This window comes from Grus americana, chromosome 13, assembly GCF_028858705.1.
Source record: "Grus americana isolate bGruAme1 chromosome 13, bGruAme1.mat, whole genome shotgun sequence".
NCBI lineage: Eukaryota > Metazoa > Chordata > Aves > Gruiformes > Gruidae > Grus > Grus americana.
The window spans coordinates 8094648-8166736 of NC_072864.1; the positions used below are offsets into that span (position 1 = coordinate 8094648).

Genomic DNA, 72089 nt, shown 5'->3' on the forward strand with positions numbered 1-72089 from the left:
GAAAAATTATTGTTGTAAATTGTACATGACATAAAAATGTCTCACTTCTGATGGTAACTCATTGATCCACCATTGATTAATTTAAGTGAAACTATTGTAATAATGCTAATAAAAATTCAGAATAAACCAGATTTTCAACATGTTTTATGCCTACGGCTGAAGTCCTGGCTAGTAGAAAAGGGCTTAGTGCTGTGGGTAAGATACTGTGGCTTATGTGACTACTCATGTAGTCAAGCAACGTCACACACTCCACCACTAATTTCACCAGTTGAAAGCAGCAATGTCTAAGATTTGAGTTTTTATCTCACTGTTCAGATCAAAAAGGATTACGGTGAAATCCTCTAATCACCTGTGAAGGTAAATAGCTGCTCTGAGAAAAGCACTATGATCAGTGTGTTGTGCAAAAAATACATGGTCAGATAACCAAGACAATAGAAAATACTTTTATTTCAGGAAACAGGGAAGAAAACATTCAGATATGTACTTTGAAGTGTTCAGCAGTCCGGAGGACATCTTTTATTTATTGAGAGAGAGAGAGATATATATAGCTGCATCACAATGAAGCTCACAATGTAAAATAAAAACCTTTGATATCTTTGTTAGTGTAGAGGTGGTTGCGGGTAGTTTAGTGAGCTTACCATTCTGTTCATTACCAACTCATCAGAAAATATTTTCCTGGGAGTTAGCACTGTATGCTTCATTTTTTGCAAAGTACATCATAGTGCTGTTTCCCGTCTCTGCAGGCAAGAGTGCACAGGTCGTGGCTGCTCGCGCAACTCCTCCCCTACCTCATCCTGCTAAAGAGGTATGTGTCTCATTTCTGGAAGCTCATAGAGATGTCTCTTAGGCCTTGCTTACTGTAATCCCTCCATCTCTCCTTGGCTAGCATTGGTAGAGAATGTTTCCAACACATGTGTTACAGGCCTGTCTTCCACTGTTTCAGCACACTTTTGGAAGAGTCAGTTACATCTTTGTAGTCCACATCTGTATTCATCATCTGCGTCTTCAGTGAGAACACAGATACTGTAAGGCTGACATATCATATGTGAGCATATTTAAAATGCTGTGAAACACCCGACCACCACCATCTTGAAAATTCTTGACAGAAACCACATTTTTCATGCAAATGTTCAAGCCCTAGAACATGTTCAGTAAAGATGGTATAGTCAGTCTCCTAAAAGCATAAGTTATCAATGAAGTCATGAAGTCATCAAGAAGATTCCTATTCCTTTTTTCTTAGATTCCCCCCCCGCCTTGGTAGTCGTAGTCTGTTGAGTAGATTAGTGTAATTTCAAATTCTAAATAGACTGTTACAATCACATAATGTCTGGGGCATCGTTTGAAGATACGACATATATGTTGTCACACATTTGGGCCCTACTCTGATTCTGCATGTAACAAAGATGAAGGTTAAATATCATAAAGTTTATTAAACTAGTTTATTAAACAAGTTCAGCAGACATAATCCTCTTTTTTTGCAAGTTTTAACGAGCATGTTTTACCTGCACAAATTCAGGAACAAGCATTTAACTCCCACTGATTTCAAAGCCATGGGAATTAAGCAGGTGCTTAAAGTTAATGAGGTACTTAATTGCTTTGTAGAACCAAGATGGACTGTTGCATTGCAGGTACAATAAGAAATTGTCACTGATTTCCTTTCTGAGTGAGGAGATTTTTAAGGATCAAGATATCAGTTGCAGCCCATCTTTTTACCATTTATGCATAATTTGATGGTTGAAAATTGTAATGTTGCAATCTGGGTAGATTCATTTACCAAATCATTAAACCCATTCAAAGTTTATCAAAAGATTTTATAAATTTTCTAAATAGTATGACTGAAACCATGGAGGGCTGAGTAATGCCTAAGCATTTTATACCACCGTTTTGGCAAAATACAGTCCACACCAAATCATACAGACCAAAAAGGTTTACGGATTGTAAGATCAGACTTTCATCTTGACAGATGGGGCATGTTGTCTTGATGGAGTGGACCAGGGAGAAGGAAAAACACTGATGCCTAGAAACATGAATATATTTTTATTGGAAGGAGGCATTTTTATCACAGAAGATAACTTTACATCTGGAAACGTTACACCAGATTTTAGCTCTCAGTTGTGTTGGTAACAATCCAGTGTATTTCTGGCCATTGTCATTCTGGGTGAGAGCGGATTCAAGCAACCTTACCAGCTCTTTTGTTAGAGCCAATATGGTCAGATACAAAGCAGGGGGAGTGTTTATTTCTGTCAGAAAACACCATGGCTGTAGTTGTGGTTGGTCACTGTGTAAACAGCATAGCGCTGAGAAGCAGTACAAAAATTCACCTTGAATCTTTAATATTGCATTTATGCACTAAATCTTACCCTAATGGAAATCATTTACTATACACATATGCTCTTTAATTAGCATGGCCAACATCTGTTACATTTTCCTCATCTTTAAAGCACAGAGTAATATTTTACTCTTGCATGCTAATGTTTGTTATGGCAGCAAAGAATCCACTTCAAGAGGAAAGGCAATTTTTACATTTGTGTCTCAGAGTAACTTTAAACCGTTTATGGTATTTCTATTTAGAATAATTCCAGAGGTGTGTCTATTTATCTTCTACATTAAAATTCAAGAAAAAGGTTTAGCTTTTGGCTTGCCTTCGGGGCTAAGCTGTGCAACAGACATGCTTCTCTGAGATAATTTGTTTTCTAATTGCCATTCGTTTGCTGAAATACAATTAAAGTTATTGCTCTAATATTAACATCAACATCTTGATTGCCTTATCAGAATATGAATATGTATTTTTCTTACTCTGCTTAGAGACATCTTTCACTAACTTTCTCTGAACGCGTAGCTCTTAATTAAAGAGAATTTTTCATTCATCTGAAACTGCACTTTTCCAGCAACTGTTGCCAGTTTGTTGGAGGGTCACACCTTACATTCTTGTCCAGGCTGACATCACATACTGCCATTACATCAGGGCATGTGTTAAGCTTGAATACCTGCATCTTGGAATCAGCTCATACAAATCATTTGATCTTTGTGTAATTGCCAAAATTAAGTTTGAAAGCAGGCAAATCTAAGTCAAACACAGATTTCATTAAGAGCTGGAACATGGCAAGCAGCTGTGTGAAAGCACTGACCAGCCAGTTTATCTAAAGTGCACCAAATGAAAAGGGGCACTTGGGCCATGAGATGAGAAAGATATTATTCAGTTTACTTAAAAATAATGAGGGAGTGTTACTTAGCAGTACAGCTGTGTGTTCCCCTTTGTTTGTGGTTTAGAGAACCATTTATTTGGTTCAGAATAACAGAATTACCAAAAGAAAATGAGCATGGTTTTATTTTTAAAATGGTATTTATAAACTTCTTTAGTTTGGCTTTCTTTTTAACGCTGCTTTACAAAGATGTTTAATGAACAGGATTCTTTCAATCAGTAAAAGCAGGAGAATATTCCAAAATAGTTACATAAATGAACAGGCCACTTGGGACGGCAAAAAACAGAGATATAGTGAAGAAGCAGTCCCATTTGGTGATGAAATTGTTCTTTTTACTCTAAGAGATTCTTTTAAAATCTTTTTTTCTCATTTAGTAATTTTCCTTTTATGATAGTGTATCTATTTCCCATACCTCATTAGTTTCTGAGCACATGTGAATATCCCACTGAGTTACATAGAAAATTATTTTTTTAATATGATAGAAATGCAAAATTGAATCCTGATTTTAAAAAAAATAATAATGAAATTGACATTTATGCTCTAGTGAGTTGTTCTCTAAAATGAATTCAGTGTATAATAATCAGCAAAAATTAATTTGTAATTTATATCATGTAGGGGGTAATTGTTCCATGTTACAGAACTTTGTATTTTAAAACTGAAATAGCAGCCTTTATTGACCTTTCAACAGACCTCAGGTAGCAGGGATCAAGTGTGTGTTTGTTTTCTCCGGAGGAAAACATTTTTACATATTATCACAGGTTTTTGAAAAATAACAAGATCTTTGCTTTCCAGTCCTTTTGTTAGTCTAAGTACAGTCCATGGGTGTTCTGCATTGCCTATTTCATGTCATGATGGAGAGGCATCTGGCTTTTTAGCCCCAATCATTCATTTCTTCTGTCTTTGAGCATATTGCTATGAACTATCCAGTAGCTATTATCTGGACAGTCACTCATGTCAGAACTGAAGATAATTATAAGGTTGTGGTTCCACAACACATAATAAACGCTAATGTGAGAAGCCTGCCATGGATTGGGGGGGGGGGGGGGGTGGGTGCAATCTGTAAATGTCTGAGGAAGTGAAAAAATGAAGAAAAAGAGAAATTGCTAGAGTTCATTATACTAAATGTGTGTCTGTAAAGGAGGACAAACAACTGACTGGGACCAGCTATTTGTTTTTCCCCAGATAGGAATTTACATGTTGATTTCAAACCTACAGGTAGATTTGAATTTAGTTTCACACTAAAGTCTTTCATACGTTCATGAGACATTCATTCAGACCAGATCAAACTCACTCTTCAGATTAGTGTCCAGAAATTCTTAATCTGTCTGTTAAATATATTAACACACTTCTATATGGTGTTTTATTTATGAATAGATAATCATAAGAATTAATACAAGTTCAATAACTGTATCAGTGATGTTGCTTTTTGGTGAAGAGTGGCTTCAAGTGACAGAAGAATCAGCCTGCACATTAATAGTGTGGCCTGGATTTGGATTTCTAAGCTCTAAATTGTGAGACTTAATAATAATGTGAGCCTATCATAGTAGGCTTCAGCTGTGCTTTTATAAAAACAAGTTCATTTAGCAGTAGCTGCTGGCTTCAAAAAAACCTATGCTGATAGTCCTTGGAGAGATTTTTCAATTAAAAAAATACCAAAAATGCTAGAAATACTCTGCTGTGATGAAACTCCTAGGATCACTACATCTCCTTATTAGTGCAGCAGTTGTGGAGGTTTTTTGTATGAGTCCCGCTGTGATAAAATGTATAATACTTATTTCGAAGTTTACACAGAAGTAACAAGCCTTGTGGAGCAGTCAAGCTCTTTCATGTTTCAAGAAACTAGTGTTTTCTATTGCTATGCTAGCTCATGTTCAGAATTGCCTAAAGTGCCTTTTTAGTGCATAGATACTGCATAAAAATCAACTTGCCTCATTGATGTCAATGAGCAGTTCCAAGGTCAAATGTTATTCAGCTGTAAAATTATCTATTAAATTTTTTTACTAAGGGAAACCATCTGAGTGTTGAAGGACAAGATAATAGTCCATTTACAGAATAGAAAAGAATGCATTTTGTTTGTTCAGCACATCATAACAATAGGGATGTGCTTTGCTTCTCAGCTTTTATTTATAGCATTACAAACCTTAGGATGATCACCAGTTGTGAACAACATATAGTTAGAAACAGAGGACTGAAGAAATGTAGTACTAGATATATCACAAGCGTATACAGAATAATTAGACCTGTGAAAAAGGAGGAAAGCTTAAGATTTTTTGAAAATTGCCTAAAACAAGAAATAAAATTGACCAACAACAAAAAAAGCCAATAAAAATAATGTGTGACCAAAAGATAATTTTGGGAGTTGTTTTTTAGAGCATTGGGTATGTATGTTGGGGAGAGAGAATAAACTAAACTCCGTTGATTCTACCTAGAGATAACCAACATTTTCCAACAGATCCTCTTTTTCAGAGGCATGTCTGAGCTGCTGCATTTTTATTTTTGAAAGTATTTTTTAAAATAGCTTTTGTATTTTGCTTGGGAGGAGAAAGAACATTAAATTATGTTTTTCAAAATGTTGTAGCAAAAAGCCATTTTTGTTTGAATTTTTTAGTTTTAGTTTTATATTAGAATTTTATTACTAGCAAAATTCAATCACTCCTACAAATAAGGCTGTGATCCTCCATGTATATGAATTCAGGCAGTAAAACCTTAGGCAGAGAACGCTACCTCTTGAAGCCATGCGCTGATAGTCTGTAAGCATGTTAACATGTAAGAAAAGAGTAAGCTAAGTCCTTCTCCTACTTCATAGCTGGGAGCCATAAGAAGACTGTTCAGTTAAGAGAGTGAGACCGAGAGAGCAAAACCCTCCCAGGCAGATCAGCAGGAGGTAGAGAAAGATCCTCAAAGTCTAAAAAGTATTTTCCTGTATTGTACTATCCACTTTTTCCAAAGTCATGAATGATATCTTGCTTTCATCAGGAAAAATGCCTCTCCAGGTTCCTGTACTCCTGCCTTCCCTCATTGAGGGACACTTGGCTTCCCTCAGTCTCTCATTAAATCCCAGTCTTCATCAGAAGATTGTGGTAGTTTAGATTACAACCTTGAGAAATCTTGTTAAAGTTGAGGAGTCCTGATTCTGCAGTTAGTGTAGTCAGGCTCTAGCAGAGTCCAGATGATACAAGGTTAAGCATAAATCGCTTCTGCCCCCGCTGCATACAAAGCCGTGGTCAACATCGGGTAATTGTACTCAATATCTCAGAATCAGCTGCTCACAATGTCATTTCATAGTGAAAACTTACCAGCTTCCCTCAAATATGAACACTCCCATTTCCATTACTTATTTCATTTAGCCAGTTATTTAGCTAGATTTGCCAAAGAAATTCAATAGCAGTTACTGATATTCTGTGCACACAGAGTAATCTCCATCTTTGAGATAATGCGCTGAGATAACCATTTTCATGTGAGCAATTACTTGCTCACCTGGTGATTGTAAAAATGTTTCCAAACAAATTGTAACATATTCCCTTATATTGCATGAGTATTTCCCGTGGGACTACACAGATAACACAGATGTGTCAGGATAACTGGCATTCTTTTATAATGTAGTAAAATAAATTGTGTTTTTATAGGATGGCCTTAATGTACAGTAACACAGAATTCTTTAGAGAGGCATCAACAGTAAACTGAAGTTAAAAGGAAAATTTTACAGACGAGTTGCAAAGAGGTTGTTGAGTTTTCAGGGAATGATGAGGTGTGTGACTGAACTACCAATATGAGTTAGGACAAATGAAAGAGTAACTGATAATTATGAAGCATCTTAGCTAAACTGAATGATTTTCATGGCCTTATTTCTGTGATTAAGATTTTATCCATTAGCATATGATTTGTCAGCCTAGACAGACCTAATAGAATAATAGTTGCAGCTCTGTATGTTCAGTAAGATGTGGAGAATGGATCATATCATTTATCTAGTTCTTTCTTGACAACAGCTTAACGTTTATTACAGTGGTATGCACTGCAGTCTTTCTGTCTGTCACTAAAATTATGACTTCCATAATTTTATCATAATGGTTCTTATCTCTTTCTCTGAGAAGTAATCAGCAGTACTCAATCAGAGCAGAAGTGAGGTAGGGAGAGAGAACTTTATTAGCTTATCTGATTATTAGCAATAATAAACCGTTACTTTTTTCCTATGACTTTATCGTGCTTATATCCTTTGAGTAGCATGGCTACAACAACGAATTGCAATTAGTAGTACAGCAGTCTCTAGGACAGATAGACAGATAAATAGGCAGTCTGTGCACTCCTGTCCTCAGTATTTCCCTATTAGGTAGTTTTAATCAGTTGTGTACTTTTGTCAGTGTGCTGGCTGAATGTCATTATAACACTGTCTGAAAACTGGAATTGTAAAACAACATGATCTACTCTCTGTGTTCCCTGTTGCTGTTGCAAAGCACTGTCGCTCTGTCTCTATATAATTTGAGGCTTTTATGCATAGAAAATCTTCAGTAATTAAAAAGCAAAGTTATTTACAGAATTCTGGTGTAGTAAGAGCTTAAGTAGGCTTTTAATAAAGCTGCGTTATCTACTATATTATGTGCAATGTGTCACCTTAACCAGAGGAAGACATTCTCAAACAGTCTCTGTACTGAAAAGCTGATCAGTAATTTTGCTTAGACTGCTAACCCAAAAGAATATCAAATTACAATTTCACAAAGGGAGTATTTCACGGAAATTCTGTTTATGTTTAGTTACATATTTTTCTTACCTGCTTCTAGTAGTGCCTCCTTGGTAACATTAGAGCTCTGGAGTTCCCCATTTGTCTACAAGATAATAATACTCATTATCAGTGCCATTATCAAGGGCTGTTCTTGCCATTCATACTTATTTTCCCAACTCAGGGAGGAGTTGCATACCACAATAAGGAACAGGTAAGAAATTCCCAAGTAGGTAATACCCAGTTTGAAACAGACTTCTGGGAGAGAGAATGTGATTTACACAGTTGCTTACAAGTGCCAAAATAGGAAAACCAGTCTCAAAACTCAATGGAGTCTTTTAGAGGCTAAGGTAAGCATAGAGAGGAACACATTATCCACATGAGCTTGTGGGCAGGGGCCTAAGTACAGTGGTGAAAAGGTCAACTTCAGGGCCTCAGATGGAGACAAATGCTGTGGCTTCTTCTGATTGTGTATCTCTTGCTCCAGTCTCCGAAGATGGCTGTCAATGAAAGCTTTTCATTTGGTGAATTTCTGCAGGGGCCAGTCCAGAACATGGAGCCGTAGATGGTGATTTCCTCCTGTCTGTCTTGGTTTTTGCTACTGGCAAGTTTTGCATGGCCAGGTATCTGTCTGTATTCCAGCCAGGGAACAGAATTTTCCTGTAATTCCTTTGCAGCCTACCAGTTTCATAGTCTTACTGGGCAACAGTAACTGTGTTTCAGCAACAAGTGTAGAATTCATTAGATTACTCTTGTTACTTCAGAGACCCTCTGGGGTTTGGTGGGCTATTTTTTTCCTTTTTTGAAACTGTTGCAAGTAGTTTAGGCCTTCAGATGAAGAGTTGTCCTTCGTAACTTTCAGTTAATATCTTTACTATTATTATTTGAAGAAAGGAATGTTTTTACAGTTAAATCAATATGCCAGTAAGATCAGAACATAGTGAGGACTGTAATGGCTGCAAAGATTTGGAAGTGGTTTTAATGAACACTCAGCAGGCAAGAAAATACGCTTTTATGTTCACTCCAAACAAAAATATACAAGCTGAGGAGAAAAAAGGCAGGCTGTAGCCAACCTTATTAAATGAGAAGTGGCTGTGAAATTATTTATTTCATCTAAACTAAATAAGGCCAATTATTGGCTCTCCATATGAAACACAAGAGAAGTTTTCAGTGTGCTTATGAAACAAGGATCTAGTTTGATAAAGAATTACATATAGCCAGCTTACAATTAAGTCATGCTTTAAAAAAAAAAAGCTATTATTTTCCTCATAGGTAGAGTAATTGCAAGGCATCCCCTTAACCTTATGGGCTGAGATCCTCTTCTATTTATATTTTAGTATATTTATTTCTATAATGCTATATAATATATATTAATTAAAATATAATTTAATACTGTATTAATTATATTGTATTATAGTTATTGATATTTACCCAAGCGTAGAACATTTGTAAGTGTCTTTACACTGAAAAAAATTTCTCCAGCTTGCATACTGAACCAGGTCTCCTAGTTCCAGGAGACACTGCTGAAAATGTCCACCATATTCCCAGGAATACATTGTTTAGCTTTGTGAAAAGTGCAAAAAACAGTGGAAAAACATCTCTGTGACACTTCTGAAATCCATTTCTGGAATTTCAGGTTTTTTTCTTTCTCATCCACTTTCCCGGGACCCTCTAAGAGGCTGAGCGTCTCGCAGGCTGGTATGGCAGGAATAGATGTATGCATAATGTGCCGCCTTACATTTAACTTTCTGTGAAGTCTCAGGTGATTTAAATGATTTAGTTGGCCTTATGCCCAGAAGGAAATGAGATGGAATACATGATGGAGTGGAGTCTGTGGTGGCAGGCAGGTGGCTGTGGAAAGGGGGCACAGGGATGACGAAGTAAGAGAAAGGACTGGGCAGTACCTCACGCAGAAGTTCAAGCCCTGTAATTTGAAAGGTGATTTCAAGTCCCTGTTCTGCTATACCCTGTGTGTGAACTTCGACAAATCACTTAGTCCCTATGTGCTTCAGCTCTCTGTCTGTAAAATGGATATAATAGCATTTACCTACCCATGGGGTTACTGTGAGGACAGCTTCATTAAAAGGTGCGAGCAACTCGCAAACTGCTACAAGAGATGCATATAAGAACAGAAGCACAAAGCTGGGGTCACCTCTGGACTCGGCAAAACAAGCACACAAACATTTTAGGTGTGGTTTGGGTTTTTTTTCCCCTAGTAAAAAATGTGAAACTTCTGAACACAAACAAACACATGAACATGGAAAATAAGTTCTTAAACTATAGTCAGAAAAATAATTTCCAGACCAATTTGGAAAGCCTAAACAAACACCATAACATCTGTTTCCTGAGTTATTGATGGGGTCTGTCATTGGGCTCATGTCTGCCTTTCAACATCTCCCAAACTATGTCTCTTTCTGGGTGGTTTCAGAAGTCAGAAAAAAAAATGGCTAGTTGTCATTCTGGGAAAAAAGTGTACCTTTTAACATAAAGCTTGTATGTGGCATAACTATAAAGCAAATAATAAGGAATTTGTATTATACTGTTCAAATGCTGCTAAGCAAGTGGTAAAATTACTTTTCTTATTTATTAGCACTATCAATAACCTTTCCATACCTCCATTTACTAGAGCAGAAGAAAGATTTCAAACTACTGTTATTTAAGTGGCAGAGACTGAAACTAAGCATTTAACAATGGCAAAATGTTCATTGCTTTCAGTGTTATTGCCTAGAAGTAAGCAGGCACCAAGACTTACTGCTTGTAGTCTGGTATAAACACATTAACTAATCTGTGCTTCTCACTAAGAGTTATTTTATTTACACTGGTCTTTATAATATCAGCCTATCACTTCTTCAACATGACTATCTCTGAGGTTGTCTGCAGCAGCCTGACTGCTAATATCTTACCCATAATATTAAGTATCTGGAAATATTACCGCACCATTGCTGAAGCCAGACAGAGAGTTCCTTGAAGAGCAAAAAGGAAAAATGTAACCCTCATCGTTCTTTCTCTCCATAATCTGAGGAACGTGGGGTAGAGGAAGGGGATCAAGTGCTACCTTCTCTAACAGACAGTCTGGTATTTTTAGAGTTGCTTTAACTGGCCAGTTATGATAAAAAAATAATTTGAACTGGGTGGTAAAATCAAATTTATGGCTGGAAAAAGAAGCTGGAGCTTGGAGAGATGCGGGCTCAAAGTCTGGTCTGTTCTAGCTTTTCTGTAGGAATCTGGACAAATCAGTCAGCGCTAAATTCACCAAAGTTCAAACTTTAGATACTCGAAATTCTTAGCTAAAGTCAAAGTCTGGAAGCACCTAACATCCAATGTATCAAAGTTTCTAGCAGTGATGTTCTCTATGGATCTTTAGATTTTTTAAATGTTTAGTAGGCAGCAGATGGTTGATACATTCTCTGGTATTCATAAGCCAGTCTTTGTCAAATGAAAGCCAAAGCTCAGATCTTTCCTACCAGCTTAGGTCTCAGGCAAAATATATCAGGAGGAGGAATAGAAGGTTGGTTGGGTTTTTTTAATAGGTCATATATCTAGCACTATAGAGCTTAAAACATTCAGCTGACATAGGAAAAAAATCTCTGGTTCAGTAGATTTGACTCTCTCATCTTCCATCCTTTATGCCACTTTAGGAGAAGTTCTTCTGGTTTGTCTTTTTTGAAGCTACTCTACTCCATACTCCTACTCAAATACTAACACATGGGTAAGGAGGAGGGTGCATTCCCAGATTCACTTCATACAAAGGCAAGAATAGAACCTGTTGAAACTTGCTTTTTTCTTTTTTTTTTTTTTTCCCACAAGCACAGTTAACAACCTGGAAACACTTCTAAAAGACTAATTTTGATATGGACCAAAGTCCTGAAAAAGTTGTGAAACACTGCTTTTTCACTCCACAATGAAAGATGTAATTTCAAAATAGGTTCTAGTGTTTCCTTGTGGCTCCTTGTGTCAGATACACAGCCCGATCTGAGTATATTGAATACTGCTAAAGTTAGCTGTCAGCTGCTTTATACCTTCTGAGTGCACTGAGCTTGGTGACAGGATAAAAAGATTTTTCTGTAATGGCAAAAGAGAGAATTGCAATCATTTGGAAGCTGCAGACTGTTCCTTCAGCAAAAGACTGGATGCTCAGTTTAATTGGTTGTGCTTCACTAGAAAAAATAGTGCACTCATTAAAACATCAAAACTCTAAGTTCCAAGATATCTGCTTCTTTTTTTGAATTAGAGCATGTATAGAATATGAGATTTGATAATATTTCACCCTGATTATACTTTTGTAATCACCATTTATAATTTGCAGACAATCTGTGGGGGACAGGGAAGCTCTGGGTATTATTGATTTACACTGTTGAGATCAATGTTATAAGCATATTCGCATTTGTAAAATAGATGGAATAGCTTTATTCTTCTCCCTAAAGTCCTAAATCAATGTGAAGCTTGTTTTCTTCTTTGCTTCTTTTTTCTCTTTATTACAAAAATTGAAAAATCAAAATAAAATATTAAGATATGCATATAGTCTAGTCTGCCACTGCTCAAGCTGTACTGTGAGTAAGGAACACCATACAGATATTTCATTTCAGCAATATATTTAGATATCCTCCGTAGGACAATATCCCAGAGTGTTATGTGACAAATCATAAAATATTACAAAGACAGTGGGGGAGGGAGGATTATTTAGGGAAGCAAAGACTTCATTTTGTTTTCAAAAGCATTCTGTTGTGCAGTAAATTAAATATCAGATGCAAGAGTTTCATATGGCAGCCGCAATACCCTCCAGTGCCCTCACGCACCACAGAAGGTGAAGACAAGTGCTTATATAGCATGGACACAAGCCAGGGAGCCATCATGGTAATAAGTGATTCACCATTAATTCTCCCTTTTCAGAATACAACCATTTTAATATTACAGATATCTTCAGTTTGCTCTTCCTTCTTAGATTTTTTATTAGCAGCAACAACAGGCATTGTTTGTGTGCAGTACTGTGTTCAACTTTAACAAAGCTTTGGTTTGTCTTCCAGGGGCCCCACTCAGACAACTCTGAGGGTACAGATGTTTACACCCAAGCTGCGTTTGGATAATCATGTTTTCAGTACACTCCACTAATGAACATTGTTCCCATGTCAGATTTGTTGGCTTCCAAGCACCTCGCCTTCTAAGAGGGTTTTGAGCTTTAATTGGAAGGTCTATTGTGTAATTACAGATCTGGTTTCATGGTGTAGCATTCTAGCAGTTGTCTTGACTTACTGTGTCCTCACTGCTTTTTATGCTTCTTAGGATTTAGTTCCTCACATTTGAGGAACTCTGAAGGCTATTTGTAATGTTTAGAGAATGAAGAACAAGAAACCAGGTTATCTGCCCAGATTTTTGTTTTTTCTCCAACACCTTCTCCTCTTCCCTTTTTCCCTGCTTTCTAGCATGCAAGTGGATACAAAATTGATCTGACCGTGTCATATTGGTCTCATTACAAAATAATTTTGTAAAAAAGACTGGCAATAATCACAAATACATGCACGCACCTGACTACATATCTTTACAGCTCTTTGGTCTCTCTTAATGTGCAACAATTTGGAAAGACTGTAGAATGATTCTTCTCTCTTTTATACTAAGGTTGCATTGAAGAGTCCAAAAATTTGTGAGGTTCTTTTTCCCCTTTATTCTAAGTTCATTTAGACCTTAGCAATGAATAACAGATGCCTAAATAATTCTTTCCAATACTGTGTCATTGAACTTGTATGATGTGCCTTCATTCAGCTTTGCGTAGTCACCCTCCCTGAAACTGTCTTCTCGCCTTGTACATCTTAAGAAATTGTGTCATCTCTGCAAATTTTATCTCCTCACTGTTCATCATATTTACCAGTAGCTCTGAGTTTTATAATGACTGTTTGAGAACTCTAAATGTTAAACTTGAAATCTTAAATACTGCAAAGAACTTGCAAAGATCCTCCATACAGGAGTGAATTTCACCAGACTCTCTCTTAGAATATAGATGTTGGGCTCCTTATAATTATTTCCTAAAGCGGTTTCATCTCTGCATCTCTCTGAGAGGCTTACCTGACCGACTGTCATTTTATTTGGAATTCTAGGATAGCTCTCAGCTCACTCTAAAGCTGTGTCAATCTTCAGGTACTGTTATTTCTTGATCCTCTTTTATATGAAACTGATTCTCTTTGATACCTATCTGGCATTTTTTTATATATAGTTTTATTTTCTTTTGCTGTCATTCCCTGGCAAAAAAATATTTTATGTTCTATATCTCTTTTCCCCACTATGGTCCTCCTCTCAGCCCTTACAAACCTTTTTTCTTTTCTTAAGCATATTATAAAAACAATCTCATATACAATCTCACATACAATTTCAGCCTATTCCTTTTTCTTTTACAATTGTTACACTCTTTTAACTTCATTTACTCTTATGTACCACTGTTTGTGAGTGTTTTCGCTCCTTAACCTTTGATTACTTTTTGCAGTTAGACATTTTATTGTGGTATTTGCTGCTGGAGGTCATGCTATGTACTATCCTCTAGGACATAACGTTAATGTCCAGAAAAAATTTTTCTTCTGTATCTTTTTCCTTCATTTCTTTATCCCATTTCCTTTTACCCAATACTTGTATGACTTTTCTAAAGTTCCAGTTCAGTGTTCTCACATAGCAGTCTTCCACTTTTAAGATACAAAATTAAAATAATGGGGCTATTTTTGAACTAGCAACTTCATCAGGTCTGGCTTTCTGCCAAATTTCATTAATTCTTTTAGTTTTTCTTTTTTATTACATTGTGTGCAAATTCTACTTACAGTACTATGCCATACTTTAGTGATTCCTTCCTCTTCAGAATTTTTATCAAATGGACTGAAAACTGATCAGTAACTGTACTTTCACATCTGTGTTGTTTGGTTTTGATTAATGTTTGGTCAAATGTCTCTTTCAAATCATTGGCTCTTCCTGCCAAATTTTTAATTCATTACCTTTAATTCTGTATTATAGTTGTAGCTCCATAATGCACATAATGCTAGACATTACCTGGTGTACATCTCAAATGTAAACCTTTTCCCTTGCATCTTACAGTATTCTCATTTAACGTGTTAAGATTTGTACAACACTGTTATCTTCAGAACATACCATCCCTGTCTTTATTCCAGGCATGAAGGCTGGAATTTTTTGGCTGAAGCACAGTAAGTAATAAGATTTTTTAAGGTCAGTAACAGAAAAAATGCTGAAAAAATTTGGCCCAGTATCTCGAAAACTTATTCATACAAGTCTAAGTGTCATTCAACTAATGCACATGCCTTCAGCGCATGGTTAGAAATCCAGTCGTGTAGGGTTGAAATCATGAATACTAACTCGGTGCTTTTGTTTTGGTAACTTAAAACTTTCAAGTGGTGATGTCCAGATGAAACTGTATTTCTTATGCCTTATACAAGAAATGTTTTATCAGCTCTGACTGCTGAATCTTGCCTTAAGGTCTTTGATCAAGATGGATTAAAAAAACTAGGAAGGATTCTCTTGAAAATAATTTTTAACAAATGGTAAATTTGTACATGTGTTAACAGCGAGTCTCTGATGACAGTTCAGCAATCTGGAAGTTAAGATCTTCTAACAAGCCGTTCTAAGTAAGCACCATATTTTGCATTTGGTAAGGGACTGGCTGACATCTCTTCTTGTATGCTGTTGTTGTTCTTCTGGTATGTTTTTGCCACAACTTTTAAAAAACATAGGCCAAGACGATAAGCAACGTTTGCAGAGTCTTAAGAGATTATACAAGGTATAGGTGTGTATCTGCATGTTCCACACATTGACCCCTAGGGAACGGGAGATTTACTTAACCTCTTGCCTTACATGAAGCTTTCCAAACACAGCTAAGAAAAACAGCACGTTACTGTGTGAGAGACACTTATATTTCGTTATTATAAAGTCTGTTCAGGAGATTACAAATTCTGAAACAAACCCTCTTCATTTAAAAAATTCTCTGTGGGAAACTAATAGGGAATAAAGAACACTTTGTGAGAAAGGAAAATAAAGGCAAATTTAAATTTGTCTGTCGTCCTAATTAAAAGCACGTTGTGAAACAATCTAGAAAAGGATTATCATTAAAAATAAAATATACTTGAAAAGTAAAATGATGTTAATAGGCTGCTGATAAATTAAAAAGAGAATACTATACATCTACCTGCATTTTGTGTTTAGGTGAAATGATGTCCCATTAAGACCATGAGCAAAGCATGCATTCATTTCAAATTCTCAATTTTAATAAATATTTCAGCAGTATAATATTCTTGCTGACTCAGAACAGAAAAAAATACCTTTAATACATTAACTACTCTCAGTGTCATTGACAAATGGATGTAACTTTTCAATGAGTCATAGTTCCAGGAATTATGATTCAAAAAGTCAACATCAGCAAGGAATGACAGTAGTTACTAGTTAAATCCTATAGTTAAACACAGGAAAAAAACCACCTACCTTGTGTCTTAGACCTAGATGCTTTGGTGTAATTGCTGTTGGAACATGAGCATTTTAGGGGATGATAATTGCTACTGCATGCAGAAGACATCTTCCTGTACCCTGCATCTTGTAGAAGACTGCAAGAAAGCATAATCAGCATTTACTGATACTTGCAAATGAAGTAAGATGAGCTTTTGTCTTTGGTAATCATCTTTTTCAGATGATCACTCACGTAAAGAGGAATTACAGCAGGATCCACCATTCTGTGTCCTGGACTGAGCTCATGTTTGTATCTTGGTGAAAGATCTTGCTGAGGTAGTACTGGAATGATTCCTGTAAATTTTAATAGGGTCAACCCAAAGGGCTTTTTGGGTTTTGCTTTTTTGTTTGATTTTTTACTTAGGATCCCTTGGATAGTGGGATGGAGGCCCAAGACAGTCAAGGACTAAAACTGCTACCGAAGAGTGAATAGTCACTCTTGTGACACTTGTCCCCAAAAGGTTTGGGTTTTATAGCCATGCATTTTTTTTTTTGCTCTTAATTCCAAGCTTGTTCACAGCATGCCTGGCATGCAAACTTTACTTTCATGGTAGCATATGGGAATTTTATCCTGTCATAAGCGTACACAATTACCAGGTATCAGTTTCAGATGATAATCTGGGTCTAGCAGTTGAGAGGCAGCTTCTTAAACTGTCAGTGTGTTCATCCTCAGGACAGGCTTTGCTTGGACAAAACCTGAGAGCCTCATGCACAGTCAAAGCCATGGTCTTGTTCTGCTCCCTCCAGTTTGCTGCTTTATGTGAGTTGTGTTTCAAATGAGGTGTGCGTTAGAGTGATTTCCATGCAGACGTCATATTTGTCAGAATGAGAGCAAGCCATCTACGCGTGCTCTCTTCACACTCATTGTACTCAGAAGCAAGAGGTGCTTTGGCTTTTTTATTGAGACTGAGTGCTGATGGCAGAGTGCCAGCAAATGGAAAAGAGGCAAATAGCTATCCACTTCATTGTCTCATGGCAGTGGACTCTACTCTCTCCCTGTCCGTTTTGCTCATTATCAAATATACCAGGACAGGAGAATCTGGTTAATCAAAGGAGAAATAACTGCTGAGGCTACAGTCAATCCAGAGTGATCACTTCTCTTTGTTATTTACAGCTTGAGGAGTCCCTGCTTGTCCTGCCCACATTCTCATTTCATTTGAAACAAGTTTCAAACAGCCACTGTAAGTATCAGGGTATAAAAAGAGGGGGAGAGAGGAAAAAAAGAATGGAGATCTTAACAGTGACAGAGGAGGTTGAGGAACAGAAAGATAGTAGGTTCTAGGGAGGCAAGTGTTCATGATGGCAGTGAGGAAGTTGAAGGAGAAGAGGTCCATTGGCCATGCAGAGAAGGTAGCACAATGCTGGAGCATTCTTTTGCCTTGCCGTTGAAAACAGAAAGAAACAGCAGCCCCAGTGATGTCAAATATCAGTGATTCAAGTGTTGTTGCTATAGTAATGTGCTGGAGGAAACAACCTGATATGCATATTTGAGATTTGCTGTAGGACACAGTCTATCAATGTTGACCCATGAAAACATACTGGTTGAAAATCCAGTCTTGCCTAAATCTGTGAATCCACATGGACTATTGTTTCTTGTATGATTGTGTATAGCTTACCCTTTATCCATATTGTCAGAGGAGAGGTAAGAAAGTAGGCGGGACACAGGCACAGGCCTTGGGGAAACTCACTCCTCTTGGGTTTTAGTACCAGTAACACACATTGTTTTCACTTTGTTCCTCTTTTGTCATCCTCTCCATTGTGCATTCTCACTGCTATCAGCCCATTATTCTCCAGTCTTTGATTCATTGAGTCTTTCTTAACTTTGGATAGCAATGATGTCCCTCTCTGCTACGGAGTCACTTTTATCACACCCTTTATCCTAATCAGCTCCTCCATTTCTCACAGCCTTTCTCACATTTTCTAAATTTCATTTTTCCTACTGATTGACTCCCTTTTTTCCCTCCAACTAATCTTGTTTCATTTTTTTCCTTCACTGTGAAGAAAACATTGCCAAAATGTCACCTCTAATCTTGTTTCCCATTTCTAGCATGTAATTTATTAATCCTCTCTCTCCCTTTTTTCCCTTTTATTGAGCAGCCTACATACTAATACAGCTCAAGTTTTATTTTCAGATTGTCACATAAATAATTTCACAAGTCTTAAGAGTAGGGGGAAAATAAAAAAAGCTTTGAAATAATGATCACCCCTGTATTTCTGCTGAGGCATTTGCTTTTAGATCTATACAAATCACTTTATTCAGGGATGATATAGCTGTCCTGTATCAATGAAATTAATTACTATTTAGGGTATTTAAGGAGCTAAGGTGAAAAGACAGCCTTTGATTGATAAAGCAGCACTACCTAAAAACTTCATATTACTGTAACTCTGGTCTCTTAAAAATAATATTCTCCCCCCACCCCCCAGTCTGTATTGTTGTTGGTTGGATTTGGGTTGGGCTTTTTTTTCTTCCCCCTTCTCACTTTGGCTTTTATAAGTTTTGATTGGCATCTTGCATTGGTACCTGATAGCCTTTTTCTGACTCTTGTGAACACTTTCACTGGATTGCTAGGGAATCTCTTTCCTCGAAAGGAAAGAGAAAACTATCAGTTCTTTTTGAGCATAGATGAATGACCATAAAATACAAGCACAGTTTGGTCTTGGTGCCAGGCCTGCTTTAAAGTGTATTATTATTTTTACTGATAGATTTTTTACCATTGCTGTGTTCAATAGGAAAAGAATCATTACTCCCCAATTTAACTACACTGTCCTCACAGAGCCTAAGACACTGCGTATGCCCTTCTCATTTTTTGGTGTGTTTCTTGTGACTTTTAGTCTTTTTATCAGAGGTGCTAACTTCTCTATAGGAGATCAAGAAGTATGTGGAGTAGATGCACTGTGACCTTTTTCAAATTACATAGCCAGTGTATCCCTCTATGACTGCAGAGTAGTTTCTTACACTGCACCAACCTGGTAACATGAATGCAAGCATTTAGTCAAACATTTAATGTCATTTTCAATAATGAATGTAGGTCCATGCTAAGTTCGTCTAAGCATTACGCATCCCTAAACCTGGTTCCTTGCCTGAGAGCACAATTTTCACCTCCCAAGATAGGTTTCCATGTTCCCAAAAAATGTATGGACTCATACTGCACAGGGAAGGCCTGTTCAGGAGATTGTTTGCAGTTTCTACGCTAGCCTAGTGCATAATGAGGAGACAGGGAGGTAGAACTGCAGCTCTGTGGTCAGAGATGGATGTCATCTTGTGCCCTAGGATTGTCAGTGCTAAACCTTGCCACAGAGTTGGGCTCTCAGTCAGGATTAGCTGCTTTTGTAACCCAGATTGTGTTCGTTTCCGTGGAATAAATGGGTTTAGCAAGCAAATGATGTAAATATGACTCTATCACTGAGACAATTAAGCAGCTACACACGTTTAGTATCTGTTACTATCCAGCTTTTGCAGAAGTGTTAATATCACTGATGGGCAGCTGAGCATCTGCACATGCAATAGCCGTAGATACAGGAAAAATACCATGCCAGGCAGGTAAGTCCAGTATTTAAGTACCTTTGAGACTGTAAAGGTCTGTCTTGGTTGCCAATCAACTCTGTAGGCACTTAAATTCTTGAAATATTTGTCCGTGATCCTCTGCATGCAGATTTGAGCTTACGCTGCCTTCATTCAGGGCAGCCCATGTAGCTTCAGTTAGCACAGCACCAAGGTGAGCTACTAGGCTTGAGAAAGGGTTTACTGTCTCAGGTTCAATGCTGCACTGATGCATTTGAGTAAGGACAGAGCAGGCTCATCTCTGCAAGGAAGTGACTGAACAGGTACAGGGCCTCTCTCCACCCATCACACTCTCCAGATATCCATTTCTGCTTCTGGGCACATCCAAAGACATTTCATTTTTTGACCGTGCTAAATTTGTGGATGTTTTGCTCGTGTTTAATCCTGTTAACAGTTTACATTGCCTGATTTACCTCAGTGGGCCTCACTGGACAGGTGGGTCTCAGAAGGAACCTTCAGCATCAATGTGTTGGCCTGACACAGAAGAGGCAGGCTAGCTGACCAGTAGGAGAAGCAGCTTTTGCCATCCAGCCTGGAACATTTGTAGTTTTGGAGACTGAGTTTCTAGGACTGGGAGTAGAGGAGGAGTAGGTTAGCTTTGTATCACCTATGAGAGTACCTGAAACATCAGGTATAGCCCTTTCGAGGTGGGACTTCCTCAGCCCAAGCTGTTTAAACTGTATTACATTTACCATATTTACCTTATTACATTTACATAAGCTATGAATCATTAAAAAATGAACTGGGGCAGCAAATGTGAGCTAACATTTCCCTTACTCACATTAGTGCTGTGCTCATTACAGTCAGTCACTCGCTTGTGCTCCATCAGGTAAGTACTGCCTACAAACTGAAACAGCTTCAGCAGGAGCCAGAGAGATGCAGTTTGGTGCTCTAGTCAGTGCACAGGGGAAGAGGAAGGGGAGCAGGGGAAGCTTTGTGGTTTATGTACAACCTGATCAGCAGACATGGTCTCAGAATGACGCTTCCCTTGGTCCTGCATGGGAGAGACAAAATACCCAACTTGTACATCCCAGCACGCTGAGATGTGAGCCATGTGCATAATTATTTGAAATATTTAGGCAAACATTCTCAAAAACAGTCAATTTGTCAAGGACTTGGTAAAAACCTAAAGGCTTTAGATTCTTCCTGGTGAATGCAGGTTTTAGTTTACAATTTTGTGGCTAAAATGCCAAGGTCCCTTTTATAGCTCTGCGGCAGATGTTTAACAAGGGTACAGTACAGGCCACATTTCACTCCTTGGGATTTCCAAGTGACAGTGACAGTTCACGCCCAAGTCTGGTGGCTTAGATATGTCATACCTTTTTCATTCCAGTGGGCTGGAAGCCTGAGTGCCTGACTCAGAACTGTGGTTTGCACTAGACAGCAGGTCACTTGGGAATTAAGTACTAATTATTAAAGTCTTTCTGCCCTCCTAAAGTAATTTGTTTTTTCATCCCACATGTGGGTGGAGGTGCAGTGTGAAATTTTTCAGACTGAACGGATTCTAAAGTAATCCCTCCTGGAGTATGACAGATCACATGGAGCTGAGAAATGACTGCAGATCATAGACACATCACGTATTTAGATATGAGCAATCAGAAATTCATGGACACTGCTATAGATGTTCTGCTCTTGGGAACAACAGTAAGGAAGACTGCTACTTAAAGGAAACGCAATGCTCTCCAGTGCCAGAAAAGTAAAAATCAACAAACATCACAACCTGCTGTATCTATCTGGTGCATTATTGACATCTACAATTAACGAAGAGCTCAAATGCTCACTACCAATATCTGTTACCTCCTTGCAAATGTGACAGTTTTCTCTGGCAGTGTTTGTCAAGCTACCATGAATTGCATTCATATTCCATATGGATACACATTTTTTCTTTGTTTTCTTTTGACATTAATGCTCTGGCAGAGCTTTCTAAGTAGTAAAGCAAGGAAATTAACTTACATTTGCTGGCTTGCTAAAGTAAATTAGCTACACTTTTGACTTTCTGTGGTTTTACTCTGAACAGGGAAGCAATAAAAATGAAATAAGGCTAATCACTGTTGTTCTATGGTTTTCTCTGTGGTGTGTTAAGAGGACAAGAACCCATAACGAAAACCCAGGAGTTCATATCTGCTTAAAACAGGTCTCTAATTAGCTTCTATAATCGATCTCCCTGCTCTAGCAGGTGAACCAGGTAATTATCTTGTTTATACTGTAGGTGAGTCACAAAATGCTAGATAGCTTTCTCTGTATCTTTAAAAGATAATGCATTGTAACAAGTGTTCCCAATATGAATGAACCACTGTCATAACCTGTACCATCTGTTTCACACACAGCGATGTGAGATCTCATTTTATTCTTTGTTACAAAGAGCTCCAGACATCAAAGAACTGTCCCTTTGACCACTGTCTCAATCAAAGAATTTTACCTAGACAGTCTTTACTTCCCATTATGATTTCAGTGCTGCAGAATATCAGGTGTTTCCTGGTATGAAGAGGAGGAATCCAGTCACCAGTGCTTTTTTGAAGGGCCAAATCTTGTCACTGTTCACTTCCCATGGGCCTTTTGAGTAGCACAAAAACTCCAAACTCAGCAGTTAATTAGGGGTTAGTTACTTAGGGCCTGAGGCTTTGCAGACAGACTGTGGTGCACTATACAATGTATGTCTTTTATTCAATATGATGCATCTAGCTGTCACCTTCCAGAAGGTGAAGTAGAGATATGTTGGCTAACTGCACAGTTAGGATTAAGTTGATGTATACAGAGCATTATCCCAGTATGTTTAATTGCTCATAGAAAAATCCCCAAATCTGACATATTTTTGAGTCTTCTCTATTCTCATGTTATTCAATCTGGGCTTTATTTACATAATACAGATATTTCTCTTTCTTGCAGGTCATCTCATAGTGAGGTCTACAAAGGAATAATCCCTTTTGACAACCTTTAAAGGGTCACAGCCGTATTTGACGCCTATGACCAGTAGCACTAATAACGGTGTATTTGCAAAGAGAGGACATACAGTGCAGTTCTTCCTAGTATAATGTGGAAGTGTTTCATCTCTTTTGTACTAGAGAAGAGGCTTCTTGCTTGTGGTGAATGGCTGAAATATGACACTACATGTTTTCCGTAATCATTAAAACAATAGTGTACCAGCGTCTCCCCAAGCTAAAAATAATCCTGTCGTGGGCATGCCCCTTTTCCTTTTCTCCTTGATAACTGATTTCAAAATTCCCTTAAATAAGGTCTTTTTTTTTTCCCATTTTTCATAGACTTGTCCCTAGCAAATTTAGTTTCAAGGTCTTTTATTTCTGTTTCTAAAGTAATTATCCTCTGGGCCTCTTCCTTTCTTCCTGGTATGATGCTAGACTAATTATTCTTCTCCTAATGAATGCCTGAAATGGATCCCATATGGTGGCATATGTGCCTTCAGATGGAAGCTTCGTTTGAATAAAATAAGAAAATTCTTCTCTTGGGGCTTTCTTAAATTTTTCATTCTGTAACAATGATGAGTGAAATCTCTGTCTTGGGGATAGATGCAGCCAACATGCTTTCTTTTACACTTCGAGCTTTCTCTGAACTGGAGATTTCCATGTGTGTGTCTCTCTCTCTCTCTCGCTGTGACCAAAGTTCCCAGCAGAATGCTTTATCTACCAGATTACTGAATATTCTTTGGTGCATGTCAGTCTTTGTATCTATATGAGAAAACGTACATTAAATGCATAAACATAAACTGAAGGTTTTCAGGTCTCAGCATTGTAAGCACTGCACTGGCAGTGACAGCACCAGAAGGAGTGGCTACTACCTGGTTTTGGAAATGCAGCATAAATTTACACTGCACTTGGTTCCTGATCGCCTTTAAGAATTATCGGTAAAACATCCAATGAAACCTAGTGCTGCCGCTTTACCTTTCTCTAACAGGATAGAAAAGTTGTAATTACTAACTGTTATTTACATTGTGGTAGACTATAGAAGTCCTGCTCATGGATTTGTTGAGAGCTGTGCAATGGAGAGTATTTGCACCGACTTTAAAATAAGGGGAAAAGAGGGTCATTGATACTATTTTTTTGCAAGCATATATAAGTAAAAGAACTCACAGTGATACACTAAGCTTACATCAAACAAATTAAAATATGTGAGACATTCCAATGCTGTCATCCAAACTGTTAACAAATTCAGGCTTTCTATTGCTTGAGATCTGTAATTGTTCTATAGATTTAACTTTAATTCTGTGGTGTTTTCTGTATGACTGATCTGTGGAAATCTCTGATATGTCATTTTGTTCTTAAACACAAAACATTTTTCTACATACTAATCACTGAAGTAGGCATGGGGAAAATTGTGTTCTGAACTCCATCTACCGCAACACATTGTGCTTGAGTCTACTAAGCAATACTGTAGTGAATGAGTAAGACTGCATCTTCTAATTATGGAGGTGATGCTAATGGCCTGGATCAGTCTGCAGCAGGGTTCTGGTTTGGTACTGCTGCATAAAAGATAGGCCAAAATGGAAATATTTGTAGACAAGTGAAAGTGAAACGCTGTTTTAAAAAACACTGATTCTGCATAAAGTTATTTTAGTAGTGTATCACTTGAATCATGCTAATCACTTGTGAAAACATAATCATTTTATCTGATGTATGTATTTGTTCTTGCTTTCAGAGACACAGTAGGGAAATACTCTATTGATTTTCATTAGAACATTTGATCCCAAGTTGATAAAGAAAAGGACAGTAACTAACTGTGCCACTATTAATATCGAGCTCTACTTGGATTTAAAAAAAGACCTTCAGCAATATGTGAATCTGCAATCAGGGAGAATGTTAGAATAGGAAAAAATGCCTGGTTTTAAGAACTGCTATGAGGTCTTAGTTTCTGTTTAAATGGAAAGAGTGTTTGCCTCTGGGTGGTCTCAGCCTGAGAGTATCAAGCCAACAGCTTTGCAAAATAAATACTGTACTTTTGTGAATAAGCTTATTTTTTACTTGCTGGCAGTTTCTTGTTTTGTTTTCTCTTCGATGAATGAGTAATTGTTAGCATTCCAATAACCCAGCTCAGGCTTTAAAATAACAAACCACTAAACAGATTTTAGCTCCTCTAACAATCTTCAAGCTTGCACATTCTTGTAAGGCATAACCATTGATTTGGATTTGTTCTATTTTGCTACTTTTTGTCCTATTCTGTACAGAATTTTCTTATATACTTGTGAAGATTTTTAGCAGACCAAACCTGGAAGAGTCCCCAGTGATCTGTTCAATAGCTTGTGTCCTCTACCTGACTTTCAATCATTCACTACAAATAACCAAGGGAACATAAACCATTTTAGGGGATAATAATTTATCTTTTGCAGAACAGTTGGTTTCTTTTCTTTCACTGACTCAATGCAGTGACCATAACAGAATGCTTAATTCATAGTTCAGACAGCAGTTTCTTGTTCAGCTTTCTTATTAAAGTCACAGTGTCATTTTCTGACAGGGCAGTATTTGCATATATAAGCTTGATGAAAGGCCAGTAACCAGGAGGGCTAGGGGAAGGGGTCATTTCTTATCCAGGTCTCAATACTGGTTGTTTTTCCTGCTGGAAGTTAGCTCTGAACACTCTCTTTTAACAAGATACGCTGCTGAAGGTAATAAATAACTCTGGGAATCTGGGCAGCAGTAGCTTTTCTTAGAAAACCAAAGCTTTCAATGTCGGCTACTTAAAGTTAGGCCCCTAAATTCATTGTTAAGTACCCAAAACAAATCGCTATGATGATGAAAAATTCCACTTAGCCACAAATCTAATTTTGACAACGTGAGCTGTGAGTACTCAGAGCTTTGTAGAAGCAGACCACTTTGATCTATGTAATCAGATTTGGCGTTTTGTCTCTACTTAGATCTATCTAGGAGCGATGTTTCAGGAATATTTTTCAGGCAATATCAAGTGCAGGACACTGTCATTTTCCTGACGAGGTTAGAAACTTTGTTCTCTTCCCAAGTCAGAGTTTTTTTCACTTAGTGAGCCCTAGAGCCAGGAATTTCAATAGTTTGCTGTATCAAGAGGACAGGTGCAAAGTCAGCAATACTCACATGCTTCATGGCACCGAGTCTGACCCAACATTTTGGGGCCAGAATCAGGGAACTATGACAGGATTCAAAAGTACACGTAGATGTCTGGTGTGATATACAGAATTACTTGAGCAGAATGTGAACTGTGGAGCAGGATTCCACTGCCATTCAGCAGGAGTTAATTGCCTTGTCTGCTCTATCCACTTTGAAAATGCTGTGGGGGCAAGAATCAGAAGAGACATCTGATATTCATTCCTCTGATACATCTGATATTGCAGGAGTAATTTTCAAAAATCAGTCAAGTTCTCTTGAAAACTAGGTACCAGTTTTACCCACTCCTAGGAACCCACAGTACTTAAATTTCTTCCTGTGGAATTGACATAACCTTGCTGCTGGATAGAAACTTTCTACCAGCCTAAATTTATTTCTTAGCACTGGAGAAGGGTCTATCTGCATCATTATGTACCTTTAGGAATCTTGACTTTTGTGCTTTCTGTCATAAAAAAACCAACAACAGACTACCTACTGGAGTTGCTTTGCCTAGTACAGGTGTGGCAGGTCACTGAGGGACAATGTAATCATCTGCATCAAATACAACTCCAACATGACAGCAAAGGAAAAAAAAGAAAAACTGTTCATGTCCTAAGTGTTAGACGCCCAGGGAGAGAGTGGAATCAAGAGGGTCCTACTGTTTACCAGTCCCACTTCATTTAATAGCAATCTAATGTAGTGACATAATTATATCATACTAAGAAATCTGCAAAGTCGGGAGCTCTTTTACAGCTTTGTAGCTACAATATAGTCGTCTAAATTTTAATATTTCTTTCCCATAACTGGTCATCTGCTATGTGTTGTCACCTGGTAAGAAGCAGAACAAGACAATAAATACAAAGAAGCAAAGAAATTTGAAAAGCTCCAAGCAGTACTCTCAAGCACCTTTGCAGATTTTCTTTGTCTGACACTTTATATTTAAAAATTAATCCAGAGCACCCCCAAAAAAAATCTATTTTACTTGTTTAACAAAATGGAGTATTGATTTGCCAAAGCCTAAACAAAGCAGCCTACATGATTCATTGATCAAGAATTTGGGCTCAGTCCATGTGATCATTAACTTCTTTGTCAGATGCACTCATTTATTCATAAGCTTTGTTTATGGCAGGCCCTTTCCACTGGCTCATTTCAAAATAACAAAAAACAACTGCCTTCTCTACCTTCCATTTCACTAAATACAGAAGACAAAACAGAAGGTGCTATCAACTTCAAAGATGTTATGAGCCTTTTGAAGAATCCAGGAACTCAGGAGGCTTTCATACAAGTCCAGGCTTCAGTATTATTTCGGAAGTGTACATCACGAGTACAAAATTCTCCAAAGAAAGCAACCCCTTGTGCTGCCATGTGGGGAACTGAACCAGATTTGAGACAGTCAGTAGTTAAACTACTGGGAGTTCCATATACCTTTATAGCATTGCTCAGGAAATGCTGGTTGCATGACATAAACTCATTCTTTTGATGGACTGTTGTTGTAATAAAATACACTTGTTGGAAACTTCTGATATACAGTTTAAAGGATTATAAAATAGGATCTGGTTAAAACCCATAGCTTAATCACAAATCAAAACCTTTTAGCTTTTTCTCAGTACACGCTCTCTGGTTTAAAGTAAGTAGAGCAACAACAGGCAAGAGAGTCCTGAATTCTCTTTTTCTGAACATTAAAATTCCAGACTTTGCTGTGCTGTATAGCTTAATAGTAGGCAGGAGATACTAACAATGAAAAATGAGCCCTTATAATCAATATCTGAGTATTTGCTGCACTCCATTAATCCTGTATCAAAAAGTAACATCACAGTCATGAAGAAGTTATTATAAGGTAAAGTAGGGTATGATCTTACATTGACTTAAACAGCCTGTGATAACAGACAGGGTTCAGCATCTTCCCTGAAACACCAGCACGTTAGGTAACCCCTCAGCGGAAGGTGGATAAGCTCTATTGCCTTTCCCTTGAGGTGCTGTGGGTTAAAGACGTACTCGGAGACAGTTACCTCAAAAGAGCTGGCATGTTCCCTCACTTACCTTGTTGTAATTCCACTGTAAGCCTATCTCCTTAGCATGCAGCTGTCAACCTTTTAATGTCAAACATTAAAATAGTGGAAAAAGAAGATGAAACAGTTTGTGATTTTTTTTGGTCTTGTTTAAAGAAAGAATAAAGTAGTCTCACTCTCAGTAATTTATACAACTGAAGTCTAATTTACATGCTGGATGGGCTATAATGCAAACTATGGAATACAGCCTGACTTTGGGAGCCTGCGTATCTCTGAGGATGTGGAATTATGTCTTTCTGTGTATCTAATTCTTGCAAAGACAGTAATGGAAATCCCTCAATATGAATCAGGACATTACCAAATAAATAGCATAAACGACTGCAGAGGGAAATGCAGGCCTCATCTAGAACTGTGAGGAAGATGGAAGTTTTTCCACAAATTGTATGCGGTGGGTTTTGGATTAGACAGCAAGTCTGTAGTTGGTACACAGTTGTGGTGATACGGACAGAGGATTTAGTAGCTCGATTCTTATATATTTGGGTGGGAGAAATGAACTTTGTCCTGACCAAACTTAGTGTGGATCACTTGGTCAAAACTCCTGAATAGTAAGCGCTCAGTTGAGTGTACCTCCATGCCAGGTTATCTATTTGAAACCTCAATGATACAGTTTCTCTCTTGGAAAATTCTCCAACAGGCTGATTATACCATATTCTTTATATGAGATTGGCTGATTTTGGACTTAACTCTGGTGTAACCACAGATTTTGTGCCAACAATAGAACAGAGAACAGAATCACACTTTGCCTGAGGCAAAGTTCTTGCACAGTCTGTCCTATTATCAATACAAGTCACAAACCTTTTCTGCAGTGAGATCTCATTACAAATATTTTTATGCTCTGCAACATTCATTTGATTTAACTCTTCTTCTTAAATTTAGACTATTTACATTTGGACAGAGACAGTCATGTATTAAGATCAATACAAAATAAGACATCAATACGTACAGCATATTCTCTGCATATACAAAATGTATACACACGTGTTAACTGCTCAAGCACGCTCAGAGAATAGAAAAAAGAAATTAAAACATTTGCTTAATACTAATGCTATATATGTATATATACATTTTTCTGTTAGCAGCATATTTGCACTATGCTTTCTTTCAGTTAAAGATTGAATATGTGTCTCAAGAAATAGGCTTTAAATGGATACACAATAGCTGGCTACAATGGGTAATTTCATTTAGGCACAGAATCACAAAGTAGCCATTTTTAACTTCAACTAGATTACACATTTACTAAACCTTCCATAAATTCATCATTTGGCTGAGTCACATTGAGAATTGTTTTAAATAAATCTATGTGAAAATTAAATTTAAGTTGAAAAGCAGCAGGAAAAAGATGTATAGTAAGTACTTCGTTTGTTGTAATAGGACTATTTGGAAGGAATACAAATGCACTTCAAATTGTAAAGAGCATAATTATTTTTCTCCAGAAGCTGAATGAAATAGAGCAGCTTCTGCCTATATAATATTTGATATGAATTATCGTCACAAAATTCAAGTTGTATTTTTAAAATTAACTGTTTTCTTGGTGTACAGGAAATTTCCAAATGAGTTCTCCATTTCTTTGTTTTATTAAAATGGTGAAAAAGAACACAGGAATTGTCTTAGCAGGACGGACCTGTAGTTCAGCTTCTGCATTATACTACCTTTGGCAATGGACACTAACAGATGCTTCACAGAAATTTGAAACCCCATTTATTATAGAAAGCAGAGTGGGGACGATGGGGATGGAACATGAAGGGCATGGGCAAAACCCTAAACCTGAAGGGACCTTAAAGAGGTCACCTAATCCAGCACCCTGCCCCAATAATCCACTGACAGGGGAAATTCCATTCTAACCTGACAGTGAATCTCGGTTTCAGGATTTTTCCCTTTCGCTCGTATCGAACAAAACTGCAGATGTGCATATTATCCATACAACATCTAATCCTTTTCAAATCCTATATGGGGTTAGTGTATTATAGATGACTGCAAAAGATCTGGAGTGCCGGGTAATAATTTATTGCTAATAGATGATTGCTGGGATTCTGAGACATTTTCTATCACTTGGGTTTGGTCAGGAATATCAGCAGGAAGGAGGATATCATTCCAGACAGCCATCCATCAAGTTACACTTAGGAGCTGTTAAGAAACAACGTCAGAACCATTGGATTTAATGACTCTACCTCCTTTTCCAGACAGCCTACAAAACGTGTTCTGACTAGAAATTATTAAGGATTCCCCTGCCCCCCCCCCAAAAAAAAAGAAACAAAAAACCCCAAAAAAGTGGCAAGATTTAAACTAGGAGTTTTTTAATGAGAGAGGGCCAGTCTTTGCTGCACAGTGGAGTGCTGAGCAACTATGCAGGAGCTGCTTCCAGAACTTACAGCAGTATGTTTACATCAACATGGTGCTGGGCTGCCTAATGTGTGCCGCTGAGAGGCAGATGGTCTTGGCTCAGAGCTAGCTCTGTGCTACCACAGCTATAAGCCTTTTGGAGTCTGAACTACTATCCTCCGCAGCGCAACACAGTGCTGTATGAAAGTACCCGCTCAGGTTAATGCGGCTTCATCTGCCCTGTTGGGTCTCCTTGTGAAGTCTGCCACAGGAGAACCAGGATAATGAATTTAGGGTGTCTGAGAAGCTACCCCCACTTAGTCTACCTGCTCCCTACCAATGCTTATGCGAGTGTTTAAAAATCTCCCCTCCAATTTTCTGTCATCTTTTTTTTTTCTTTTTGTCTTAAAAGATTGATGCCCTCAGCTATATGACAAATAAAGAATACTTTTCTTCTAAAAATGTTGTTCTGGCACTGACCCTCCTTCATGCATAGCCCACGGCCTGGTCTAAAAATGAAAAAAATTGTGAATTTCCCTCAAAGGAGCCCTGCGAGCCAAGGGTACGGACTGGACAAGGGAGATGCAACTGAAGCTAATTGTTTAACCAAGACACTGTTTCATGAATGACAATGGACAGTTACACTGCATGTTGATAAACCATTAGCTTTTGTGGGTTTAAAGTGCGCTGCCTTTGTCACTATTAGAAAGTTTAAACAAGAATTTTTGGTTTACCATGTCTGCGTCACCCATAGTTTTGTATAATTCCATCATCTTCACCCTCCTTTATCACAATTATGTTATTTACCCTTTTTGAGACAGTCCTGATCTCTATTCTGTCTGTGGATGATGACATTTCTCTGGTTTGATACAGTATTAATTAAATACTATTCAGGTTCTTTTCTTAAGAGAGACAACACTAAACTCTTTAGAGACTTTGGCTTAAAAATAAAATCGTGTCAAAGAAACCGCATGCATTAAATGCCTACTTTATAAAATAAGTTACTGCCTTTGGAAAAGAAACAAATGCAAAGTCTAGTTACTGTGCTTGAAAGAGGTGACAAGAAGTGCCAGCATCTTGGCTCCTGTTGCTGCTTTATTGTCACAAATTGTTAGTTACATTTGAAAATTATGGATCTCTCTCATTGTGAAAGTTGTGTCTGCCAGTTGGTGCCTGTACACTAGAGTGGGTTTACCCAATTAGCAGAATTTCCTATGCAGGACCCAGAATAGCTGTGCGTGCATCTTAAACGTTACCACAGCTGAGGCTCATCCAGGGACTCTGGTGGTCTGAGAACTGCGTTACCAGGTGAGCTCAATGCAGAAGCAGCTGTACAAAGCATGTCTCAGCCTTGGCACATCTAATCTAGCTGTATTTGTCTATAGTCCTCCCTCTCTCTGACAGATACAGTCTGCCCCAATCACAAACACACTGTGCAGCAGACAGAGCAGTATTTTTAACCCCAGTGCACTCATGAAATGAAACAGGTCACGGAAACAATGACATTTAAGTGCTACTTGTAATCTTCATCATGGGCCATCTCAAGCTATTTGCATCTCTCTTCTGGCACTCAGCCAAGTGAAACTCACCCTCTGCAGAGCTGTGTATTATTCAAGCCACATCTAAGGGTTATCCTAAGATGATGGGAGTACCATCAGGTAACTGCTTTATGGGAAAAACATCTGAGGGACTTAAGAGACTGATTTCCTGTAAGAATTCAAAGTAAAAGAGGAGGCATGAGTGGAGAAATAGCAGTCCTGAGAAAACACGAGCTTAACTGCAGTTCTTCGTCTGTCAGTGGACTGAATTGCATGTTCCCTATTTTGAGGTTCATTAAATGGTAGAAACCTAGTGCTGCTAAGCATCCCAGTGATAATGCAGGGCCGTGGACCTTTCCCTGTCTTTTTGCCTTGTTGCTGTATTTAAATTTCTACACTTTTCTAGTGCAGGCAAGTAGACATGCCACATTTCCAGTTGAGTCACAACCTAGAGATTACAATGGACTTCAACTGAAAGCTATTATGAAAGAACACATTCTAGAATAATATGTAATGATGGACTATAACAGAACCATGAAGTATCTGCCACCTTTATAAGCAGATGGACAGAATGTAATCATTAAAAAGAAACTATAGTTAGCAATTGACATCTTTTCCCTTCCTTTAAATAGTAGGTAGGGTTGGTAGGTAGATTTTTGTTTCTCTAGTAGGCAGTGGAAATGATCACTTCTTTATACAGAGAAACAAAGTCGCTATAGCCCTCCTAATCGGTGTTGTGATGATCTACAGATCATGGCAGGCACTGCTTTATTAATTGGTCCCAAGTTAACAAAACCAGCTTTGTTTACAGGGCCATTCCAATAATAAGTAAGTACTGGGAAAATGCTAAATTTATCAGCAGCCATGACTTATTTTAATGGCTTGAGGAGCATCCAAATATATCCAGATTACTTTGAGAAAATGTGATGAATTTTATTTCTGTTAATCTCAACCACTACAAGCAATCATGTCCTAAATGTTTAATAACTCTGCTTTCTGCTTTTTAATATTTTCTCTTTCGTTAAAATTAATTTCTAATTTATCAATGTATAGAGTATGACGTAAGTCCTATCCTGTAACGATCACCTTAGTGCTAAGCAGTATAAAATGTTAACGTAGTCTACTTAGAACTAATGTATTTTGTATTGTGCATGTCTCTTCAAAATTCCTTCTTTTTTTTCCTTTTTTAAAAATATATCTAGTTCATTCTGATATTTGGATTCCTAAAACTGCTAAGTATAATTTTTCCTTAAAAATAGACACAATAGAAAAACTTTTAATGGAGATAAATATAAAATAGGCTATAAAACATTTTGGTTGAACAATATGACATATAATGTAACTGTTACGTAATTTATGGCGGTATTCTGGGAGGAGGGGAAAGGTTTTTCTGCTCAAAACATTTCCCTTTCGTACCTCCCTAAGCTGTGTTCTAATTTCTGTCTTGACTGTTTTTGTGGTTAAGATACCAAACCCAGCCATTCATTATTCATCCACATCTAGATATGGATGCTCTGGATGCAAGCTGGGACCCCCCATTTAAACAGATCTTAATTGTTCTATACTTTTCATTATTGATCAGTTGCATTTGTTATGTTTTGAAGAGTCACTGTTAACTTCTACATGCTCCACGTCTCATTTTATGTAGTTAAATGTGGGCTCTAAATGAGCACTTCCATTTGTGGCATCTGCTGTGTTTCCCTCTCCAGCCACCCTGTATGTCCCTCCTGCTGGGAGAACCTGAGCTGACACAGTTGCTGCTGGCAGTGTCACTGTCTGCTTTTCATCCAGAAAAATGAGTTCTGTGTCTTAAACACCCTAAAGGAGGCTGAATTGGATGCTTTATGTCATTCTGCATTTTACTCAAGCAGCAAAGGTTACTCCTTCTCTATTCCCTTCATACTAGTGAGCATGTTACTCAATAGCAGTATTTCAGAAAGGCTCCCATGGGAAATGAGGTGAATGAGATCAATGCAAAATTGCACAACCCTGGGATCCAGCGTTCTAGAAGCATTGATTTCACTAGGAAAACTCTAAGCTGAGCTACGTGTCATTTTTAGCATCAAGGACCCTCTTCCCTGTTGTAAACTTTCTTATTTTCAAGGATGTAAGATAAAAAGGCTTCTGGATACATTTCATTTGGGTAGATAAGAAAACAAGGCATATTTAAGCATAGATCTCAGCAAAATAATTATTACCTGCATTTCTTGGAGACAAGCAAAGCTTTATTGTGGTCGGACACTACTGACAAAACCCAGAATATCAGAGATTTTTATGTTGTGCTCCTTCAGTGTGAATCTGAGGATCCATGGATCTATTTGAATTTTAAAAGCATCTTTGCTTTTATGTAAGAAATCAGTGAGCTGTCTGACCATGATTTGTTCAACAGTATGTGCTCTGGCTGGGCACACTTCCCACCTCCTTGGAGTCTGTGAAAGGACAGCAGTGATCAGTGTATCAACCACTTAGTAACAGAAGCTTAATAAATTAGTTCCCATCAGCTGAGCTGCCATAACAGAACAGTTCCTGTGTGTACTCTAGCCTGCCCCCCTCCCCAAGTAAAATGCAACAGCCTGTTACTCTGAGCTTTTCCCTAAGTTGTATTAGCTCTCAAGCAGGGAAGGCTATTAGTAAGCACACGAGCTGTTACTAACAGCTACGAGATTCACTTGGTGCACAGAAACTTCTTATACCAGTGTAGTTCAGTTAAATGTCTGAGCCTCATGTCTCATTTTGGAAATCTATGTCTGTCTTATTTTGGAAACCTATTCTCCCCTCAACAACAAAAACCCCCACCCTAACAACCCAAAAAAAGATTAAAGAAACTTTCAAGTTTCTCAAATGTATTAAACGCTGTTGTTCTCAGTTCATTCAAATTAATGTGAGGCAGTTTGGCACGTTTAAAGGGAATAAAATGAGGCTGGAGGTTTGAGCTCTGATACACTTGACATATTTTGCTATGATAGGGAGGTTTTGCTTCACAGAAGTTTAATTGCCCCTCATGCAACAGTGAGGATAGACTTTCTCAGTCAAGTTCAAGATTCATAGGTGTCAAATAAAAGAGCCTTTCTCTGAATTAGTTCTTGCCCTAAAGACAATAAAACAAATTTCTGGAGCCCACATGGGAATGCTACTTGCAAAGACCAGATTCTATTTTCTCCATTATTACTAAGGAACAAAACTGTTCCAGCACAAAATGCTCATTTTTAATTTCATGAGAACTTTAAAATTTCATGAGAACTTTAAAATGTGGTATTAGAAGAATACAAGAGTGATAATCAATAGTAACTCTTTATATCCAGTTCCTAGAACACAGTGGAGTGCAGGAGATCTGTTCTGAATTACTTCCCATGTTTTAGGGAATCTGAACCTACACTTTTCCTCCCTCTGAGGAAAGTGTCCTAACCATAAGATTAGACTGTAAAGGAGTGCTTCTGTTCCCTAATTAGTATGTCATGCAAAATAAACTGCTTCCCTAAAAAACCTGAGAAAAACGCACTCTCGCATACTTACAGATATACACATGGTGCAACATACAGTGGTGATGCAGCACTCTCCAGAAAGACAGATAAGGATTTAAATTTGAATTTCAATTCCCTGGATAGAAGAAGCTGAGAACTGAAGTACCCTACCTCTTCAGTGAGTACTTTAGCTACTGTGATAAATGAGGGCAGAAGAGGAAACATCTACTTTTTAGCCATCTGTCTAAAAGGCAGCATTTTTCCTTATTTTTTTCAAAAGAAACTCTGAATGAAGATTAGCATTTCCCCCTACCTTAAGTCCATAGAAGGAGGTGTTATTTAAGACATACCTGATCCTTCAGGTTTCCAGATGGGTACTTTAAATGGCTCTCTGCCCATGCTTGCTTTTGGACTCCAGTGCTTTATTCCCACCATAAAAGCTAGACTGAAAAGCAAAAAGCAAAAGATTTCTTTGTTCAAAATTGTCTATGAAGAGAATTTGATTTTGACCAAGACTAACAGGTAATATGGTTAGGTGTCTGGAAAGAAGGCGGCTCAAAGTCCTTTGAACATTATGTACTAGCTACTGCCAATGAAAGTACAGACATGCTGCCAATTCAGGAGGAAAGTTCATTTTCCATACTGGTGTCTAAATTCTAAAATTACATAAATTTTGATGTTGCCCTGCACCTGCACAGAGCCCCAGTTCCAGCGTCACTCTGCATATAGGATTACCCACATAAGACTATGTAGTATATTTATTCATTGTATTTCCTCTTGCACAGCAAATCTGTATGATGCTTAAGACCAAATAATTTTTTTCTTATCTCAATACAATTCCTTAAAATACCAGTATTCACAATAGTCATTATTTATTATATTTGTGTAAAATATTGTATCATTATTGTCACAGAACAAAAATATCAACTAAAGTAATTGCATAACCTTTGAATAAACACATGGCTTGCTGTTTTCTCATATCACTTAGTATTACTAACTGTTCATTCTTAGCTAGAAGCAGAAGGTAAATGCTTATGAAGCCCTAATACAACCTTACTGAGAAAAAGCACTTCCTCTCAGGTTGATAATGTTGATTTTCCCTCAAAAAGTCATGTAAGTACATAAAAAGAACTTGTATTTTGGCTGGATTTGCCAAAAGTGTTTTCCTGAAAAATGGAAGAGAATGTATCCTTTGTAAGTACCCTTAGTGCTCGTAAAAAGGTAGTCGGGTGAACAGATCTGGAGCCAGAAGTCATCGGTTATGTCTGGAAGGTCACTGCATTCCTACTGACCTCAGCACTTCGGACTCTCAGCTCCAAACTGAAACCTGAAGGACAAGAGACAAATGCATTCTCTCACTGTCAGCTGAGCTAGTTACTTGCTGAAAAAACCACCCGCACCCCCAAACAAATCACACTGCTTTTGGGGTTTTTTTTCAAAGCACTATATCAATAAATGCCATTTAGGAATACTACTAACGCTAACCATATTCCTTTGTTACAGATGGAGAATCTTAGGCAGTTTATGGAAATGCACAGCTGTGACTTGCCATCAGTTCAGCCATCAGTCAAGCAAGGAATGGAGCTCCATTCTTCAATGTGTATCCAGTAACGTTATCTGCTAGATTGCTTTACCTCTGAATGAGAAGCCTGTCTTGATTTTCTTACTATTTGGTCTGAGACCAACTAGCAACTGCAACAGTTTCCAACAGGTGATTTTTTGACCAGATTAGAGTCAATGAGTTATTTATTCCATAGCAGAGCAAATGGTATTATTTCCTGGGAACTGTAATCTGTCCATTTATCTATTTAGTGTGTTTACTTGGATTTTGTATTTATATAGAAGAGGTATTTCAATTTTATGGCATATATGAAGCATGTTATGTTGAACTCTTGAAAATTATTTAATAATTTACTAGTCATGCTTTGTGTCTAGTTAAGGATGACAAGTTTTAATATTTTATAATTAAAGGACAGAAATTAAGTTAATATTGACAGTTTCTCGGCACCATAAGGTCTCTACCTATTGAAGAAACATTTTGAATATCCAGTGGAATCTCAAAAACTTGCTCTAATGGTTGGAAGATTCACAGAAAAATTGAGTTCTAAATATTACTGAGAAAAAGCTGTTTACTTGGGAAGAAATTCTCAAAGATAGAAATTGGGAGACTGGATCTCTTTTTCACATTATCTTCATGGACAGATAATCTCAAATGGATTTTGCATGATAGTGTTTCAACTATAGCGATTATTACTTGACATATGCCATGCAAGTAACAAAGTCTGTACTGGGCTTTTTTATTTTGCTGAGAAGTGGGTAAACACAGACTTTCTGTGTGCATGTTCACAGGGATTATGCAAAAATAATACTAGCAGGCTTCGTTTCAGTGTTTTAGTAAATCCTGTACAGCAGCTACTGGAATACTCAAATTAGACCAGATGTCATAATGCCAAACACTCATCCCAGCAGAGTACAACATTAAAAACATTGTTACTTTTGTTTTTAATTTACTACTCTATGGATGAGAGAAGTCCCATCTGCTTACTTTATTTTTAAATGAAAACATAAATGTTGTCCTATGGTGACATTAGGCTAGATATAACATAGAGACAGAGACCCCAAGCAGCTAAAATTTACATCTAACAAATATGTTTTCTCACATACAACCATCTGCATGATAAAGGAATGAATAAGTTTCTGAAACTAGTGTAAATGGGATTTAAAGTGTGACCCATTTTTGTGCCACTGTGGGAATAAGAATTACAGAGTTTTAGGAAAGCCAGAACCGTGATTTCTCCTATGGGAGAAGTCTGGTCACACAGGATAAGGTGAAAATCAGCTGCTGGAAAGATTAGATCTGAAGACAGTAGCAATTCAGCAAGGCTAAAAGCATACAGCTTTTGAAGGATTTCTCAGGACTTCAGAACCACCTCTAAATTCTTAAGCCTGTCTCTGATCCAATGTCAGTGGGAGTTCTGGTTTCACAACCCACTGTTGTAAAAGAGTAGCTGAACACAACAGAGAAATGAAGAGATGTACTCTTTTCAGTTTGAAAGGGAAGGGAAAAAGATGATGGGGATATTGGAATGTTCTTTCCCTCACAAGCACAGTTCTTTGATTGTCAATGGAGGAAAACAAAAATGAGCATGCCAGAATGGTTTTCTGGGATTACTATTAATGAAAGCATCCATATTTTTTTTTTCTGTGGGGAGGTAGTCCAGCATGGACAGTTCTGATAACTTGCTAATCACTCATTTAGCTTTTCAGAAGAATCTGTTCATGACTTAAAGAGTAAAATTTCAGACAAAAAATTGGTTCTTGCTTTTTCTTCCCACTGGAGCTACCTTTCTAATACCGAACTTTATGGCTTCAAGCCTACAACTTCCTTCAAATCAAGCCTGATGAGATATGGCGTAAGAACTGGCATCAGTAGCAAATTCTGCCTGAGTAGAGGCTTCAGGAGTTGCATTGCTCTGTCTCCCCTTACGGAAACATGGAGAATGTTTCAGTGTTTCATTTGCCAGTGAAACTTAATATATGTGCCAAGATGAACAGTGGCTTTTTTATGGTCTAAGATTTTTGGATGTTGAGGTTTTCTTCTATTTAGATTAACTGCCAGACTCAACTGAAGGTGTTCAATAATATTATTTCTTTTCCAACATATAATCAAATTAAAATCAACTCGTGCTTTCTAAGTATGTTGTGTCATAGAATCACAGAATCATTTAGGTTGGAAAAGACCTGTAAGATCATCAAGTCCCAACACCTAATACTGCCAAGTCCACTCACCACTAAACCATGTCCCTAAGCACCACAACTGTACATCTTTTCAATACCTCCAGGGATGGTGTCAGGTCTGTAGAGACCCTGCATGTCAAATGCTTCTGGTTTTGCATCCATATACAAACTTCATGATGCATATATGTAAAGAGCCTCATTTTATATTCCTCATTGGTTCCAAATTTTCCATCCCAGCTGGTGGGAGCTGTCTGCATTCCAAGTGTTTGGCTCTGGGTAGGTGCCTTCGGAGGTCATGTAGAAGGCCTGAGATACGGGAACTGGAGCCAACCCACCTCTGCCAGCCTGCTGTACAGTTGCCCACCCAGGGAGACTGGTGAAGAGCAGAATAAGATTTATCACCTGCTCAACTGACACTTGGCTATCATGGAAATGTTTAAAAGTAGAAAAAAAAAAAAGACTATAGTATAAACTATTGGAATAAGCATGTCATGGGAGTCTAGTTAACTCAAGTGGATTCTGACACATTTCATTCAGGAGTGCAGACAAGAATTTAGGTGTAAATCCCCCTTTTAATTTGCCTCTGGAACTATTAAATGAGTGACTTGAGAAGGGACTGACTGCTGCCAGAGTCACACATTTGGGCTGAAAACTAACATTTGATACACTGAACTATTTTGTAAAATCTTATATTTAGTATGTAAAATGGAAAACAAGGGCAAGATCAACGATAAGATCCCAGCAAGAGGGAGAACCTGTTGAAAAAGGAGGATGATCTCCTGAAAGTAGAACTCTCCAGTTATATTCTACTGCTCAGGCATTGTGGCCAGGCTAGAACAAGCCATATAGGAAGACTTGGGAATTCAGCAGATTTAGTGCAATTCCAAAGCATTCAAATGCTACCTCACTACGGAATAAATTAATTTCTTCAACCTCCATCAGTACTTTTATAACCTTCCCCCCATGTATGAAACAGCAACTTACATAAAGAAGCACAGAAAAGCAAAGAACGCAGCTAATGAACTTATTACTTCTACAGTTTGGGGGGAAGAAAAAGAGAATTATTATCTTTCTTCACATAGTTAAGTAAAAGGAATGGGCTGATGCCTTTGCAAGATAAAGATAGATACCATTTAAAATAGAAAGCGCTTGATGGGTCCTAGGTTTCAGCTCTTGGTGAGTGACTGTACTCTTTATAGTACTTCTGAAATGCCGGTTTCACGTTTGAAAAGGTTCTTCAAGGTTCCTACTGTAGAGAAAAATAACAAAAAATAATTATTTACTTCCACTCTGAATTATTTTTATAGCTTTCTGATTTCTCAGAGTGTGAGAGCATAACTGCCAGTCACACTGTTTTTATCAGACCCAATCTGAATGGAAGCCTTTTTGTCTTCAGTGAGCTTTTAGCAGATGCCCAGAGATTAGGAATCAGGAATTTGCAACATGTAATCTGGCTGTGACTAGTTGCAGCTGTGGCTTCAGCAGGTCTTCTCCACTTTCTGATTCAGTAAAATTAATAGGAATTCTGCTATTTACCTTCTGGGCATATTGTAAAAATTAATTCTTTGATACCCTTGTAGATGGACAGAACTGTAACTGCTGATTATTAATATCCTTAGATTCAGCAAATACTTAAAGACCCCCTTTCATGGAGCTATAGATTTCCAGGCCAGGAGGGCCTTGATCTCGTCTCTGATTAGCTCAATTAGTCTGCCTCCTGTTATATCATTTTCAGACCTTTTAATTGCCGTTATAAATTGGTGTGAAACACAACAGTTAGAGATGCTTACTGAAACATTATAAAGTAATGTACATTAGCATACATGCATACATTTTCATATATATGTATATACAGGTGAAATCACTAGTTTAGTGATTTAGCAATAAATTAGTGAAATCACTAGTATTTTTTGTGATTGGTAGTCTGCATTGCAAAACAAAGATTAAAGGACTTGGCAGAAGTCTTGCTCTCTCATACCCTTTCACTTTCCATTTCCTTTGTCCTTGGAGATTGGCATAATGCAGCTCTGTGCATTTTCAGCTAGACTTTGCCAGATGTCTACTTCTTGCTTATATTTGGAAGAAGTTAAGCTTAATTTAATTGTGCCCCAATTCAAGAGAGTATCCCTATGCTGGCAAGTTGATTAAGCATGGTGGTAATTTTAATTATCTTCTTATCTCTCACTGGAGTGCAGTTAGTGGAGCTGATGAAGTTAACCCCATAGATAAATACCCTTTTTAAACTGGGGCCTCAGACAAGAAGGATAAAGCATTCTTCTCAACATCAAAAATTAGCCTTCACCTGTCTGGAGCCATTTCTTCTCCACTTCTCTATCCATCTGCACATCGCTTCCTCGAGAGAGCCTGACATTACAGTTGAATCACCTTTATTACTGGCTTTTTTTCCCCTAATAGTTTTGCACTTGCCTGTGATTCATTGCTGTCTTTTACCTGTGACACTGCTAAGTCGGCTGCTCATGCCTTTTTTTTTTTTTTTTTTGCCAGCTGTTCCCCTCTCCACATGACTAATTCTATTGTGTGGGTTCAACACAAATGACACAAGGCCAGCATTTAAAGGATGCAAGTTAGTGCACTGAAGATTTGAGATGCAGTGTCACTTTTACATGTCATATTCATGGTATAATCATAGAGATACACAGGGCTAACATTTCATTTAAGAATCAAACACATTAAGATACCATTTTCAAGCGTTGCATTTAAGTGCCTTGTAACTCATTTAATTTTCTTTCTGAAAATACCCTGTCAGAAGCCTGTAGGAGAAACAGCAGCATAATTTAAATGTCACTTTGCTTCCCAATAATGAATTTCATATTCAGTCATTCTACTCCAGTGAGAAAGCTCGCATCTCTGCTAGAGTGTTTCTGGTCATTTGGCCCCATTTTCAGCTGGGTGTGCGCAGAAACTTGAGTGCACTTTTGTATACTTAATGGTCTGGGGTTTAAAAGAACAATAGCTTGGAGAGAAGAACAAAAAGAACTGAATGAGAAGGTCATTCACAAAACAAAGGGAAAAGGTCCTTACTGCAGCAGAATTGTAACATCCCAGTATGCAGCATCTGAACTTTTATTATGTTTTATGAATATCAAGCCATTTGCAGACTTTCTGTGCATCTCAGATTATTAATAAATACAACAGGATTCCTGTTTGCCTAATAAATACACACACTGAGCATTCAGCTGCAGAGGCATTCAACTTGTCCTGGATCTCCAACCTGGCAAAACATCTGAGAACAGTTTAATTTAAGGCAGTACAGAAGATAGCCCCTGATATAGAAATATATATATACACACACACATACACACACATATGCATATATTTACATAGTCCCTCATGCTTTGAGAGACAGAAAGCTGGCTGTGGTGGTCCAGCAGCATAATCCTGACTCATTCTCTTATAAAGCTATCAAATGGACACAAGAAAGCTCAGCTTGTTCATATCCAAGAACAGTGTGGGAGAGAGCAAAATACTCTGCATACATTTGTAAGACTTGAAACTGCTCATTTCACCCCAAAATACTGTATAAAAATTATTCACTTTAATCCAAACTATAATTCAGGCATACCTAGGGTAACGCAGCCTCTGCTTAAACAGTAAAAGGAAACAACATATACTAGCTGAGAGAGGTGAGTAAAGGGGAGAGTATTTTCTCCAATGGCAATTTAAGCAGGAAGAGTACCATTACTGACAGCACAGTCTTACCTCTGGGATCAAATTTACAGCCCTGCCCAGCACTGAAACTGCCACATGCATTTCCTGAATTCCTCCATTTTGCATCTCATTTGCAGAAAGCCACCTCCAGTTATACAGAGACACAAACATACTCTGAGAGGCTGCATCAGGCCTGTGAGAGATTTGTACTAGTTATTGATTCCTCATTACAATTTCTGCAGCCCCTGAGATTTCCATCGAGATCTAACATTAGAGTACTGGCCAGGCCAAATCTTGCTTCACTTAGAAGAGCTGATGCGTTTCCATCTTAAGGGAATATTGATCTACTGCAAGTAATCTTTTTTCATTTCAAGCAAGCTGAAACTCCAGAGGAGAGAGGATGGCAAAACCCTTTGCCAGTGCTTATGGAAAACATCAGAATAGAATAATATTGCTTTGAAAACTTGCAAAGTGAACCCAAAACTCAATGGCAAATGTAATACTGAGAGGAAGCTCACACATGAAGAATGCAATTCATATATGGCACCTCCTCTTAAGTAAGCTTGAGCAATGGCTGGCACAACTAACCCTTTAAAATATCATTGCTGTTTATTTGGTTACCAAGGACTTAAGAGGCTGGAAAAGAAAGTGGAGATGCTAAAGGATAAACCCACTGAAAAGCATCTTCCCCTCTTGCTGGTAAAGCTTTCAGAACAGGTGGTGTCAGTCTGTTACTGTTGCTATCGGCCAATATCAAAAGCAGTTGACAATGCTCTCATCATGCAAAAATTCCAATCAGATTTCTCAGTATATTCTGATTACTGTAGTGACACTTGTTGTGGGCCTAAATGACTACCTTATCATGGCAGACAGGTCTGCCTTCTATTTAGGGTTTACTGGCTCTTAAATTTCTGCTTCCTCTAATTGCATATCTATCATACCAAACAAATTTAGAAGTCCGCATTTATTCTTTGCCACCTCCTGCTTTAATCCCCTGTATGTTAAAGGTTATGCTGTCACCTGTCACCTACATTGTGATTATGTCCACCCTAGCGTCACCCCAAGAAAGCAAACTTTCTTTTCCTCTCTGCACACGTTATTGTTTTGCCAAGGGGTTCATCCAAACAGTGGCTTGTTCTGCTGGCTGTGTTGGTGGTACCCATATCAGGTACTTTATCAGGAGCTCTAGCACAGAAATGTCATTTCTAAAACCCTGGGTTTTGCTATTGTGCCCCACATGAAAAAGAAGGTTTTTCACATAAACCAGCTAAGGACTGTACATGCTTTTCCACCCTGAAGGTCTTAATTTCATTCATACCTATCAAAAGCAACTGGCAATCACTTTGCAAAGATGCTGCCAAGAACTAACTGTGGCACAGTTAATTGACGCATGTTACTTCACTCAGAAACACTGAACATATCACTTATTTTCCTGATCTGGATCTGTTTCAAATAAGCTGGAGAGCAATACAAACTTCTCTTTTGATGTCATATCCCTAAAATGTGTATTATTACTACTGAGAAGCAAGCATTTATATAGAGCAAGATATGCATAAAAGCAAACTACATTTTGCTTTCACAAGCACATAGGTCAAGATGAGTAAATGAATAAATTTAGGAAACTATAAAAACTGGGAATATATTGCTGTAATTTCCATTCCTCATTTTGGTGTGCCCTAGTTGAATTTTACTCCAAATATTTTAATCCTTTGCTGATCAGGCCATGGATTACTTTTCCAATTGAATCCCCATGTACCTCTCTGCTCACATGGTCCAACTGGTGCAGAACTGCTCTCTGCAATAGCACCTAACTTAACACAAACATCCTTTTCACACTATGAACCTGAAATCTGGAAGTTTTTCCCATTGCATGGTCACGAGAGAAATCTGATGCTCCAGTAGACATTGTATCTCACGCTTTAGATAATCTCAGTTTCATGAAGTTAACCAGGTATACTGATTTTGCTAAGAACAAATTCAGTTAAAATCTGTTAGTGTCAAACTGAGTTTCAGGATGCCTTGAAAGTTACCATAAAGACATGATGAAATTATGGGAGTTCCATAACTGCAGTTGCATACCAAGAAGAAACACACACAAAAAACCCTTTAGAAAAAACCTGAGAGGAACAGGATCATTGATTTTTGTCCTCCATAAATAGAGCACTCTTCCAGAGTATGAAAGCTCTAGTTGCAAATTCCAGTAACTTAAACATGAGATCAACTATAAGGAAACACAAAGGTTGAATCATTGTCATCATCCAAGCTGAGAAAACTGCAAAAACTGAGAAAACAAACATTATGAGGGATTTGTAAATTTATCTCACAAATATAATCTACAGTATTATTATGCTTACAGGGGGAAAAAAAATTGCTTCCACTCTGATTTTAAAGTTTTCCTTACTCCTTTGGTCAATTTTCTCTTATATAATTAAACATTTATATTTTTTTTAAAAAAGAAACTGGCAAGTTGCACATCTTTCCTTGTTCCTAGAGATAAAAGTAAATCCACAGTCACAGTGCGTGATTATTTCTGAAGGAGAACTTATGTTTTGGACAACAGATGGAGAAAGCATTAATTGCGTAATGATCATTTACACAGTTAGAAGATTGTATCCCTTTTCTCTCTATATATTCTCAAAACAAACTGTTCTGTCAGAATATTTATTTAAATTACTTTCTGCTTATGATACCCATTTGTCTCATTGAATGAAGTCTCTTTGTATGAATGCTTTTCTGTATGCTCAGCTACTTTCTTTCATCTCATGCTGATTTAATGACAGCCTCAACACTAATATTACAGTTGAGCTCATTGACCAATGATTTTACTACAAATTATAAGTTGAAACAAGTAGATGATGCAGGCCACATCCCATGTAGCACTAGATCTGCACAATAAAATGATACAGAAATATATGAGGTACAAAGTAGCTTCTGTGCTCTGGGATCATGTAACCATGAGTTCAAAAGGGAGTAGTATTTCATATAAATACTACTACCATTTGGGATAGGAAAGCAGAGGAAAACACCTGCAAATTCTTTAAAACACATATTACAAGTTGCAGTTGAGTCACTAATTTAGGTTGACACTTCTTGATTAGTGATAATATCAGTGCTGCTCATCACTCAAGTTGCTGTTTTATTTTGGATTATTACAATTTTTCACCCACGTCAGTTTTTAATTTATTTGTCCTGATGGCCAAGCAACTACAGTTCTCGTTGTGGAAAGTGCCATGCATACAATGAAACTGGGGGACCTAAGACTGCTCCCCAGAACAAAGTTACCAGCCCTGGCTGCATCATGACTGTTGAAATGAGAGGCAGGGCACAGCACTGGGGCCCAGCTGCCCCTGGCAAGAAAGCCCCAGGCAGGGGAGGAGGAGCTCCAGCAGAGCTCTTGCTTTGGACAACTGGTAGCCAGAATCGTAACGTGCATTTTGGAGCACACTGTCCTACAATTTAGGCACGAATACTAAGTGCCAAGTAGAATTTTGCATCAATCCTCTGCCAATTAAGAATAAGATTAAGTTCAAAAATGAGATTGATCAAACATACTACAGTTTGGAAGAAAGACAATTTTCCATAGCAGAATACTACACTTCTGTCTATTATCAACTTTATTTTTAGATGTCCGGACTGAATTTAATTGTAGCTATCTAAGCTCTCAAAGTAAAGAATTCAGAGGAGGGTTTTTTTATAGATTCATACACAAAAGTACAATTACTCCCCTGGAGCAGGATTTTTTTTTTTTTTGTTATATATCTTTAGGCTTATCCAGCTCTTTAAATCATTCCAGGCTGGTTTCTTTTCAATTGTTACTCATTTAGACGTTGCCTCTGAATTGAACACTGGATTCTGGTGATCATCAGCATGGAGTGCTATTGTTATACACTGGGACAGAGACTGGACTTCCTGCTGAAGGGATGGCCACGGCAGTTACACATGCTGATCCAAAACATTTTCACATGCACATACAACACACAATAGCCCAAAAGAAAAAAAAAAAAAAAAAAAAAAAAAGACCTCTTTAGGGACATAAAGAAATGAAGTCTATAAAATTACTGTGGTACAAAAGAGGCCAGCTGTTTAAATGATTGTATTATACAAGGAACAAATAAGGCTATCTCTTCTGCATACAAGCACTTTAAATTTGCAGCTTTAGCATATTTTTTTTTATGTGGCTTTGGACAGTTAAACAGCTGAGGTTTTTCCTTTTTTTTTTTTTTTTTTTTTAAGTTGACAATGTTTTATACATGCCACAGCTTTTATATGATTGTATAATGCTTTTTCTTTCTAATTTATTTTGTTACCTATGTGGGTAAAATTAACAGTGAATGCTGACTTATTTATTTCATAAACTTTATTAAGCCTTTGGGGAAACTTCAATGTGCTCATATGGAGAGGCAATATAAAATGTATCCAGTGTATCATGACACAGAAATTACAGTTCTAAGCTAGAAATAAATGACATTCCAGACAAAGCAGAAGGAACGACATTTAAGGAGTTAATAATGAACCACTTGTCTTCATTTTCAGATCCTTTAATCCTGCTATTGTGCAGTTTTCACACAGTGCTAAATTGAATTACTGCATCATTTTTTACAATTTCTTCGTACAGTTGACCCAGTTTATAGCAGGTTTGAAAGCATTATCATTGCTTAAGGTTCAAAGATGCTGCAGTGTATTGCATTACAAGTCAATCAGTGCAGAAGTATTTTGGTGTAGTTTTGCTTTTGGATATAGAAGAACAGATATCCAAATGAAGGATAGTATTTTATTTTGTCATAACAATGTCACATAATACAGCATGCCTTTTTTATACAGTATGTATAGTCTCATTTTTATTATGTTTCTTTCTCTATGTTTCTGGTCCTAATAAAGTGAATCCTCAGTTTATGCCTTCCAATGTTTTTATTAACTTGTGCAAGAAGAAAATTGAAAAAAGTTCTAATGTATAGCTTTTTACTGTTGTGTAGCAGATATATTAGATGAATACCACTAAAAAACCTAAAAAAGAATGCAGTGTTTCTAAACATTATGCCACTTCTAAAATGCTCCAAGTGAGAAATTCTTTATCTGAGATTCTCCTGTTCTGAAGGGCAGTGCTTTCTACAGCTTTTTTAGCACATAAACATGTTGCTCAGTTTAAATACAGTTTAAGCAGTGTGTTTTAGGTAAAGCATTTCATTCTCTCAAGGTCATTCTTTATGCTTCAGGTGTTAATTTGTGTTGTTCTTGAAATATTCTTATTATTGATAGTAGAGTCCTTCGTATATGTTATATTGAAATATTGCTAATGTATGAACTGTAACATTAAATTTTTAACCTAATCAATCAAATGGCATGCATATGCAGTAGATGCTTGGCTTTTACTAAGATTAATTACCATGTGCTGTGAAAATGAACTCTGTAAGGTGAAATATTGCATGCGCATAGACACACACAATGAGAAGAAAAGAAAAGAAAGCAAATTGTGCAAAGGGATGAGCACTGTAATAAGTTAATGACTACTTCTGTCATTCAAAACATATGCATAGCCTTTAAGACAACACAAAACAAAGATTAAATGCATGTTAAATCAACTATCTATTAAAGCATTTAGAGCTTTTCTCCAGATTCCACATGAAAATTATGCAATCTGTTGCAAAACTAAACACTTGTCTCCCAGATGGTGCTCAGAGTCTGTCTGAGCAAACACCCCTTCCATGCTCTGTGTAACATTGTGCATATTTGTTGTTCACTGTGCTTCATTTTATGCATTTGAGGACATTTACATTGAACACGCTATGTAAAGATGACTAAATTTGCATTGTAAACCGCAGTGATGGATTTATATACCTGATTGCAGTCATGAAGTGGAAGATACTTCATCATGGAAAATGGCAGTATCTACTTGTTCGCTGGCTGGAAGTTACAAACTTCATCTTACTGCTGATACTGCTCTGGGCTGTAATTCTCACAGGTCATTCATAGTCGTCCATTAAATAATAACTAGTTAATTGCTTTTTTTGAACTGTACCGCAAAGTTAAGCTTCTATGACAGTGTTTTGAGGGAGTGTTTTACCATGCCAAAAAATAGTTATGATTGAAATGGGAATAAGATTAAAGCTGCACTCATACTTTTATAATGTTATTAAAAGGTACATTATTCATGCACTAGAAAAAGAAGGGATTACCCTTCTGGCTGAAACTATGGTCCGGCTAAAAACCTACAAAAAGATACTAAAGCATGAGAAAGTCATCTGCAATTGATGAGGCTGCTATTCAGTGGTTTTGTTCTTGCCATGTTTTTTTAATATTTCCTCTGCCTTGTTTTCTACTTGTAAAATGGAGATAAGAGAATTTACCTATTTCATGAGAGTGAAGATTAATACGCTGCTGTTAACGAATTACTCAAATATGTGGTGGGACTAAATATGTACCTGAGATCAGCAGACATACCTTTTGTGGAGAAGCCCAGTTTGATTATCATTTCTAAACAGTTTCTCCAACCTGACCCTGCACACACAGCAAAATAGTTTTCCTTTGGAAATGTAGTCAGCTATCTGGTTTACAAAAACCCAAAAATACAGGTGTATTTAGTCTTAGTGTCATTAAATGTCCCGTGTAAGTCTCCGTGTTTGAAAAGGCAAAGGTACTCGTGCACAAACTGAATGTAAAGCTTAAACAATGAGGGAACTTGAAATATATTTCCCTGATGAAGTATTCTGCAATATGTCTTTCCTTTGTCTTGTTCATTGTTTTAGCTCCTGCCATAGAAGCAGTGCATGTATTAAGTGCAAGGAGAACTAAAAAATTAAAATAATTTCTTTTTAGTTCATTTATGTAATTCTCTAATAGAGAAGTAATCGTCTCCATTAATCAGCATAACTTTTGTTAAATCCATGGGGCTTTAGAGACACTTTAATATAACTTCCATATTTCAGAAGGATAACAATAATAAAGTTTGAAAGTTGGATGCATGAAAATTAGAGATATATAAAGCAGCAAAACTGTAGGGAAAGAATTTAGCCGGCAAGTCCTCCAAAGCATAATTTTTCATGTCTTCAAAATGCCAGGGGAGACAGCCAGCAGGCCAGATAGTAAAACTCCGTATGATACATCAGAACAGGGTCAACTTGAATGATAGATCAGGGCTTTCTCCAGTCAGATCTGAGTATCAACAACAATAGTTATTCCACCATCTCTCTGGACAACGTGGTCTACTGCTTTAACCACCTGTGCTGTAGGGAAACTTTCCTTGTATCTGTGGAATTTCTCTTTCTACATCTGGTATCTGTTGCTTCTTGCCCTTTTGCTGTACATTTTGAGAAGAATATGGATCAATCTTCTCCATAGTTCCATTTTAGGTTGTTGAAGACAGGAGTGAGATCCACCCTTTGCCATCTCTTCTCTTCCGCCTGTCCTTAAATGTCAGCTGCCCCAGTTCCCAAACCACGTTGTAGCTTTCATCTAGACTTGGTGCAGCATTCTCTCTCTTGTCCATGAGGTGCAAGAGTGGACACAGTTCTCCTGATGAGTGGAGAAGCGTAATGACTTCCCTGGCTATGTTCTTAGCATCAGCACCGTGCTCCTAGTCGCAGCTCCATACACAGTCAGCTGTTGCTGCCACAGAGATGCAGTCCTGACTCACGGTCACTCCTTTGTCCATCAGGACCGGAATTCCTTCTCTGCAGAGCTGCTTTCTAGCTAGTCAGCCCCTTGCCTCTCTCACTGATTGTTCTGTTCCAACCTCAGAACTTTGATTTTGCTCACTTGTTTTTTTGTCAGTTCTCCAGCCTGGTAACATCTCTCTGAATGACAGCTCCAGGGTAGCAAATAAAGTGATCCCTCTAATTTGGTGTTACCCGTGAACTTGCTGAGGATGTATTCCATGCCATTGCCCAGGTTGCTCATACAAATAGTAAAAGAGTGTCAGCCTCAGTATCAACCTCCAGCATACGTCACTTAGAACTGGTTGGTAGTTGTCTCTTTGGATCCAGCAGGACAGTCAGCTCTCACCCTTGTAGCTGTCCTTTCCAGTTCGTATCTCCTCAGTTTGGCTACAAAGATACTAAAGGACACTTCTGAAAAACTGGCTGAAGTATATGGGTAAGAGACATGCACTGCTCTGCCCTGAGCCACAAATCCAGTCATTTCATTACAGGAAGCAATCAGGTTGGTCGTGCGCAGTGTGGCCCTGGTAAGTCCCCACTGGCTGATACGAATCACCCTCTCATCCTTCATGGGCCTGGAAATGCTTTCCAGGAGGCTATGCTCAGGACTGAATTGAGGCTTTATGGCCAGCAGTTCCTCAGACCCTCCTCATCTTTTTTGAAGATGGGCATAGCATTTGCTTTTTCTAGTCCCTGACTGTCATGAATTTTCAAAGTTGACAGCAACCTTCCAATGCCATCAGCGTCTTTGGATGCATCTTGTCCAGCACCATGGACTTGGAGGCTTTCAAAATGAGACTGGATAAGGCCCTTAGTAACCTGCTCTTGTTGACCCTGCTTTGAGGGGGAGAGGCCATACTAGATGATGTCCAGAGGCTCCCTTCAACCTCAACTATTCTATAATTCTGTGTATATATCCAGTTTATTTAAGTAGCCCCTAACTTTCTATTAAATCCACACTGTGCTTTTGTAAGTACATTTTGCATTGCAAAGCAGATTGTCCAGTTTCTTGAATAGAGCAGTCTAACACTTCATAATCTGTGCAATATGATATGCCTGTTTTAAATTTATGAAGCTGTAAACCAATTTCCTGTACTAATAAACACCTCTTTTTTTCATTCCTATTTATCCTCCTTTTAAAATTACTGCAGTGCCTTGCTCTCTTTCTCTTGTCCTTCTCTTGTAAGAAGGAAAAAGAGATGAGGGGAGGGAGGAGGAAAAAAAACCCAACAAAAAACAACAAAAAGGCAGCTCGTAGAAAAAAATGATACTTGGGGAGAATCCAAGATCAACAGACCAGCAAGCCCACTCATTGTTCTTTATCGTTTTGGCTCTCGTCCAGCCCCTCTAGGTTTCTCTCTCTTTCCAAACTGCTTTCTGCATTCTCACATATGTTATAGAAAGTACTATGATTTCAGAGAAGTGCTTTAATTTATAACAGCTTGATCTGCAAAAGAAGTCCAGTTTTTAAAGGAGGAGATGAGAGGAGCCTGTTGCTCTGTCTCTCCTTAATGTATGTGTGTAAACTTGGTTGTTCTTAGCAGAAGATCCATATGTGTATAGTATCACTGAAGGAGAAATGGATGCCTTTTCATATAATTAGTGGGCATAATTATCTGTGAAACTGTTTGGTTTTAGATTGCTCTGGCAGTACAATAAATATTTCAAATCCAGCACACATCAGACCTGCCAACATCTTTACAGTGAGAAGCACAATAGTTCAGCTTTGCACTTTGTCACAAAAATGAACTATTTTTCTAATGCAGCAGAAAGATGGTAGGGTGCTTGTATAAAAAGGCATTGATGAGAATTATTTTATCTGTATTTTTATTAGATTCTTTCCAAATGTAATAAATTTTGAAAATTACTGATAGGATCTGCATAGCTACTAGAATACTTCAAGCCTTCTGATCTGTGGGGCTACAGGTTGGAAACAAGTTCGTAACTGAAGAGCTTAAGCCATAAAACTTGATTAATGCAATCGTTATTGGAATAATTCTCCAAGTTTAAAACCAAAAGGCCAAACTCTATCTTTGACATTCTATCTATCCAAGCATCTACCTGACGTTCCCCTTTGCACAGCACTACTTGCTCTGCATCCGGTAGGAATCAGAAGCTGCATAGTTTGGCACAGACTGCGCTCTGCCAGGGCTTCCTTTCGTGCCACTGGATGTGGCCTGGATGTACAAGGACATTTGCAAGGGGAAGCTGCAGTCAGTCTGCAACTACTCAGGTCCACTAGTCAAGCCGGAGTGATGGGGACATCACAGGGAACATGGGCACAGTTGCGGGAACAGCATGAGAGCATCCTCATCCCATTTAGAGAGAGCCTTACAAGGACTGGCTCTTGCTGCTGCTGCTTTACCTGCTTCTGACCGATTCCTACAGAGTTTCCAGAATTTCAATAAGGTTTTACAGAAATCATGTTTCAGAGCTGGAAAAGGGCCTGGGCATCACAGACTTACACCTGGGCATCTCTCATTTTTAGAGAACTGAAAGCAACCGATGAATGCAGGTCAGGACCTCCAGGATGACAACAAACTCTGTGGTGATGATTGGCGGGGGGGGGGGGGGGTGAGGCGGGGGAGCAGCCTCACAGTACTGTTGCCTGGGAAAGCCTGTTATGTTTGGATTATTCGGGGACATTCATTGGACTTTCAGTCTGGGATCAGGCTCTGAAAGAATGCAGACATATACTATGGCATGAATATATAGAATCATGGATTTTTGAAGACTAACTGTTCCTTTTTGCTTTCATAGTTAAGCTGAAGGAAACTGGTAATTCGACAAAACCTGCATAGTCCAAGAGATTACTTAAGTGTTTAAAGATAGATGGAAATGTGTACGTTCAAAAATACTTGAAAAATCTGAATCTTCAAACTTTTCTGGATATTGTACTTCAAATTACTAAATATTTTTTTCTTCTTATTGAGAACATTGTTCAAACATGTAAATGTGAGAGATAAGCCCTGGTTATTCTTAAATGTGTTGCAAGACATGCATCTTCAAGTGAAGAGGGAAGGTTGTTAACAAATCCTGATTGAGGTCTGCAAATCCAGCACTGTATTCCAGGGACTATGCATGGGGAAAAAAACATACTGAGACTGAGACAGGCTGATTTAGACTAGCTCCAAGCAGAGACAAACCAACTCAGCTCAGCATATCACTACAAGAGCTAAATAAATAAGTAATGTTTAAAGCTCCTGTATATCCCAGCTACCCCCATGCTTATTCTTTTAGGAGTTTTCCATCTGTAGATGCAAGAAGCTTTCACAGAGACATATATTTAAATTCTCACTTTGACTCCTTCTTTTCACTGCTTTTACTGCATCCCTAATAACAACAACAATCAGATAAAGTTGTTCATTTGACTTTCAGAGTCAGTGTTCCGTAGGGCTGGAAATGTGGAGGTTTTGGATGCAGTCTGCCTTTCAGTGCCAGAACGTGCCAGTCACCATTATTAATTATGACATTACCTCTCTTCAGTGGTTCTAACCATGCCCACCATGAGCTCTGTGGCATGTAAATACTGCAATTTACAAATGGGTGAAGAACAGATTTACAGTTTTACGATTTATATTGGTTGCAGTTGCTCAGTGAAAAGCCTGGCTTTCAGGGGGGTTGTTTTGGGGTTGCTTATTTGTTCTGTGTAAAAGAAAATCTGCCTGCTGCCCAGTTGTGATATACATTACAGAGCTGTGCAAGTAAGTCTAGCAAAAATGAGAAGCAGTTGAACTGGCACATACACAAGCTCTGGTCGGGTGTTTCTGTGGCAGGTGACTAAAGAAAGTTTCCTCTAGTATGAGTCTTTGTTTCTTACTAATGCTGTAATAATTTGGTTACACAAATCTATAAACTTTTGTATCCATACAAAATACATATTTGTATATAAAATATAGTGGAAGGAAGAGATATTTGTAAAAGCAAAGCAGCAGTATGTTGTCTTGCTAGTTAGCCAAGTGGATCATAATTTGCCATGCCTTTGAATGGTGTGAATTACAAAGAGGCCGCAGTGTGCTTGGAATTCTGCTTGCAGTTCGGTAGCTAAAGTCAAAGAGAAAATAAAATGTGAAGCAAGTAGCTTGAGGGACTTTCAAAAGGGACGGATTTGTAAAGCCTGATTGCTAGTACAGATAGCTACATGTGATAAGCTTAGTTTTATGTCTCTATTTACATATTAATTGTAATTCATCTATGGCATAATTAAAGAGGCTCAATACAGGGTTTTATCCAAACATCAGTTGCATCAACAATAAGCTGAAGACTTTTGAGGACTGGCACTGACTTCACTTAAAATGCTGTGATGGCACTGATTGATTGGGGTTTGTGACAGGTAACTTTCTTGTCTAAGGACCTTTGCTAAAGCTTTTCAGATTCATTTACAGAGATTTATAAAGTAGAAATGCCAATTTAAATGAGCATAAAATGAACAACCTAGAATACCACATTATTATTACTATTCTTACTATTTCTGCAATTACTATCAAGCATATGTAATGCCACAAGTATGTCTCCTGAAGAGCTAGCTGTATAAAAGACAACGAGCGTATAATGAAAGGAAAGGATGGCAGAGAGAGACAGACCGTCACTCATAAAAGCTGTTAGGTATATGTTGTATTTCAGGCATGGAAATAATGTCATTGGCTTCAGTCAGATTTTTGGAGTAAATCCACAGAGCAAAACTATATAAATACTGTTTCTTACCCAGTCATTTATAGTCACAGAAGAAATGGCTGAGATTTGAAGGAGAACAAAAGGAAACTATGTAAATAGGACACCACAGAAGGCAAAAAAGGCATTTCAGGGAGAGGTGAATGGCACGGTCAGTGGGGCAGACAGTGGGATGAGAGTCAGGCAGAAAGGGCACGCTAAGACACCAAAGAGTACAAAAAAATTGACCTCTAGTACAGCAACATAACGCAAATCACAAATGACAGCAATTCTGTTCACGATACAAGGAACCTGTCACTCCTGAAGGTGCTGATCCCACACACATTTGCACATCCCCTGGCCCTTTTACATTTCATAGGGATTTTATTCTGGCTATTTCTAATTTGACCCTTAAAAAAATGATGGGTCTGTTCTTAGTGAAATATCTAACCTCTTTCTGTAGTCCATCCGCTTCAGACATTTATTGTGAATAGAATAATCATTCTATGATCTATGATCTATTTATCTTAGCAATAGGCGAAGGCGTCTTTTCTTTCCATCAATTTAAGAGGCTAATATGGTTTATGGTAGTCAGGATGAATTCCCTTAATTAGTATTCCAAAAATAGATTTAGAATCATTTCCACGTGCAAAATCAACCCTGAATGCTGTGGGGAGGGGTAAGGTCAGCAGAACTAGAGTATCCATCAGCTACAATGCCCTTTTCCCGCTCTCACTCCATGTTTCAAGAGTCTAATCTGGGACACTACACATCAGACTTTTTCTTCCTCCTGCTCTCATGTTGTTGTCTTTCTCTAGATGTACAGATTTGGATCTCCTTCTTGGTCCTTTAGTCAATGAGACATTAAGTGCTTCTAAACATTAGTCTCTTTCTCACACACTGTCGCTCACTAATCATCCAAATCTTGTTGTCAGTTTCTGGTTCGGGAGTAATAAATATAAATTAGACATTTTGTTATTATTTACAAAATCAGCAATATATACAAGGCTCTGTGTGTATGAACAGATGGACGCAGATTACATCCAGAGGTAGTATAAATTCAAAGCTTCCCTATCTGTGGGGGTTTTTTGGTTGGTTTGGGGTTTTTTTAGCAAAAAAGATTGAATGATGTATAATAAAGTATTGGTATAGTAACAAAGGTTCAATAATTAACATAAAAAATCTATTCAGAAGCATACAATGATTTACATTCAAACCCTGAATATTTAAAAATTAATAGAAAATATTAGCATGTTAATAATTGAAATCACAGGAATGTATAATGAGATTTCACTTATTACAGTACATTACCCATTATCTGCAGCTTGATGGGAAAATGTTTAACCTCAGAATAAATAGGATGTGCATTCTATAAGCCCCTACGGCTTTGTTACTATTAAGCCAATGTGATCCTTGAAAACATGTACATGTGTGCATCTTGTGAAATCAGAAGTACAACATGTACTCTCACAGCATTTTCCTTTGTCTGAGAATAGTCCTTTTATCCGTAAATCTGGGAGGGAAAAATGAAAGCACTGAAGAGTGACTTCACTACAAAAGAATGCAATAAAATTAGCACTATATGAATGTCATTTCTCTGAATTTTTCACTGTTTCACATACTGTTTCCTTTATCTTTCAAGAAATTGTGGTGTATCAGCTCAGCAAGCTGGCAGCAGAAACAACATACTGATTTTTTTTGGTCAACTGGTTTATGACTTCACACCTATACTGAGAGTTTTAACCTCCATCCATATTTATATTTGTCCTCTACTTCTTGGATTCAAATGTCCTTTCAGAGGAGAATGGTTTCATGCAGAGAGAAGATAAAAATCAGAACCCTTACCTCACATGCAATAAATTCATCATATTTATTCGTCCCCAATACTGGTGAATTAGAGGAAAAAAATCGCAGATTGTAGTACCTAACATTTAATTCATATTCTTCCTAGAGCTAAAACTATTAAAAGGAGCTGGGGGGAAAAAAGGAGATGCTCCCCCCTCCCCGCCCATGTTATTCAGAGCTACAAACATTGAAATATTCATATTAGAAAGGTTACTAAATTGCTGTGGCCCAGAATCATGCAAAAATGTCTGACAGCATGATTACAAAGGGTCTGTTGCAACTGTGCTGCGGACAATTTGTGCTACTGTTGTCTAAACAGGGAATCTAGCAAAAAAATAAAGTAACCCACGTTCTTAGGTATAGACACAATCATGAGCACGATGGGTTTGGAGCTTCTGTTTATTCCTGCAAACTGAAATGAGGCGAGATGGACTGCAGCAAAGCCTTTTGAACAATTGGTAAAGATGCATAAATTACTGTGAAACGCAAGTCAAAAGAAATTGGCATTCGGGAAGGCCAGACAGCACAGACAATCCATTATCCCTTTAACCACATAACTGACTCAGACACAACTGCTTGATCAATCTGGAGGCAGATGCTACAGCTAGAAAACTATTTTAACAGCTTGGCATCTGGGTGCTGTGATTGCTCAAAGGAGGAGGACTGGTGCAATCTGATGACGTGAACTGCAGCCTGTTGTGGCCTTCAGGTGATAATTAAATATGCTTTCTTCATAGGAAAAAGCAGGTAAAGGAACAAATGTGATTAGAAAATGCAACTTATGTTTTTCAATTACAAATAAGCCATGTGGCATAGAAAGCCAATCATGTAGTGAGTTTTGCCCATTAACCCCTAGTAGAAGTTTTAATAGAAAGGCTGCACTAATAATAGTTTACAAAGGTGTTTAGCACTAAGCCCTGATTCAGCCAAGAATTTCTCAAGCATGTGAGCTCAAAGAAGTCCTACAGCCAAAGGCATTTCTACGCCTTGCCGAATCAGAGACTGTAGCCGTACCTCACATTAAGAATATTAAGGAATAATAATGTCATGTTATCTGGCTTATTGTAGTAATTTTTTCTCATCTTTCCCATGCATAGCAATGTCTGCACATGTTTTTCAAGTTCTGAGCAAACTACATATGGGAAAATACGGGTCAAATTTGATCTATAGACCACAAGTGATATAAATCATTTATGGGTTCAGTATGGATTTATTCTAGTTGAAGGTCTGACCCCGTTATGAAACATTTACATGGAGAAGTCAGTCAAGTATAATCATTTTCAATGATATGGAATTACACAGCCTACGTAAAATACTTGTTTAATGCCTTGTTGATGTTTATGTGAGAAAATAATAGATTTTTCTTGAAATATTAATGTGGAACAATAGAGGGGAGCCAAAATACACCTGTTTCATGCTGTTCTATGTTAAAATTAAATGCTGTATAAAATATGAGTGTCTTTTGTCAGCGCTGGAAACAAAATACCTCTGCCCTTTACTCCCCCGTCCCCCCATCTCAACAGCTCTGTGGGTTTTGGTGTAGTGTGAGGTCACTGTTGTATGCAGCTCAGTATCTTGGCTTCTGAAAGGACCAAGGAATTCTTGGTGTTGTAGAGAATCTGATTCCTCCTATATGTGAATCCTTCTTAATTTCTGACAAACATTGCTAAAATTAACATCCTTTTCACCTGTGGGGGTGAAAAGGTCTCTAGATACCCACCATACGCTCCCACATGCCATGCCATGCCAGCCCTGACTATTCAGCCTTGGGGAAGATCCCTGGATGGTATTCTTGAAACAATTTTCGCTAACCCTGAACAGGACTTAGAAAACATTCAGGAGACCTAGCAATAGCAATATACTGGCCTGAACATTCCAAGGGTATTCAAAATTCTCAAAAATTGTTGTAACCAACTAAAAGGGAAAAGGGGAGGTGAAAGAGTGGGAGAAGGTATCCCCTCCTGTCTTCCCCATAGATTGGGTGCAATTATTAATCAATTCCGAAAGATGTTGACCAAGGTACGGGCCTGACAGAAATGCTACATACAAGTACCAGCTCAGACTCATGACCGTCGATGATATCTTATCATAAGTCAATATCACACAATACAACAATATGAGAACAGGAACCCCTCTCCCAGAGGTGATAAACAGCGCCACAGGGATTACATAGAGTAAACACGGGTTTACAAACCAGAGCCAGGTGACCAAACAGAACATCATTATGACCAACAGCTGTTTCAATGACATTATAAATGCTTATAACAACTTTGTTTTAACACACTTGGGTCAGACTTGTTGTTATCACAACCCCTCGAGCCTCACGTTGGGCACCAAAAAGGACTGACGTGGTTCAGCCCCAGCCCCAGCTGAGCACCATGCGCCGCTCGCTCACCCCTCCCCCGGCGGGATGGGGAGGAGAACAGGAAAACAACAGCAAAGCCTCGAGGGTTGGGATAAGGACAGGTTACTAGGACAGCAAGGGAGAAGGAAACAATCAACAACAGTACTGATAACAGATATTCACAATGGGTGATAACAGAAAATGATTTACCGATCCGACCACTGACCGGACATTCAGCCCATCCCGCAGCCACGCCGAACCCGCCCCTGCCCGACTGGCCCCCTGTTATGGTGAGCGTGACCTCACATGGTATGGAATAGCCCCCGGCCAGCTTGGCTCACCTGTCCTGGCTCCTTGTGAAATTAACTCTATCCTTGCCAGAACCAGGACAATTACGTTGACTGCTGTATTTCTCTGTTGTGCCCAACTCATTTTCTGCTTTTAGAGACTAGATTTTGCTGTCATTAGATATCAATGGCATTACTTAAGACTTAGAGACTTTTCTTGCATCCCCTTACACCTAATATGCTTCAGCATGTATGTGACCAGAGGAAAACTACAAGCTGAAGCTGTCTAAAGAACCTGCCAGTGTAAGAAAAAGAGTAAACTGATGTTCTTCAGGCCTTGCACTTCAATAAAAGTGTAAATACTGTTAAATCATAAAATGGCTGAGCTGGGCCATTCAGTTTACTAAAGATGCATATTCTGTTTTCCATTTCCTCTGTCAATTGACTAAAGCTACCTACTTCTTGTAAATACTTCTTCTGTTACTAACCTCTGGACTTCCTCTTTTCAATGATTTTATTTGTTAAGGTGGTTCTCCTGAAGGGCGCAGAGCATGAGGAGTCATGCTCTCCTCTCATTTGCATCCTCACTGTCCGAGGATATATAATTCCTAGAACCTCTATTCCATCAAAAAAAGGAATCATTATCCTAAAAGGGTTTAAAACAAACCCGTAAAGTAAAAGGGTAAAATTAAACCAGTTAAAGGTCAAGATGTAAGGGAAAAAAATAGAGAGAAAATACATAATATCCCCTGCACCTACATGAAGAACAAAACAGTCATATGAGATGGGTGGAAACCCCCCAGGAGGATGTGGGGCAACAGGGAGAGAGATGGGAATACTCAGGGTAGTTGAATGTGGAAGCAGGATGCTGCAGGGGTAACTGAAGGCAGGTATAAAGTTTCTCTATACTTAGCTATATGCTAACCACAGTGAGAACTGAAGATAACTGGATGTGTCTGACCCTAATTAATCTGATACAATCGGATCAGAGATATATCTGAAGTATTTTCAAATGGCACAGCACAAGGACATTAGATTCTTAAAAAACCCAGACATTGAAGGAATTAGAACTTAAGACATTTGGCTGGAATCAGCTATTATGCAGGAAAACCACTGTGGAGAAGTAAATGATATTTACTAGGTGGTAAAGAAATATCACTAAAGTGAAATCTGAATTCCAGTAATAAACCTGAAACTAGTGTGATTACTAATAATCAGAAAAAGAAAGAATAGGTATATGAACAGCTGGAAAGACAGATTGGTGGCTATGTGGTTTTTGTAAGTTAAATCATGTAGAAAAAATTACTAGAGAGGATAGCATCAGATAGCCAAGCTGTGTCATACATCCATAGCAAGATTAAAAGAGTTGTATAAAAACATTTGCACACAGTAGGACAATACAATGGGAAAAAAGGTCAAAGAAAAATAGTCATGATTCTATAATACAAAGGATTAGTCCTTTAGTTTTATTGTAAGAGCTGGTCTTGAGATTGAAACCTAGATTGCATCACAACCCGAACTTTAAAGCCAAGATGGATGTTCAGGTTCTTAGGACAGGGGCTGTCATTACAAAAACACACAATGGGCACAATAATGACTTTTTTTTCTTCTACTGAATACAGAAGGCTAAATAAATTAAATGCCAACTCAGATCTAATTCTGAATTTTGCAAGAAAAAAAATGGGGGATAGAATGATGCAAGTGGTTGTGTTCAAAACTGGGGTCCAAATGCTGCTGCATTTAGTTACTGGTAAATTAATAACGGAAAAGGGGTTGGTGTACACCAGTCAATTTATATATACTTGTATTTTAAGAACCACAAAACTGGCCTACCCATTTAATTGCACTGTTTTAATTAAAAACAGCATATAAACATCTACTTCTGTGCAAATCCCTATAAAAACACCCTCAGATTTAATTGCTTATCTTATATCAGATTATTGCCAGGTTTTGCTAAGTTGGTATAAATGGATCTAGGAGCATTTACATAGAGATTATAGTGATTCAGTTAATGCAGCCAAGCCAGTGTATGCTTAATTACTTATATGTGTATTTATCAATGTATGTGTGTACATATATCAGTGTGTGACCTTACTGTATGAGACACTTCATAGTGGTAGTCATGATTTTACTATAAAATACTCCCTGTCATAATTTTTTAGCATTTAGCAATTTTTTGATAAAAACAGCCAAAAAAGAAAGATTTTTGTCAAAAATTCATTATAGTCTTCTATTAGCTATCAAATCATTTTGATCTTCAACCATTTCATCACATTTCTAAATTATAAAAAGAAACATTAAAATATTCCTTAACATTTTCCTTATTTTGTTTCTTAACTTAACCCCAGGTTTTCAAAGCAAAAATAGCTCACATTTGAGACAATTACTGTTCCAAATGTTTCAGACAGGAACATGACCACCTTTCAGTCTTGTGATTCAGAATCTTTGATTTTATTCCAACCTCATTGTTTCAATTATATCGAATTATGGATGTAATGTCCTTAATGCAGATATGCTCAAAGTATCCTGAGCCTCAACTTTTTTCATCTGGAAAATGACTAGTAATTATAAGAAGCCATGGGCTTAGTTTTAGTCCCTTACCTAGATCAATGAAGATCTGAATTATGGAAAATTCCAAACTTCGATGCTCCAAAAATTAACTTTTCTTCAAGTGCCCACATCAAAATTACAGAAATTGAAGCATCCCTGAGAATTAGCTACTTTTGAAATGGCAGCCTGCCTCTTGTGTCTGAAAAGCTGTGAGTATTTCTGCTGGTAATCACAGACATTAGCCAACCAGCACATATGCCAGCAATAACAGTTCAGTATTAATGAAGTGTCTTTTTTTCTGCTAGTAATGAAATTCATTCTTGGCATTAGAACTCTGCCTTACATTGTGAAAGTAAATAGAAGATGAACAGAAATGGCATTTATTCATTAAAATTGCAAAATAGCAATTAAATCTTCTCCTCTTCTCTTTCTGAATAATCTGTTCCAAAGTATCTAAATAACAGGTAATGGGAAACAGTGGTGGGTAAGGCTGATCAGATGATAACAACTCCATTTTGTGTCAGCCTCTGAGTTTTTGAAACTTGTTTATATTTGAGCGTGTTCATTTTCAAAAAACAATACCCTTCAAACAAATCCATAATGAAGAATAATCTGGAGAAGGCAGGAATTCACACCATGGTCAGATGAAGCTTCTGCATCTTAGCAGCCAAATTGGGACCCCATGGCATTCGACACACATTTAAATGGTTATTCTGTCAAAGAGGAAGGGGCTTTTCACCTCAGTCATTACAAATCTAGACAGATACTGAGCTAGTCATCTACCTATACTGACAACAGAGCTCTGCTCCAAACCCAAACTATTCCACAATAGAAATTTTAAGGAAACCAGGAGGTCCTCGGGAAACATTTCAACCACTCGGAAGTCAGCATGCGCTCTGAGCAGCCGTGGGCTGATACAGTAGAATAGTTTGCTAACAGTCCTCATCCACCTAATATTTAATGGTACTATAGCACTTCAGCTAAAAGTGCTTGTCAGTGGGAGTTAAGTATCATCATCCTCATAACACAATACATAACACAAGTGCAAAAAAGTAAAGGCATTTTTGAGATCACTCAGCTCCTATAAAGCTCTGCCAGGACACAGACTCGTTGGAGTGAATGTTTCATTAGCAACATCTGTTCTTTTCGACATGCTATTTTCTACACTTCCTTCCACTTTTCTCATAGTGACATGGATCTGGCACAACCACTTTGGTCTGCACTTGAAACCTTCCCTGTAGTAAGGAATGTCTTTTTTATTCCCTAATAGATGCTCAGATGGTAAAAGGGGCATACAGGACAACAACAACAAATTGGTTCCCATAAGTAATGCTGGGATCCTGCAGTGATTCTGTCTGAGCTGGATGAATTAAAAAGCCCAAGGTGATATTCCTCTATCTCTCCTCCCAACATCATTTGCTATCATTCCATATGTTCCATCCTCCTCAGAAAAGGTAAGTGTCAGCCTAAAATAATTAAGAATTTATCTCCTTTCTGGGAAAGACAAACACCCCTGAACAAGATGAGGACCTCACAATGTGGCAAGGATTATTTATCTCATTACTCATGTGTGAATCATACAACAGGTTAAAGCAAAGGCATGAATGACAGATCACAAGTGAGGAGTTAAGCGGGATACTGACAGAATTAAATATATCACCTATTAATACAAAGCCAGCTTCCAGTGCCGTTGCACGCGCAACATTAAAAAACCCAAACAGCAGAATTGAATATTACTGTTGCCCAGTAAATCATTATAAGCTACACTAGTCATAACATCCTGAAGTCTTTCTGCCATGTGGTATTTTACCTGAGTAATAACTCTGAGATTGGTTTAATAGTTTATTTCTGAAACACTAATTTAATTAAAATATTCTCAGAGCTCTATTGCAGTAATGCAGTGTGGATTTATATCTACATTCTGCCTGGGGTCTCAGTGAAATTGCATCAGACTTACCACGTGTGTGGCAATCTAAATCTACAAATTTAAATGCTGGATAAGAAATGCTGAAGCTACTCGCCTCACCAATTTTTCATCACATCAATCAAAATATTGCATGATAGCATCAGCCTTTTGAAATGGGAGATCTGAAAACGTCAATTTTGGTTTTTAAACAAGAAATTTGTTAAGAGCCACTGCTCCTCAGATAATGCTTTTTTTTGATTGATTTTGATTTCTTCCTTTTGTTTATCTCTTTTTCTAGTTAAATAAATTTTACTGAGAAATTCCCAGCCAGGGACAGAGCAATGTCTGCTGCCTCTAATGTCCATTTTCTCAGTGCCAAGGCATACAGGAAAGCACTGCAGATATGTATAGAAGGGATGTGGAATAGGGGAATTAGCAGTTTCAATGAAGAGCCCTGCAACAGCAGAGAAAGCCATTATAATGCTTAAACGGGAGCCGGGGCAGTGTTTCTCTAAAGACACAGATGCATGCTGAACATAGAATTCAGAAGACATGCTTATGAGCAGCTACCTGAAACCCTGACTTCATGTCATATTTATTAGTGGGTGTTAAATGAGGGTAAGGCAAGAAGAGCTGTCTTTGCCTGTCTTGGCACCCATAAAGGTGCAGCAGAAGCACTCATCTGTATTAGTGGCCAATACAAAACCTACTGAATTACCCAGAGGCTTTGGATCAGGCCCTGGTATTAAAAGTGCTTTATATTTTTGAAATCGGTAGTTAATAAATAAGGGGCCAGCAGATGCTCCAAGAAAACAAAGCAGTATAGTTCCTGGGATTTATTGACCAATAAAATGTGTTGTTATTGTGAACTGCAAATGGTTTCCTCTGTGCGGCTCTTTACATCAGTTTTTAACAGCTCCTATAGAGAAGAAATCCTTTTTCATTACATCATTAGTGTACCTAGGCCCAGATAAATGGACAGAGAAATGTGGTACAATCAGGGAACATTTAAAACAATAAGCCCCAGAGAGCAAAAGAAAGAGTGCACGAGGAAGTGCAAACAAACAAGACAGTCAACAGGCTGATCAGAATAGAAAAATTGGCACTTGTTACAGAAACAAACCTCAAAAGCTTTTTTCAGCCTTATACTTGGCTGCTAGTGAATAAGATAAACAGGCTGGTGGGAGGTGAGCTGAGGGAATACAATGGGAATCAAAGCAGGCGGTGTTATTGCCTTGCAAGGCAATGGTTAGACTTCACGTAGAGTAGTATATCTAGCATTTGTCATTCTTTCTTAGATAAGATATAATTTCTCTTGAAGGAATGTAGAACTAACTTAAGTGATGCCAGACTTCAAAGATTTAAAATGCGAAGTAGGATTGAGAAAAGTTATGCATAGCCAGCCTGATAAAAATAAAGATGATAAATTTCTCTTCAGATTGCAAGAGATTTAGGAATTAGAATTACGCCTCTCAGTCATTTTTCCTACTTTGCTTTTCTCATTCCCCTTATTATCACATTAAATAATGCTACTCTGGGCAAATGGCACAGTGGCAAAAGTTCTGGAGGGGGGATCGTGTGTAGTAAAACTGTACACAAAACAGTCATCACACATTCACAGGCTCTTTTGATGTGTAAAATAGTCTTATCCAAAATTGGGATTAAAAGGCAAAATTAGGTTCCCAAAAATGTGAAAAAAGCCAGATGAGGAAAACTGAAACATTGTTTCAATTATTTCAAGAATGTTTTGGGTGGTTTTGTCTTTTAAATATTGCACCTATATGCTATTTATATTTCAAAACAAAGTGCATTTTGTTTTCATTAGAAAAAGCTGACACATCAGCAGCTTGAAGCCATTTTTTTCAGCATTTTTCCTGAAGCAAGAAGTTCACAAATGCCATTTTTTCCTAAGTGTTAACATTTTCCAAGGGAGAAAAAAATTCTCAAAAGATCTATTTCAGAGCCATCCTATGCAGCCTGACACAGCTTGATCCAAAGGCCACTGAAGTTAATGAAATGACTGTTGTTGTTTTCAGTTGGCTTTGGGTCAAGCCATTTAATGACCAGAAAGGGACTGAAAGTCCTAATGTAGTACCTCACACTGAAAACTGACTAGTAGCAAAAAAGGAGTAGAGATGCTCCATAACTCAGAACATCACTGATCTGTTAGCACTGTGGAAAAGCAGGTTTGCAAAATTAAAGCATGGATGACAGGGGTTCAGCAATTGCTTCTGAGCTCCATGTTCCAATCTAACAAAGCCCACAGAAGAAGAGAATGATTGCAATTCTGCTGATGTGTGGGGGCAGAAGTTCACAGCCTCTAGGCAGAATATTACCATGCTGCTGAATGGTACCCAAGCATAAAAAGGTGGGGGGGGCAGGGGGGGAGAAGGCCTAAAGGATGAGGGTTATGATTAGAATACATGTGAATGAGAAGACGTAGAAATCTTGACTAATTAAGTACTTAGCATTTCTCAAGTGCCACTTTTAAATTATGGCATGGAAATGTTTTGAGCTAGTAACTTATTAACCCATTCTTGCTGTGACCACCCCATCTACAAGAAGTTCCTTTCATATGGACTGTCACTACGTGCCGTCTAGGCAGCAATAACAGGTTTTTTCCTTGGCAACAAGCACAAAGTAATTTACAAAGTGGGGAAAGAAAACTATTCTCCCTTTCTGAAACAGCAGTCAAAGCTGCCCCTCTGATGCCTGCAGAACATCACAAAACAACGGGCCTTCTGTCCCTGGTGAGTAACTGGACAAGTTCAACAAATACACAACTCCACATCAATTAGCCTAGAACTATGCCTGTGTGAAAATTCACTAGTAAAAATTCAGTATCTGGTGAGAATTGCCTGGTTTCTAATTTTGTCACAAGCCTGACACTTAGGCCAGTCTTGTCAGTGAAGCTTAGATCAATTTTCAGCTTTGCGTGGAAACCAAATAAAATCAGGAAAAATTATTGTGGTGATTGTCAGGGCTTTGTGTTTTGCAATTCCATGTATTAGATTGCCAGCTTGTAGAAAACTGTATAGCTTCACTGAGCTTGGTGAAATGATACTAATTTACACCAGGTGAAAACCAGGCCTGGAATGTATAAGCCTACATGAGCAAAAACAAAAGGGTTTTATAATCCAGAGTTTGCAAAACAAATGGAAGACCTCCTGCCCTGCACAAAGAACTTGAGATTTCAATTATCACATGCAAAGTAAATATAGCTGGCTGCACAGCAACTGAGGCCTGTAATTTTGGCTTGCCAAACTCGGAAGGCTTAAAGACCTGTGAAAGGAGTCACTGCTAATAATTCTTAGAATAGGTCCAACTGATATTTAAACTAGCACTGGGAGAAAAAGCAAGCAAAAATCAGCTGTGGCTCATTCATTACTCATATTCATAGAATTATTAAAGCATAAAAAAGGAAAAAAAACCACTCAGCCATCAGCAGACCAATGGGGAATTGTTATCATCTTACTAGAGGCCAATACCTCAAGAATAGCGGGATTTAGGGAATAATGAGGGCTTTTTGAAATTGAAAATTGCATGTCTGGTAAGCAGACAGTTTTCAAGACAACGAATAAAGGCAGCTAGAGTATGTTACAAGACTGTACAATCTATGCTACAGTGCACAGATTGAACAAAGCAAAAAATAATAAAACAAAAGACGATAGCCAAATTAGCATATGTGAGGGCCAGTTACATCTAGCTGGTGCCTATACACAGGGTTAGAAAAGGCACATAGATGTTCCATCCTTTTTGTTCTCTGCATCTTCCAAATCCAATTGATTTCAGAATGCTTTACTGCCAATTTTGTTTGACATGCCGTTTTCCAAAGAGAGAGAGAGAAGGATCTTTCCAGCCACAGAAAACAAGAGCCCAGTTACATCATCCTCAGTGGGAAACTGCAATGCCCACTTTCTCCCCACATGCTCAGGAAGAGCAGACCTCCTGCCTCTCTCAGAGCATCCCTCTGCTCCACGCTGTCCCTGGCACCAACTTCACCTCTCATGGCACAGTATGACTTAATCTGAGAATTTCAGAATGTGTGATGAAAATTGGCTCTGCTGACTTTTAAGTTTCCATGTTAGCAACATTCATGCACAAAACTGGTTTGTGTTAGACCCATAGTCACAGACTGCATGAGATGATTTTCATGCGTGCACCTGCATGGGAAAAGGCTCGTATTATGAAAATCAAAGCCCCAGGTGGCAGATTCTCAAAGGCCTGTGCAATGAGTGAAACGCATAAAAAATACATGTAATAGGGACTATGTATATCAGAGTGATATGCCAAATATATAGGCCTTTTGAAAACCTGGTTTCATGTGTCAAAATTCAATCTCTCTTAATCTACCTTTTAAAAATGGTTGGATTCCTAAAATTAGACTTAGAAGCCTGTGATTTCTGGCTGGAGAGGCAGCAGCATTCTACTAGCAATTGAGTCAATTCTCGTTAGGAGTCATGACTGTTTGCATAAACAGAAATGACAGTTTATAGGTAAATCCTACCCAGTGTGGAGTCCATTCATTTTAAATGTTATGCTCAAAAGGCCACAGCAGCATAATAATGTGAAGGCTGGCATGAAGCCTCCAATAAAACTGCACCCACTGGGTCACTGCCATTGCATAGCATGCTCTGGATATTTACAGAATGATTATACACTGGGTGGTCAATCAAAGCTCAGTCTGTCTGTCATAAATATTAGACCTAAAGGCTACAGGTGTGGATTTTACAGAACTGTTTCTTGTCTCCACTCTCATAGGATATAATACCTATGTACCTTTATAAAGAATTTGTTCTCATTCATTCAAGCCTTTCTTAAAGTGACTCTTCTGCACACTGCATTTAGTATGTTAGTTTATTAAGGGTACTCCCCTGATGCTCATACCTCCTGGCAGAACTGTACTGTCATTTTTTTCAGCTCTCTTGTGGTCATGCAGACAATGAACTAGGAAGTCTGTTGCTTACATTTTTCCACTTACGCCGTCTTATCAATTGGTGGCAGATGGTTTGGGGGAATCTTAGGGAGAAAAGAGCCACTGCTAATGTCACCGCCGTATCTTGAACTTTAGTCTTTCCCACTGCATGTTATTTGTTAGCAAAACATGGACACCAGAGCAACAGAGCAGCCTGTCTGAACAGTCAGAGCAGCTTTTCTCACCAAGAGAGACAAACAACAAATAACTCTTTTCTGTATATCAGATGGAAAAAAACCCAAAATAATGACCCAACAACCCAGAAACACTCCATTAGAGTAGTTCTGCAAATGTCAGGTGTTAAATGCTTTGTGGTACACAAAACGCAATAACAGAAATTCAATATAAAATAATGGTTTTACAGAAAGGGGTCAAAAAACCGAAAAGACGAAGAACAGAAAAGTTGTGAGATAAGAAAACAAGGGGAGCAGAGCATGCACAGGATCTCCACAGTAGAGGCAGCATTCCTAGGGGTAAAACAACACTAACTACAACTATATAACACAGCATGGCTGCAAAGATTGCCAGTGCGGAGAATCATAAGCAAGCATCAACCCGTGCTGGTCCATCTACTGTTTTGCCTCCACAACAGCACAGTGCACTGAGTCTGTCTTGAGCCTTGGAAACCACTCAGCTGTGTTAGTGCAGAGCTCTCCCAGATTGATTAAGAATTAAGCATCAGCTATATTGAACACCACAGGTGTGGTATCAGATGGATGGTGCTGTAGTCTTCCAGGCAATGAAGGACACCACCTCCATATGATGAAGCCCACTGCCATACAGGCATACCAGTTCAGCCCTAGGTAGGGGATTATGGTAATGCAGCTTTGCAGGTTATGGACAAGTCTAGTTTTTTCCTTTGTGGGTAGCTTTTTTTTTTGGGTTGGTTGGGTTTTTTGACACACAGCAACATCTTAAGCAAAACACATTAATGGCAAGGAACTGCCTCAAACAATATATCTCATCTATGCTAGAAAAACTTATGAACTTAATTACAGTATTTTTGTGTTCCCTTGTGATTTAAATTCCATCTTAATGGTTTAAGAACGATGCTGAAGGCTTCACAAACCTAGGGTTTTTGCATAATTCTTGAGCATATTTAGACCACAACTCTAAAGCAAGCAAAGTCACACTTAAATATGTAGCAGTACAACTGAATTGCACAGGTCTCCCAGCAGAGAAACTTGAAAGAGACACAAGCAACATTACCATTAAGCTATAGAACTCTGCTATGTATTCAATCCAATTTTATAAACTCAGACTGCTCCTCTCACAATTATTTTAGCCCAGAAAAAATCAACGCTATTCACAATAACTCATGGTTTCATAAGTGCAGAGGACACGCTACTCTTGGCATTACTCTACATTATGTAGGGCTTTGAATTCTTTCCTTGGGGGAATTCACCCTGACTGGAGTTAAATGAACTGCATTAGCCTCTGTCCTAAGCAGAAAGCGGTTGTGTAGGAAAATAATGAATTTTATATTGTAAATTCTCTTGGCCCAGCCACTGCCAAAAATCTGTACCTCGTCTTAGGCAGGACTGGATTTAGCAAGGTTTAGGACTCGCTGAGCAGCCTGCCCAAAAACATGTCCAGGCAATCCAAACCATTTTCTAAGTATCACTGGAGGGCTGCAGGGATTCTTTGCAGTGCTGTGGCAGGACACCAGCACCAATCCTATATGCTCATTTTCCTATTTGAGGACTGCAGCTGAGTTTTCCCTGTGACATTCAGGAAGCAAATCATAGCCTGTGTGGCTTTGTACTAGAACAAAAGACTATTTTCATATAGAATTAGCCAATTGTCAAATTTTAGCTAGAGGCTCAGAGGAGATTTTTTTACACGACCAGGAGGAGATTATTACTGCAGTCAATTTTTTCATGAAACTGTGAAACATGCTTCATCAATATTTAATGTGAAAAAAATATAGCTGTTTTATACTAAAATTCATGTACAAATTAGTACTAAAGGAGACTCTTCTGCCTCCTGAAGCATTTTAAAAACACAGTATCAGAGTACTAGTCACTTCTGCTGAGAGTTTTAAAATTGGAAGGAAATATTTATTGCAGAATACTAATAATCTGTTTACACATAGTAAATGTTTCAAAGAACTGTCAGATACTTCTCTTTCTCTCCAGAAAAGAAGGCATTTTCCATCCGTAAATAAAGATGCAAAAAGTATTGCCAAAAATTGGGTGTGCAGTGCTACGACTTAAGATCAGACATATTATTGTTCAAAATGGGAAATGTTGCATTCCTTACCAAAGGAAAAAATCTCACAGAAGTGAATGCATGCCCATTTACCAGATTTTAAGTATTATCCAGGATACAGGAGGCACTGGGAACAGTACTGGAGACAGCATAAGCTTACAGTACTGTGGTGGGTTGACCCTGGCTGGAGGCCAGGTGCCCACCAGAGCCGCTCTCTCACTCCCCTCATTCACTAAACAGGGGAGAAAAGGCATAACGAAATGCTTGTGGGTCGAGATAAGGACAGGGAGAGATCACTCAGTAATTATCGTCACGAGCAAAACAGACCGAACTTAGAGAGGGAATTAATCTAATTTATTACTAGGCAAAACAGAGTAGAGGAATGAGAAATAAAATCAACCCCACGGGGTCACAAGTCCTGCCAGCAAACCTGCCCTGGCGTGGGCTCCCCTCTGCACGGGTCCACCGGTCCGGCCAGGAGCTTGCTCCAGCGTGGGTTTTTGTGGGGTTTTCTTGTTTTGCCTGTTTTATCTTGGAGATACTCACATAATTCCTCTTTCAAAAAAGAAACAATAAAAGAGAAGAGAAATTGCTAGCAGAAGCAAAATAAAATGGGTAGCAGAGCACGTAGCATAGGTCTCCTAGGTAAGTATGCTTTCTTAACTAAACTTTTTCTCTGCAGCTTCCAGTACCAAGGGAAAGAACTCTGGGCCAGTTTTGCAACAGCATTTCTGAGTATTGTCTGACTGCAGCATTATGATGGAAAGATTTGTTGCAAGCTGCCAAATTAGGGACCATGATAATTACCTGAACCAAAGACTCTGAAGACTAGCTTCTGGGTAATGCA

The 72089-nt window shown here is 38.1% G+C and overlaps 1 long non-coding RNA gene across 1 annotated transcript; it reads right to left on the bottom strand.

Annotated features, from left to right (window-relative positions):
- Window positions 1-35764: 35764 nt before the first annotated feature.
- On the bottom strand, window positions 35765-40368 carry LOC129212320 (uncharacterized). The gene is made up of 3 exons (XR_008579141.1): window positions 40284-40368; window positions 36618-36742; window positions 35765-35860 (listed from the first exon to the last, which is right to left on the bottom strand). It is a non-coding gene; the product is annotated as an uncharacterized LOC129212320 (long non-coding RNA).
- Between the last annotated feature and the right edge of the window lie 31721 nt (window positions 40369-72089).